Source organism: Apium graveolens, chromosome 2 (assembly GCF_009905375.1).
Source record: "Apium graveolens cultivar Ventura chromosome 2, ASM990537v1, whole genome shotgun sequence".
Lineage (NCBI taxonomy): Eukaryota > Viridiplantae > Streptophyta > Magnoliopsida > Apiales > Apiaceae > Apium > Apium graveolens.
The window spans coordinates 152,215,143-152,287,231 of NC_133648.1; the positions used below are offsets into that span (position 1 = coordinate 152,215,143).

General features: G+C 36.3%; 2 protein-coding genes across 2 annotated transcripts; both read left to right on the top strand.

Annotated features, from left to right (window-relative positions):
- Positions 1-28,014: 28,014 nt before the first annotated feature.
- On the top strand, positions 28,015-28,386 carry LOC141694770 (uncharacterized). Its single transcript, XM_074499234.1, has one exon. The coding sequence runs from the start codon at positions 28,015-28,017 to the stop codon at positions 28,384-28,386; it is 372 nt and encodes a 123-aa protein (XP_074355335.1).
- Positions 28,387-38,002: 9,616 nt separating this feature from the next.
- Positions 38,003-38,404, top strand: LOC141694801 (secreted RxLR effector protein 161-like). Its single transcript, XM_074499235.1, has one exon. It carries the CDS (start codon positions 38,003-38,005, stop codon positions 38,402-38,404), a length of 402 nt encoding a protein of 133 aa, XP_074355336.1.
- Positions 38,405-72,089: the final 33,685 nt, after the last annotated feature.

The window sequence follows — 72,089 nt, forward strand, 5'->3', positions numbered from 1 at the left end:
TAAGTTGCTAGGAAGCCTTAGGGAGCCTTAATCTAACCTCCTACAAGCTTGATCTTTCCAAAGAAATCAAGAACACAAAGTTAGGTTTTGAAGTTTCTAAGAGTCCGATTGAAAGAACTGTAAAAATGAGGGTCTTACCATACTTATTTGGACGAGACTTGTGAACAAGAGTTGTAGGCCATCTCAATACCTTTCCAACGAGCTATAGAACACAACATTTGAGTGAGTATTGAAGGAGATATGGCAGTTTGAAGTTGCTGGTATTATTTTGGCCGAGAGTTTTGTTCTTGGAAGCAATAGTCAACTTCTAATTTTTGTGTTTTATGATATTTGCTTGGTTGATTCTCCTTTTTGTCTTGGCAAATATTTTATCTTTTTACCATGGTAAATTTTACATGGCCCAAAATCAATTAATAAAACAAAACCCCTTGTCATGCTTATGTCATCCTGCGTGTGTCATCTATTTATCACATGTCTTTGTCTTGTCTTTGTCTTGTGGTTTGATAATGTCATAATACCTAGGATTCTTGTACAAGATTATCTATTGGTTGCGTATTTATTTTACAGTTCGCATAACTTTCGTTCTCGTTCGTCGTTTGAGGGATCATATCCGGGATCTTATTACTTGGGTTCCCCTAAACCTTTCTCAATATTTTATATTCCTTTTATGATCCTCTCTTATAATCCTTGAATTTAAATCCTTTTAATCATTACCTTATACTCAATTCTTTCGGTATCTGGTGGATTTTCGGGAAAAATCAAAATGTTCGAATTTTGATTCTGACGATCTTTACATACACTCATTTACTTTATGAAATACTCTAATACGATCTTAGAAATTCCATAACAGGACTCCTATATAGCGTGGTCTAATAATTTTCTTTAATCAGCATCATAAGCAAAAAGTTACTATTCATCAGTGTTTCAAAAATTCCAAAATTTGGGGTTATTACAAGCTGACAAGATCTTTTGGCCGCTAGCACTTTGAAATCAGATTCAACTTTTGTATAGGTAAATATGATTATGATGTCAATGAATTAGCCCCAGCTATTATTTTTTAGGAGTAAAATAGCTTAATTATAGAAACTATCACGGGAGTGGCCAAACAAAAAAAAAATTAAACACACGATACGGTTCCGTCAAATATTGTAAAGTCCATTATTTTAAGAAGGGTAAAAATGTAAGGTTCATTATTCAACGCCTATATACTTACAAACACATGTATATATACATCCCTAATTACATTTTAAGCATACCTAGATACTTCACTTAATTTGGAATTGAGAGCATGTTTATTAGCCGAAGTTTGTGAAAATGACATACCAATGTTATTGTTAAGAATGACATTCTATCACTTAACTAGTTGTTTATCTTTGGTCCATTTTCGGGCTGGAGAAGTTGCATATGGAAGGATTATATGTCTTCTATCCATTGTCCCAGTGTTGTGGATATCAATATGTATGCCTAAGGCAAGGACATCGTAATTTGTGTGTGTAACTTTTTGTCAAGTAGTTAACATAGTTGAGTTTTTCATTATTTTGTTAACTGCAAATGGTACAGAAATTGCAGTTTGAGGGATATTAGCTAATTTGTGCACAAGGGTAATGTAACTTAAGCCATTCCTGAATAGATAGATAACCAGGCCTTTGTAAAATCTTTCTGTTCTTCCTGGGTATTCGTTTGATGGATTGGCTCTCATGTCCATATTTGTCACTAACACCTTTGCAAGGTAGTTTTCTAGGTACCATGTCATTGGTAGTTTTCCTCCTACACCAAGTTGTACTCATGAAAAAATGAAATATCAATCTCAGGCTTAAATATAATTATTTTTGTTTTTACGAATATTAGGCTAAGAGCTCTATCCCTAGCCTTTATTTCAACTGATCAGTTCCATTACTAAAACTATTGCATCTGCTCGTTTCTACATCCTAGCTGCCTCAGGAGCCCTAAATGCCGATTAGAGTCGCGAACAGCTGATTAGAGTTGCAAGCAACATAACTACATCATGGTTGCCTCATGAATTGTGTGAAGATATCACACTATGCCTTGTACTGGAATGGTATAATCACATGCAACTCCTGAAAAAGAAAAAGAATTATGAGTGATAAATCGATTGTATTTAAATGCATATATATGCAATGCCATGGGAATTTTTTTTACATTTCAAAGCCAACTCTGACCTGTTTCCATGAAGAAATACAAATTTATCCATCAGAAATAGCATAATTTCCATCATTTTTCTCTAGAACATTCCAAATACAGTGTGATGCATTTATATGCTTTATCTTGATTATTTAGCTCCGAGGAAAAAGGCACTTTCTGAGAAGTATTCAAAGGCGCATGCATCCTTTTGCTGCTTCTTTTTCTTTAGGGTCCCTGAAAGCACTCTATTTATCTTCAGTTTCTTTAATAGATTGGTCATCTTGTTTGTTTGGAATCAAGAGTTGGTGGTTTGGAGTGATCAAGGTGTCCTCTAGAAGTGCGATTCCGGGCCTTGCCCAGATAATGGAATTTTGTTCCTATTTCTAGCAAACTCGAAGAAGATCAGTGAGTTTGTGAATATTAACTGTGAATGATCCAAGCCACCTCACTTGTTCAACATCACCAATTCCAACTATAAGGCCGGTATACCAGTAAACATGGCAATATATTATCTCTATACTAGATTATTATATAAAGTTTGGAATCTAGGGTTTGCTCTGAACAATGTATATACAGATGTGTACGTAAGTATATAACCGTCAAATTATGTCTTTACAATTATACCCTTTGAAAAATAACATCTGTCTACACTTGTTGACGGAATACTATCGAGTGTTAAAAAAAAATTTGTTTAGCAACTTCTGTGATAGTTTCTATAGTTGAGCTATTTTAGTGCTAAAAATAATAGTTGGAACCACGCCACTGCAATTAAGTCTCAATTAGAAGCGTTAGTATTCTAGTTAAACTCTATTATCTGCATGTAATTCTCCATCTTTAATAAAATAGAGAACTACTATTGTTATACATTTTTATTTTTAGAAATCTATAAAGGTTTGTTATAGTATGTTGTTATTATTTTCCCATAGGTAGAAGGTATCTATATAGTTTTTGTAGTCAGACTCGTACTTCCTACCTTATGTATCGGGATAAAAATTAGAAACTTATCATATGCCTACAAACAATAAGAAAGTTGAGGTGCTTTTGTCCTAGATTTGGTCCAGCCAAGCCTTCGAAGAGGCCTGGAATAGAATTAGAAAAAAAGAAGAAAAAAACACTTATATCAGAAATTCTACTGTGAATTTTTATAGACAGTTCAGGCCACTTTTACTTACCTCACTATTTTTATTTGTCCGTTAATCATTTGATTCAGTAATACCAACTAACCATATAATTCCTCCGTGCCTTGTCTACAACTTCAAATGTCTATCATCTACATAACATATCAAACCACTCCATTTAAATTTTTGTTTTCCATTCCTGTTATTATTATTTTTAATAATAATATATATTTTATGGGCTACATATAAATATATCAATTATATTTGATATTTATTATATTGGGTTAAATTAAGTGATCAAATAAGAAATCCGATTAGATTTAATTTATTGTATGGAACTAATAAGTGAATACTTAATATCAGGCCCAATTAAAATTATAATGGGAGATTTAATTAGATGGTATTAAAAAGGGTTATAGTCCCCAATATATCAAGTATACGTAACGGTTTATCTTCTACCCATCAGAGAGAGCCATTGAGAAAACCCTAAGGAGTACTTGATTGAGGAAGACAATAATCAAGAATATTATTCAGATTCAGATATCGTTATAATTATAGTCTTATGGATTCATGTACGCTTCCGCCTTCGGTTTAATCTCAATAATTAGATATGATGATTACGGTCATTGTCTCTATTTTAGAGAATTATATGTTTATAGAATTATTGGATTCTATCAATTGGCATCAGAGCCTCTTTATATTTGATTATGGGGAATTTATTTTTATGAAATTGATTCATTGTGTTTTCAATTAATTCGGATTTATGTTTCTGAGATAATACTGGTTCTGCAAATTAAATATGCGGGTCAATTTCTTTTCCTTGCTTATTGTCACGTGGAGTATGGTCACTACGTTGCATATACATGGATCTTGTATGTTAACTAAGTATTAGTTATATAACAACATTAGTACATGTATGGTTGTTTTTTATAGTTTTAAAAAATTGATTGGCTGGCTTTAGTTATGTGATTCAGTATAGCACTTATATACCAAATTAGTGATGTTCCAATAATATTATCGTTATTATTAGACTATAGTTTTAGGAGATGATCTTCTTTGTCTAATTTGCCAACCTCCTCAAATGAGGTTGTTGTCTAATATTTATACCATGTCCCAAATGGGCTATTCATTACAAAGTGAGCTTCTTGGGCCGATTACAAGATATTATAATCTAATCTATTTTGGGCTCCTTCCAAGGTCCAACATTTGTCCCCCTCCCAGCTTTTAAACAACATCTTTAGATTTGTTTCTGGTTATCTTTTGACTTCCTGAAAAGTTAATTAACAGGTGACAATAAACGGACAGAGAAAAAATAAAAGTAAAAAATAAGTAAAAAATAAGTAAACATTGAACCGAATTTTGGTAACGAATTTTGTCCTTATTAGGTGTGTATTTTTGCCCATGATGGTATGTATATATATATTTATTTTTGTATGTACTACTTTTTGTTTTGATTTTTGTTAACGTTGGCTGAAGGTGTCTCTTCGGCTACCCAGCCTTCTCAACAAAAGCAGCTCCAGCTCCCGGAAATCCCCTGCGTGCCAGTTGATTTCTCTCTCTCTGTAAGTCTCCTTCCTTCCTCTTTTCTTCTTCCTTAAATTCATTTGTGTCCTGCATTGTCTCATAGTAGTAGACTGTCATTGTATCGTTCTTGGATCTATGGATCAGTCAAGTTCGTCGTCGGTGCTTGTCGAGTTTTCCCGCAACCCTGATAAGAGGCCCTTAGATGAAGGGGACCAAGAATCGCCCCTTAATCTGGGTCACTTGGATATTCCTGATTTAGAGCAATGCGGCTCTTTTGATTTTCTTGATCATGATGAATTCTTGAAGGGCGTTCCTGTAGGACCATTTCCCTCACCGCCTTTGAGTCCCAGAACTGTAGAGAGTAGGAATAGGATAGTGCAGGAAAGTTTGCGGTTGGGAATGAGTGAATTTAGAGGGAAATCCAGTTTGAATTACTTAAGCCATTACATCACCAGGAACCCGCCGGTGGATAAGTTGAGGCAATACGTGGATCTGACAAATGGGTATCAGTATCGAGTACCGACGGCTGACGAGAGAGTCTGGATGATGCCGGAATATGGGATGCACGGGATACCGATGATTGCATTTCATTTCGGCCTTCGATTGCCTATGCATCCCTTCTTCTTGACGATGTTCGAGGCGATTGGTTATGGAATAAGTCAATTAATACCGAACTTTATAGCACAGTTGAGTGGATTTGTGGCCTTGTGTTGCGATAAGGGGCTGGTACCGTCTTTCAAGCTTTTTTTCTCAATATATGCGGTCCGTTATCATGATGGGCAAGTCTATTTCGATTGTCCCTACAGGAGAGTTAAAATTGTTAGTGTTCGATCCTCGAACTCTGGGTATCATTTGAGGTGGTTGTATTTTGGGGGGCCCGATTTAGAATTTGTAAAGCCTTGCGGAAAAGTCAGTCAGTTGACGATTGATTATCTGAATAATTTGGAGAAATGCGATGATAATGAATTGAATGAATTTCAGGGATTGGTGTCGGTGTATACCCATCTGCAATTAGCAGACTTGAGTTTTTTAGAGATGCATGATTGTAAGGGGTTTGACCTCCCCTTTCCTTATTTTTCACTTCGCCTTTCTCTTCTCTCCCTTTTTCTTTTATTTAACAAGTGTTCTAACTTTTTCTTCTCTTCTCTCTTTTTTTGTTTAGTGGCTGGTGAATCTTTGCGGAAGATTTTGGATAGTGGGATAAGCAAAGAGATGGATAAAGCCATGATGTTGTTGCTTCAACGCTCTTCGAGGAAGAGTGTCGATGGGATGCAAGCCGGATCTTCAAGGGGTGGGCCATCCCCAGCTGGGCATTCTGTTTCTATCGAACTTATAGATGAGCAAGGTAACAAAGTGATGGATGATGCCGAGAAGGTTGTTCCCGATCCTATGATTGCCGACGTGAACCCTCGCAAGAGGAACCGTCGTGAGATAGAAGAAGAAAACATTGGGGGAGATGATGCTGTTGAGAATGTTACTGTAGGTGGTGGAATCAACAAGACTATAACGTTTATTAGGAGTCGAGCCTTGATGACCAACACAATTGACCCTCGATCGAGGAAGGAGGTGGTGAGGGCGGAGATCCAACCATCGGAACGTTGGACCGGAGGTTCGACGGTGCCTCTACGAGTTTTTAAGTTATTTCAGCTTCCTCAAGACTTTGTCGCCTATACCGGTCGTCGTTGTGATGAGCTTGCTGATAGATGCAAGGGTCGAATTAGTCGGGTATGTGTTTTGTATAGCAGTTTATGTTTTGGTTTAGTCTAGTTAGCTAGTTACTTTAGCTCTCCCTCTCCCTCTTTTTTTTTATATTTGGATATGTCTTCTTGCAGTTTTTGTCTGATTTCATGCACGTCTTGGATGAATATCAATCTGATGATGGGAGTGAGGTTCGAAGCAAGTTGGAGGCCGAGGTGTCGGCGTTGAAGGGAGAGAAAAAGAGGCTAGGATCTAGCTGTCTGGATTTGGAGATGAAAGTGAGTGACTTGTCATCGACAAACACAACCCTGTTGAAGCGTGTTACGGAGTTGGAATCGCTGGAGAAATCATCAAACCAGAAGATATTTGAGCTCGAGGGGAGACTTCGATGTAATAACCCCAATTTTTGAGAAATTTTGAAACCCTTATGAATAGTGTTTTTGCTGAACGAGAAAACTTTTCATGCCACACTATGTAGGGGTCCTGATATGGATATTCTGAGATTTTATTAGTACTTTATATGGGATATAAGTGTATGTAAAGATCGTCAGAATCCAAATCCGAACACTTTGATTTTCCCGGAAATCCACTAGATACGGAAAGAATTGAGAAAAAGGTAACATGATAAAAAGGATTTAAATTAAAGGATTATAAGAGAGGATCATAGAAGGAATACAATATATTGAGAAAGGTTAAGGGAACCTAAGTAATAAGATCCCGGGTATGATCCCTCAAACGATAAACGAGAACGAAAGTTAAGCGAACCGTATAACAGATCAGCGGTCATTAGGCAAACAATTAAAAGCTAATCAAAGGGATTAGTGGGGATGATGTCATCCAACCAATAGAAAGAGGACAAAGGAGGGGTGATGACATCACAAAGTGATGTAGGCATGACATGGGAAGGAAGGAGGTGTGGTTGAATGAGAACCACACAAATTCAAGGGCAACAAGGTAATTAACTAAATCAAACAACAAAAACAAACCAACCAAAAGCAAAACAAGGCAAAACACAAAAATCTCTCTTCTTCTTCTTCATGCTCTCGGCCCATTCCTTAAAAAATGAAGATCCAAGCTCCACCACTTACTATTTAGCAAGGTAATTATCTAAGCTTCCCCATGGATAGTTACATACTTCCTATAAGTTTAAGCTTCTAATGCAAAGCCAATCTTTTTCTATAAATCATGGAAGAAGATGGTGAATAGTATTTTCAAGTTTTTAACTTGAATTTTTTCTTGTTTTCCTTGAAGATCCAAGCATTCCTAAGACTTCTCAAAGCTTCTTAAGGCTTCCTAGCTCCTCCCACCACTTCAAGGAAGGTATACCATCTCCAAACCCTAGATTCCTATGTATTATAAGATGATTTTGATTAGTAGAATGATATTGTAGCTTGTTGTTGTGATTAGAGTTTGGGAATTGAAATGGTAGTGAAATGGAATGGTAAATGTTGTGGTTTTGATTAAAAGAACTTAAGTATGGTTAAAGTTAAGCTTAGGCATAAGTATGAATGTTAAAATTGAATTGGTTGGGGTTGTTATGATGTGATAAGGATGGATGTTGGTTGTATGTTGGATTTGAGGTTGATTTGGGATGGTTTTGAATGGTTTAAAATATTGGAAATCGCGTAAACATAGCCGTCGTAACGTCCGATTTTCTTTAGACTGTTTTTGTGCATAACATTAGGACCCGAGAACCCCCTGCTAGATTATTACCATTGCCATTTCTAGATAGCTCATGTTACGAGCTTCGTTTTGATATGTAGTTCATTCGATTCCGATGCACGGTTTAGGAGAAACGACCGTTTCAAGTAACGGCGTTTCGCGAACGAAACTTTTCCCCTCGCCTTACTTTGAAACATAGGTTAAAGACCAATAAGGGTTAATTAATGTATGAAACATTTATGGTAAGTGTGTTAGGCAGTTGGTAAGACACTCGCGAATGAATCGCCTTAAAACTCGTAAAGGATTAAATTATTAAAAATGGTGGAGCCGAGGGTACCCGGGTGACTTAAGCAAATCAGTAAGCGCAAAACAAGCGTTAGAGTCTAAGTTAGTTAAAGTATAGATTTACAAGTGACTTTGGTTTAATTCCAACTTACTTGTTGTTTATAGGTTACCAGACTCGTCCCGAGCCTTTTATCACCCCAAGTCGCTCAGGCAAGTTTTCTACCCGTTATACTGTTGTTGTGATGAATATATGTATATGCATTATCTTGCGATAGATGTTGGTTAATTAGCAAATGTTGCGATATATTGAAGCATGCTGATATGGTATATATATGCATGCCTGTTTCGTATTCTTGCCATATATATCTGTTGGTTCTGTTGATAATACATATGCTAGAGAATAGCAGTAATTTGCATATACCCTTAGTATAGGGACCCAAAGGTGAAAATATTTTCTAAAATCGGGAGTCGAGGATCCCGAGTAGATTTTATATATATATATATATATATATATATATATATTTATATATATATGGTTATAGTTTTCAAAACTATTAATCGAATAAGGTTTATTCGATAACTTTATTTTATTAATGAATATTATCTTGAATATTCATTCGAGGGCTTATGACTCCTTTTATTTTATTAATTGAATATTATTTGAATATTCATTTGAGGATGTATGACTCCTTTATTTTATTTAATGAATATTATTTATAATATTCATTCGAGGTATTATGACTCCGCTTATTACTAAAATATATTCTTTATTTTATTAAAGAATAAGGTGTTAATAATCAAACTTATTTTCGATTATTCAAATAAAGATAATACTTTCATATAAGTGTATCTTTGGTTATTTAATACTCGTTTCTAGTATAAGTTTTAATACTTCTACTTCAATTATTTTTATAAAGATTATTCTTTATGGGAATATTATTTAAATAATAATATTCAGATATTTTTTTTAATATATCGGGACTGATTTATTTCATTAAATCAGCTTTACTCCAAACATTCTTAAAAATGTTTTCGAGTCTTCAAAATGATTTTAAAAGTTAGAGCGGATCCCAAAACTCGTTTTCCGATTTAAGATCTTCCTTTCGAAGGAGACTTGAATATTCGCTCAAAATCTTGGGGATTCGGCTCTGTGGTGTATTTTATATTCGCAACATGGTTGCTGTTTTGAGAAAACAATTTGATTACTTGCCCAATGTTCGGGAAGTAAGTCCATCTGATTGAGTCGGCATAAGCGACAGGCCGGGGTACAGTCTATGAATGTGTAAGTGGCTGGGTGGCAGTCCATCAACGCGTGAGTGGCCGGGTAACGGTCTAGTGCGAGGTCCTAATGCGGCCAGGGTGATGACCGGCGAGGAATTCATCCATCTACAGTAGAAAAGGTTACTTATTGGTATCTTTGCCTGATCAACAAGATATCTGGTTTATGCCAAAATTCTTTTCCTTTCCAAAATTCATTGGATATTATAACTCTGTTCATACTTTACATGACAGAGATTTTCAGGAAATGTATGAGATATATATATATATATGGATATATATATCAGGACTTAATGAAGTATCTCGTAACTTCATTATTTATAATGATATTTCAAAGATTGAATCTATTGAAGTCTTATCTTGTAGTCTCATCTAGGTGATGAACTTTGAAACTGATTATAACTTGAACGGTGGTAGTTCAAGTAGTATTTGGATATAAAGTATATTGGAAGTATCTTGTAACTTCATTTTTTTAAACTTATATCTAGTAAATGATTATCTTATGCATGACAAAGATTTTCAGAAAAACGTTGAGACAAGGTTAGATATATGAGATCACCTTGCAACGGTATTTTTATACAGTTATACACTGGAACTCTGTGTGTATTATGCATGGAAGAGGACTTCCAAGATTTTGAAAAGTATATATGTATATATACTTAATATTTTGTGACTTCATCGCATTAAGATATCAACTTGGTTCATTTCTTTTGACCAAGACTTTCATGAGTGCTATGAGAAGGCTCATATATTGTTAATCATTATTCATATTATTTTGGTGGGCTTGCTGCTCACCCTTGCTTTATTTCTTCATCACACAACAACAGTTAGGAAAGATGGCCAGACTCCAGCAGACCCAGAGCAAGCGCGTGGGAAGCGTCCCGCGTCTTCCCGTTGATGTTGTAGCTGCTATAGCTGCAGAGGTAGATCTATTGTAGATCAGACCATCTACTTTTGAGAATCAATTATGTATAATTATAACTTGTGGCAGATAATGGCAATTAACTGTAAATTTATCAAGTAATCATTTTGGGTTGTAATAACTTTTAAATTGTGGATTAAAAGACTTGTACTTATTTAAATTTCATCTCTGAGACTATAACGGGTTGTGGTGTGTGTTAGTGTGGGGTCACAGCATAAGGTTATTATTATTAATTAAGTGAAGTGATATTATGGAAAGAAAGACCGTGACGACCCGGATCCCCGACCCCGAATCTGGGGGTGTTACAGAAATGGTATCAGAGCTAAGCGTTATAAACCTCAGAGATGATGTGACGTTAAGATAATAAGTTCACTAAGATAATAAGAACTCTTGCCAAGTTCATAGTCGGGCTACCTAACGTAGTACTGACAGTTAAAACCCTTATGGGAACCCTTATAAATATCGTGATAGGAGCGTAGTTCGTTACCGTATATGGTAGCGGAACTCCGAACCCTGAGGTTGAGGAGCAACAACACGATGATGTTTTATTAGTAATTGGAGATCGGATTGTGGATCCGATAGAGTGTCCTAATACAGGACCGGATGATGTTGATATTGAGGATGTAGCGGTTGAGGATGTTGTCCTAGAAGGGATAGTTGCTGAGGAGGATCCCATGGAGGATCCTGACAAGAATGAATAAAAGGACCACTGATGAATTGATGACCATGGTTAGGTCGACTACCAGAGGTAGGATTGGTCGGTCACTACCGGAGGTTCGTTCAAGTTGTAAAGATAGTAGCCCTTTAACGCGGCTTACTCATAAGACTGAGAAGTTCGAATAGACAGAGAAATGCGAGAACAACTTTCAAGAACTGAAGCAGAGGTTGGTGATGGCCCCTATGCTGGCGTTGCCGGATGGAAAAGGAGATTTTGTGAAGTGTAGTGACGCTTCGCACAAGGGCTTAGGGTGCGTGCTTATGCAGCACGGTAAGGTAATCGCGTACATGTCAAGACAATTAAGGTAATATGAAATTCGATATCCCCGCTCATGAGCTTAGGCTCGTGGCAATAGTTTTACCCTAAAGATTGGAGGCACTACTTGTATGGAGAGAAGTGCGAGAATTACCTAAGTCATAAGTGCTCTAGTACATTTTCACGTAGAAAGAGCTCAACATATGCCAGAGGAGGCAGTTAGAGCTAATCAAGAATAATGATTGGGAGATTCTTTATCATTCGGGGAAAGCCAATATGGTGGCTGATGCCCTTAGTAAAAAGGAGAGACTCAAGATGATAATGTCTTTTGGAGAGTTTATAAGAGATTTTGAGAAAATGGAAATAGAAGTGAAGGTAACCGGAGCCGGTACCGAAAAGCTGTTTGAGATTGCAATACAGCCCGAATTATTGGAAAAGATCATATTGTGTCAGAAAAAGTTATGAATGAAGGCAGAGAGCCAACAATTAGATAAAAGATTAATATCGAGAAATATGATAAGGGAATAATGAGGTATTCCTATAGAATTTGGGTTCCAAAAGTTCAAGAGCGTAAGGATGAGAACTTAGATGAGAGCCATAGTTTGAGGAATAAGATTTAGAGCAAACCCTGAACGTGATAGTCAGGGAGGTCGCCATCAAGATAGAAGGAACCCATGACATAATGGAGTGGAAAATGAGGATTTTAAATTAAAAGATGACCCCAATTATGGGGAGTAGGATGAAACATTTCATACTAAGGAAACAGAAAGTCGAGTAAGGAAAGGAGACCCGAGACGGTACTCCTATACGGCAATTCATGGACCTGTCTAAAAAGAACTTAGACTATTATCCCCAACCACCACCCTGAGGAGACAGTGTGGTGAGAAATTCTTTCAGGACCTTTAAGTCGCTAAGCTCTCAGAGTTCCATGGGACAAGCTGACCCAGCCGAGGCAAGAGCCTGGCTAAAGGAAATATAGGAATCATTTGAGATTCTAAATGATTGACGAATCTCAAAAGGACTGTTTTTGTCACTTACCCTCCTAAGAGAGAGACCACCCGCTGGTGAAAGACCAAGAAAGGCACGGAGCCAGAGGTTATGATAAACTGATTAAAGTTCAGCCAATTGTTTTCGGGAAAGTAATTCCCAAGGTTATGGAGAGAATGTAAAAGCTTTAGAGCCAGAACAAAGGCAGACGAGTATGATGAATTGTGAATTTAAGTTGTAAAAGTTGTCAAGATTCGTTCTAAGGGCACAAATCCAGAATGACGGGATGTTGAAATCAATGCTTATGTGGTGTTGGTTCATGAAATAGTGATAAGAGAAAGGAAAATAAAAAAAAAAGAAATTGAAGTGGAAAGGAATATAACGGCAATAGAGTTTGAGGTATGATAAGGGAGTTGGGTATGAGGAAACCCTAACGACTCGTAGCAATAGAAATAGAAAAGTATGCATTCGTCAGGATGAGGGTGATTCACCGTAAGTTAAAATTGATGGTTGAGGGCATAAGAGATACATATAGTTTATCCCCTGTAAGTTGGGAGGATTCGAGGAAACCTTGAGATAATTCGAAGGATAAATAATGAGACGCGGATAGACTAAGGGGATAAGGAAGTAAGAAATTAGGAAAAATTGGATGAAGGAAGTGACCTCCAAGAAGGTGAAATGTAAGACCGGTGGCTTGATACCTAGAAAGGGAGACGCCAGGTATGAAAGATATCCCAACATTGAGGTGACTGTTGAGATAAACAACAAAAGTAAATAAGGAATTATTAAGAAGAAGTTCACGTTGAACACGACCAATATCTTCCAGAACATCCTTGTTATCGTTACCAAATTAGGCAAGACAAGCGGATAACCATTGTTATCTTTTGGAGGCCATATGGATTGACCTCAATTTGAATAAGGATGCTATTATGAAGTTAGGTATAGACTATCGAGGTGGGAATGATGAATATGATAATCTATCAAGGATATATGACTTGATTTATTCGTGGAAGGATGCAGGTACCTTTTAAAGGTGGAATTAAGGATAGAACATCGGTAACTTAAAACGAATCCTAGGGGAATGCATAAAGGTTGGCATTTCACCCTTAATAGGGATAGTATGAGTTTTGACAGTATGAATTGGAAAGGATTAAGGTAATAATAACCTTTAAGGATCAGTGGAGAAATTTTTCAGAAGTATATAGACAATGGTTCTAGTATTAGTAAATGGTATTTTGATATGCCCTGTATATAGGGAATACAGGAGGAACGATTCAAGGATAACCTTAGAGGTTTTACAAGGAGAAAGGTAGAAAATTTATTTGGAGGTGGTTAAAATGACATTGACTATAAGGAAATTTTAATATCAGGAAAGGCTAAAGAGGTGGCCGACACTTTAAAGGTAAGTGGATAATTATAGGCGCGTGTGCCAAAAGAATACAGTGATGATGGTTAAAAATGTGAAGGTTGAATTATGGTTTGGAAGATTGACATTCCTTCTGATGACTGTGCAATACCCAACGGTAATAGTAGTTGGTAAAGGTTTAATTCATGTAATCACCATGAACGGGCTATCTATCTTAGAAGGTCCTATCTTGAGATAAGCCAGGACCATGTTTCAAAAAGGACTAGATGAACCCTTGAGTTAATTCTTCTATTTAGGGCGTATGATTAAGAATGGTATTAACCTGCTATCGTTGCTTTGATTGAAACTCTTCTGCACTTTTATCTGCTTCATGTCATGTATGTATGTTAGGATCAGGAGTGTTCTTCATGAATCAGGAATGGTGATTATGTTACCTCCTTAGAAGGATTTGATACGAGATGTATGGACTCTGTATGGTTAGCTATTAAGACTTCAGGGAAAATGAATGACTACAGTGGGTCAGTGGTGGACCATAGTAAGGCAGCAATGATTCTGCGAGTAGTGAGCTGATTACAACCGTGAGAGTTGTATTGGAATGGGTGTTGAGATTGAGTACCACTAATCGGGTCGTGGTAGTGTATAAGTTATCATTGATAGACTAATTAAGTAGAGTATCTACCTAATGAATAATTATTCTTTCTTATCAATAGAGAGTCGTATTATTATACGAGGAAGGTTGCGGTGCGAGCATAGAATCCTAGTAACGGTGATATATAGAATGAGATCCCAAATTCGATTTTCGATGTCAAGGGAGTTTCAAAGGTGATTGTGTATAAGCTCGAGGAAGAGCATGGGTCCATAGAATGATGGACGGGATAGCGAAAATATTTAGGCACGTGAAATGCGATGCTATAATACTTGATGTTGATATAAATACATATATGTTTTGTTCTTCTATGATAAACCTCTATAGTTCAGAGGTAGATTCCAAGCCAGATATTTTATGGCAATAAAATTTTTTATGAATATACAATTCTCTTCCGTTCATTCTTTTCTCTTCTTTTCATTTCATGTAAGCTGAGAAGAATAACCCTTCCAGAAGGGGAGGTATTGCCGAATGACTATCTATATGTGTGATAGAAGCCGAGTAGGATACCAGCTATTGTTTAATTGCTTGTCAAGTACTAAAGGCTGGCCACCTTCTGTACTAACTATGCGATATAACAAGTGTTCATGATCATAGTGATCTCTCAACAAATTCCTTTACTTCTATTTGATTGATCAAATTTTGGAAAATAGAAACAACTGAAAAAGGAGTAATAAAGTGGTGGTAGTATGCGGAATGGGAACACATTCGTGATACTAAGGTTGACGTGGTTATTAAAAGGTTATAGAACGCTAACGAGCAAAAGTATAACGAGTATAATATTAGGAACAGAAGGTAGTAGCGATTACGAACTGGAAAAGAATGGGTATTGAGAAGCAAAAGCTCTAATGCTAAAAGCTATAATGAGAGTCTGTGCAATAAACTTGAAAGAAATTGGAATGATCACTTAACACGGATTGAGTTTTCTTACGACAATAGATCATTTGTCATTATCGAGATGTCGCCTTATGAGATCCTTGAGGGAAGATAATATCGATCTCCCTTATGTTAGGATGAAGTTGTAGAGCGCAAGATGCTCGGACCAGCAGTGGTCTAAAGGACCAAGGATATGATAGATCTAATCAGAGGACGGCTGGTAGTAGCCCAAGATGGACATGATAAGTATGTTGATTTGACATGAAAGAATAAAGAGTACGAAATAGGGGACCTAGTAATGTTATAGGTATCCCTTGGAAAGGATTGATGAGGTTCGGAAAGAAAGGAAAGCTAAGTCTACAATTTGTTGGACCCTCGGATATATTAAGACGTTTGGAAAGTTAGCACATGAGCTAGCCTTACCCCAGAACATGTAGCAAGTCATAGCGTGTTTCACGTATCAATGTTAAGAAAGTGTAATTCGGATGCTAGACAAATAGGGGCATATGAGCGCATAGACATGCAACCAGACGTAACCTATATGGAGCAACCAGGAAGGGTATAGATTAAGAAGGAACGAGTGCTTAGGAGAAGGGTTATCAAACTAGTAAGAGTTTGATGGTAGAACCACAATGTGGGAAAATTGACTTGAGAGTTAGAAAGTGCAATATTAAGAAGGTATCCCTATTCATTTCTATCTGATTCCGGGACGGAATCCTTTTAAGGAGGGGAGACTGTAATAACCCCAATTTTTGAGAAATTTTGAAACCCTTATGAATAGTGTTTTTGCTGAACGAGAAAACTTTTCATGCCACACTATGTAGGGGTCCTGATATGGATATTCTGAGATTTTATTAGTACTTTATATGGGATATAAGTGTATGTAAAGATCGTCAGAATCCAAATCCGAACACTTTGATTTTCCCGGAAATCCACTAGATACGGAAAGAATTGAGAAAAAGGTAACATGATAAAAAGGATTTAAATTAAAGGATTATAAGAGAGGATCATAGAAGGAATACAATATATTGAGAAAGGTTAAGGGAACCTAAGTAATAAGATCCCGGGTATGATCCCTCAAACGATAAACGAGAACGAAAGTTAAGCGAACCGTATAACAGATCAGCGGTCATTAGGCAAACAATTAAAAGCTAATCAAAGGGATTAGTGGGGATGATGTCATCCAACCAATAGAAAGAGGACAAAGGAGGGGTGATGACATCACAAAGTGATGTAGGCATGACATGGGAAGGAAGGAGGTGTGGTTGAATGAGAACCACACAAATTCAAGGGCAACAAGGTAATTGACTAAATCAAACAACAAAAACAAACCAACCAAAAGCAAAACAAGGCAAAACACAAAAATCTCTCTTCTTCTTCTTCATGCTCTCGGCCCATTCCTTAAAAAATGAAGATCCAAGCTCCACCACTTACTATTTAGCAAGGTAATTATCTAAGCTTCCCCATGGATAGTTACATACTTCCTATAAGTTTAAGCTTCTAATGCAAAGCCAATCTTTTTCTATAAATCATGGAAGAAGATGGTGAATAGTGTTTTCAAGTTTTTAACTTGAAGTTTTTCTTGTTTTCCTTGAAGATCCAAGCATTCCTAAGACTTCTCAAAGCTTCTTAAGGCTTCCTAGCTCCTCCCACCACTTCAAGGAAGGTATACCATCTCCAAACCCTAGATTCCTATGTATTATAAGATGATTTTGATTAGTAGAATGATATTGTAGCTTGTTGTTGTGATTAGAGTTTGGGAATTGAAATGGTAGTGAAATGGAATGGTAAATGTTGTGGTTTTGATTAAAAGAACTTAAGTATGGTTAAAGTTAAGCTTAGGCATAAGTATAAATGTTAAAATTGAATTGGTTGGGGTTGTTATGATGTGATAAGGATGGATGTTGGTTGTATGTTGGATTTGAGGTTGATTTGGGATGGTTTTGAATGGTTTAAAATATTGGAAATCGCGTAAACATAGCCGTCGTAACGTCCGATTTTCTTTAGACTGTTTTTGTGCATAACATTAGGACCCGAGAACCCCCTGCTAGATTATGACCATTGCCATGTCTAGATAGCTCATGTTACCAGCTTCGTTTTGATATGTAGTTCGTTCGATTCCGATGCACGGTTTAGGAGAAACGACCGTTTCAAGTAACGGCGTTTCGCGAACGAAACTTTTCCCCTCGCCTTACTTTGAAACATAGGTTAAAGACCAATAAGGGTTAATTAATGTATGAAACATTTATGGTAAGTGTGTTAGGCAGTTGGTAAGACACTCGCGAAGGAATCGCCTTAAAAATCGTAAAGGATTAAATTATTAAAAATGGTGGAGCCGAGGGTACCCGGGTGACTTAAGCAAATCAGTAAGCGCAAAACAAGCGTTAGAGTCTAAGTTAGTTAAAGTATAGATTTACAAGTGACTTTGGTTTAATTCCAACTTACTTGTTGTTTATAGGTTACCAGACTCGTCCCGAGCCTTTTATCACCCCAAGTCGCTCAGGCAAGTTTTCTACCCGTTATACTGTTGTTGTGATGAATATATGTATATGCATTATCTTACGATAGATGCATGTTGGTTAATTAGCAAATGTTGCGATATATTGAAGCATGATGATATGGTATATATATGCATGCCTGTTTCGTATTCTTGCCATATATATCTGTTGGTTCAGTTGATAATACCTATGCTAGAGAATAGCAGTAATTTGCATATACCCTTAGTATAGGGACCCAAAGGTGAAAACATTTTCTAAAACCGGGAGTCGAGGATCCCGAGTAGATTTTATATATATATATATATATATATATATATATATATATTTATATATATATATGGTTATAGTTTTCAAAACTATTAATCGAATAAGGTTTATTCGATAACTTTATTTTATTAATGAATATTATCTTGAATATTCATTCGAGGGCTTATGACTCCTTTTATTTTATTAATTGAATATTATTTGAATATTCATTTGAGGATGTATGACTCCTTTATTTTATTTAATGAATATTATTTATAATATTCATTCGAGGTATTATGACTCCGCTTATTACTGAAATATATTCTTTATTTTATTAAAGAATAATGTGTTAATAATCAAACTTATTTTCGATTATTCAAATAAAGATAATACTTTCATATAAGTGTATCTTTGGTTATTTAATACTCGTTTCTAGTATAAGTTTTAATACTTCTACTTCAATTATTTTTATAAAGATTATTCTTTATGGGAATATTATTTAAATAATAATATTCAGATATTTTTTAATATATCGGGACTGATTTATTTCATTAAATCAGCTTTACTCCAAACATTCTTAAAAATGTTTTCGAGTCTTCAAAATGATTTTAAAAGTTAGAGCGGATCCCAAAACTCGTTTTCCGATTTAAGATCTTCCTTTCGATGGAGACTTGAATATTCGCTCAAAATCTTGGGGATCCGGCTCTGTGGTGTATTTTATATTCGCAACATGGTTGCTGTTTTGAGAAAACAATTTGATTACTTGCCTAATGTTCGGGAAGTAAGTCCATCTGATTGAGTCGTCATAAGCGACAGGCCGGGGTACGGTCTATGAATGTGTAAGTGGTTGGGTGGCAGTCCATCAACGCGTGAGTGGCCGGGTAACGGTCTAGCGCGAGGTCCTAATGCGGCCAGGGTGATGACCGGCGAGGAATTCATCCACCTACAGTAGAAAAGGTTACTTATTGGTATCTTTGCCTGATCAGCAAGATATCTGGTTTATGCCAAAATTCTTTTCCTTTCCAAAATTCATTGGATATTATAACTATGTTCATACTTTACATGACAGAGATTTTCAGGAAATGTATGAGATATATATATATATATATGGATATATATATTAGGACTTAATGAAGTATCTCGTAACTTCATTATTTATAATGATATTTCAAAGATTGAATATATTCAAGTCTTATCTTGTAGTCTCATCTGGGTGATGAACTTTGAAACTGATTATAACTTGAACGGTGGTAGTTCAAGTAGTATTTGGATATAAAGTATATTGGAAGTATCTTGTAACTTCATTTTTTTAAACTTATATCTAGTAAATGATTATCTTATGCATGACAAAGATTTTCATAAAAACGTTGAGACAAGGTTAGATATATGAGATTACTTTGCAACGGTATTTTTATACAGTTATACACTGGAACTCTGTGTGTATTATGCATGGAAGAGGACTTCCAAGATTTTTAAAAGTATATATGTATATATACTGAATATTTTGCGACTTCATCGCATTAAGATATCAACTTGGTTCATTTCTTTTGACCAAGACTTTCATGAGTGCTATGAGAAGGCTTATATATTGTTAATCATTATTCATATTATTTTGGTGGGCTTGCTGCTCACCCTTGCTTTATTTCTTCATCACACAACAACAGTTAGGAAAGATGGCCAGACTCCAGCAGACCCAGCGCAAGCGCGTGGGAAGCGTCCCGCGTCTTCCCGTTGATGTTGTAGCTGCTATAGCTGCAGAGGTAGATCTATTGTAGATCAGACCATCTACTTTTGAGAATCAATTATGTATAATTATAACTTGTGGCAGATAATGGCAATTAACTGTAAATTTATCAAGTAATCATTTTGGGTTGTAATAACTTTTAAATTGTGGATTCAAAGACTTGTACTTATTTAAATTTCATCTCTGAGACTATAACGGGTTGTGGTGTGTGTTAGTGTGGGGTCACAGCATAAGGTTATTATTATTAATTAAGTGAAGTGATATTGTGGAAAGAAAGACCGTGACGACCCGGATCCCCGACCCCGGATCTGGGGGTGTTACATTCGAGATGTTGTATCGGAACGTGATGAGCTGAGGGTTAAGTGCGAGGGTTTAGGTCGGCAAGTTGATGGAATGGATCAGTCCTATCAGTTGATTGTGAAAGAAAATGCTACTCTTAAGGCTGAAGTTGAGAAGGCTGTGGAGGATATCGCTAATGCTCTTGGGGATGGCTATGGGCGGTGTGTTGCCCGCATGAACAATGCAGGATTCGACACGTCGGGACATTCTTTCGAGGACTATATTCGTGATCTTGCTGCCTCGCGACCTGATGATCCAGCTGGAGATTTTTGAAGGCGGGGAATGCCCCGTGAGTGATGTATCTTTAAGTTTATTCTCAAAGACTCGTGTTTCCTTTTTGCTGTTGGCTACTTGTATTCTCTATGTTTTATTTAAACCCTACAATGATCTGGTTTTCTTTGGGATTTTTTCTTGAAGTATTTTATGCGGTAGATGAACGATCTTGTTTAAAAAACATCTGTATTTATGCTTTTTATTCTTCGCTATCGCGTTAGTTTCCCATTTTTTGTTGTTTCGTATATCTGTTTTGAAATCGTTAAGAATGTGTTTAACAACTTCTATGTCGTCTAGTGTGCATCCCTGAGAGAATTGTGTTGTATTGTTTGCTTTGTGTAAATAAGCTCTTGGGAAGTTAAAATTGTTATAATTTGAAGTCCCTCGATGTGGGTTAGCTCTTAGCATGTCGACTGTCGTTGTTCATCTTCTTAAAAGTACAAGCAAGATATCAAAATAACTTAAAGCCTTCGTAATTTAAATTCCCTCGATGGGGATCTCATAACGACCCTCATTACATCGAGGGTTGATTTTTGGTAAGTCCCTGGGGCTTTGAACTTTAAATCATTACATAGAGCATTAATCACTGATAAATTTTTTTGAGGTGGATACCATTCCAAGCATTTTTAATTGGTTGACCGTCGAGGTATGAGAGCTCATAGGTTCCTGTGCTGACGACCTTCGACACCTTGTACGGGCCTTCCCATGTTGACTTGAATTTTCCTGAGATCATCGGCTGTGACGTGACAAAGTCTCGAAAGACAAGATCTCCCACCTCAAATCGCCTATTTTTAACTTTCTTGTTGAAGTACCTTGCTGTCTTCTCCTGTTGAGCGATCATGCGAAGCCTAGATTCCTCTATTGTATCTTCAAGCAAGTCATTGTGGAAACGTAATCCTTCAGCTGCGAGAAAGGGATCAAAGACCTCGATCCTGGGGGAAATCAATCCAATCTCGACAGGCAAAACAGCATCGACACCGTACGCGAAGCGGAAAGGAGTTTCTCCTGTTGCACTTCGAGGAGTTGTTCTGTAGGACCACAACACATTTGGCAGTTCGTCGACCCAGCAGCGGGGGATCTCTTCAATTCTCTTCTTTAACCCTTGTAGGATGGTTCTATTTGTTACCTCTACTAGTCCATTGGCTTGTGGATATGCCACTGATGCCTTGATGTGTTGGATTTTTAGTTCCTCTAAAGTTTTTTCAAATTGAGCCCCCACAAACTGTGTTCCATTATCTGAAACTAGGATTCGCGGAACTCCAAAGCGGAATACCACATATTCTATAAAGAATTCAATCATTTCTTTCTCTCTGATCTTTGAAAGTGGTTTCGCCTCGACCCATTTCGTAGCGTAATCCACCGCTACCACTATGTATTGGCACTGGTTCTTAGATTTTGGAAAGGGTCCTACGATATCGATGCCCCATTGGAAGAAAGGGCACGGTGCGAGGACAAAATTGAGATTGGTCATGGGTCGGTGATCCACGTTCCCATGTAGCTGGCATGCTTGGCATTTTCTGACATATTCTTCGCATTTTTTCCGAATTGTGGGCCAATATAAACCTTGCCTGATTATTTTGAGGGCCAAGTTCTTTCCTCCGAGATGGTCTCCACAGATTCCTGTGTGAACCTCGATCATCGCTAACTGGGCTTCTTCTAACGTCAGACATCGGAGTAATGGTTCAGATAGGGTGCGCCGGTACAATGACGAACCAATTACGCAGTAATTTATTGCCTTGAACATAAGTGAGCGCGCTTCGCGTTTCTCGCTGGGGAGTTTGTTGTCGATAATGTACTCGAGAAACGGTTTTCGCCAGTCAGAGTTATTCTGGATTTGGTTGATAGAAAGCTCATCGATGGCGGGGTAACTAGGACATCGACGTACACTAGATTGGGATTGATTGGAAGACTCGAGGAGGCTAACTTGGCCAAATGATCGGCCCATTGGTTCTCTTCTCTGTCGACATTGGAAAGTTTCCATGAGGAGAATTTCTTGAGTAGTTCTTGTGTTTTTGCCAGGTATTGAGCCATTTTCTCACTATGTGCCTTGAATTCCCCGCTTATTTGTTTGGAGACTAACCGAGAATCTCCAAATATGTCAATATTTTCAGCTTCAAGATCCATAGCCAGTTTTAAGCCTGCGATGAGTGCCTCGTACTCGACAACATTGTTTGTTGCCAGAAATTCAAACTTTATAGCTTGCTGGATTTTGAATCCCCCCAGACTTATTAAAATAATTCCTGCTCCTGCGGAGTCAGCCATCGAGGATCCGTCGATAAATAGCAACCATGGTCTTAAGTGATTTTCGTCGAAACTTTGGGCTTTGGCCTGAAACTGACACTCCGCAACAAAGTCTGAGAGAACCTGGGCCTTTATCGCCGTTCGAGGCTTGTACTCAATATAGAACTGACTTAAATCTATCGTCCATGCGGCAAATCTGCCCGTCATGTCGGGTTTGTGTAGAATCCTCTTCAGGGGTTGATTTGTAAGCACATGCATCTCCCTTCCCTGGAAATAATGTCTAAGCTTTCTACTTGCGACAACTAAGGCATAGACCAATTTTTCTACTTGCGGGTATCTGACTTTGGCATCTCGAAGAGAGTGGCTAATGTAATACACTGGGATTTCTTTTCCTTCATTGACTTGAATCAGTACGGCCGCGACCGTTTCATCGGATGCAAAGAGGTATACTTTCAGAGGCTCATTTGGCAAGGGCCGAGTGAGGATGGGAGGATTTGTAAGGAATGCCTTTAGCTCGGAGAAATTTCTCTCGCACTCCTCGTTCCACTCAAAGTGTGATGATTTGGAAGCTGCCTTTATTGCTGAGAAAAAGGGGAGGCATCTTTTTGACGATTGGGGGATAAACCTCCGAAGTACGGCGATGCAACTGGTTAACTTTTGCAAATCTTTTACTGATTTTGGATTTTCCATTTCTAAGATCGCTCTTGTTTGGGATGGATCTGCCTCGATACCTCTTTGTGTAACCAGAAACCCGAGGAATTTTTCGGCAGTAAGACCGAACGAGCATTTAGCTGGGTTTAAGCGCATGTTGTTTTTTCTCACATTTTTAAACGTTTCGCGGAGGTCTATGACGTGGTCAGAGGCAACCTTCGACTTCGTGATCATGTCGTCGACATATATCAGCATGTTTCTCCCAATTTGTGTGTCGAATATCTTATCCATCGTTTGTTGAAAAGTAGCTCCAGCGTTGATTAAAGCAAAAGGCATCACTCGATATCCGAAGACTCCCCGGTGTGTGATGAATGCAGTTTGCTGCCAGTCTTGCGAGTCCATTTTAATCTGATTGTACCCCGAAAAGGCATCCATGAAAGAGAGAAGTTCGTTTCCCGCTGTTGCATCAATAAGTTGATCGATGTTCGGGAGTGGATAAAAGTCTTTGGGGCATGCCCTATTAACATCTGAGTAATCGACGCACATTCTCCACTTTCCGTTACTCTTCTTGACTAAGACCACATTCGAGATCCAAGTGGGGAATTGTACTGGTTCGATGAAACCGGCCTCGAGCAATCTATTGATCTCCAGGTCGATGGCTGCCCTTTTTTTAGCAGAGAATGTACGATGTTTTTGCCTAACCGGCTTGATATTTTTACTAATGTGCAAAGAGTGTCGAGCGACAACCTCGGGAATCCCGGGCATATCTTTTGGATCCCAGGCGAAAATATCAGAAAACTCACGGATAAGGCACGTGATATCTTTCTTTAATTGATCAGGGAAATTCTTGCCGAGCCTTGTGGTTTTCTCAGGATTTCCTTCGATCACTTCTATTTCTTCAGTTTCTTCGGTGGGAGAGCAAGAATTGCTAGTGGGTGGTTCCACAAGGTCCTTGGGGTCGATGTCAAGCACTTGATTAATATCAAATTCTTCGTCAACCTTTTTTCTTGGAGATACAGTGGTTAGGTAGCATTGTCTTGCTGTTACTTGATCACCAATCATTTCTCCCACGCCGAAATCCGTGGGAAATTTCATTTTTAAGTGGGAGATAGATGTTATAGCTCGGAGTGCGGTCATCGTTGTTCATCCTAAAATAGCGTTGAAGCTTGAGGAAGCACTAATCACATAGAATTTGACCATTTTCCAAATCTGAAAGGGTGGGGAACCGAAAAGCACTGGCATGTCGATGGTTCCTACCACATGAACCTCATTGCCTGTAAATCCGTATAACGGGGTTCGGGAGTTCTCGAGTCTTCGATCCCCTATGTCCATTCGGGAAAAAGCATGATGATATAACGCGTCGACGGAGCTACCATTATCGACCAACATTTTCTTAACCGTGTTGTTTCCCACACGTGTTGTGATGACGAGAGCATCTTCATGACCTTCGATGAGACCGGGACGATAATCATCATTGGAGAAAGAGATGACAGGGGAGGGATTCGCTCGAGGGCGTTTAGCTGCTGAGGGATTGACATTAAAGACTTCTCGAGCATAAATCTTGTGAGAGTTGTGGGAGAGGCCCCCGGCTGCTATACCACCAAAAATAACGTCGATTACACGATCAACCTCGCCTCGATGGTGACGTCTGGGTTCATCATCGTGTTGCACATAGTGGACTAGTTGTCCTCGATGAATTTTTCCTTCGATGAGATTGCTAAGTTGAAAACATTGCTCTGTTGTATGGCCAATATCTTCATGATATTCACAATATCTGGAGCTTGGGGGTCTTCCTGGTTTCATGGGTCTTGGAGGGCGATAATCCGGTTCTGTTTTTAACACCGCCAAAATTGTCGTTTTTTCGGTGTTGAGTTTAGTGAACTCTTTTTCAAATCGATTGTGGGGCTTCCAATCTCTTTCTCTTCTATCCCTCGGAGGAAGGTCCGATGTGCGTGGCGGGGGAGACCTACGGCGCTCTCGGCGCCTTTCCCTCGCGGGGGATCGTGGACTGTAGCTTCGGCCTCGTTCATATTTTGACGACCTCCGTGGAGATTATATACAGCTTACCGCTTCTTGAAGCATCATGCGGTGTTCTATAATCTGGAACGCGGCCTGCAGGGTTTTCAGCCTTTTTTCAAAGATCTCTTCTAAAAGGAGGCCATGCCTAGACTTATCGATGCCCGCTGTCAGGAAATTGACAACCATCTGTTCTATTAAGTCTGGAATTTTTGCTATCGCTTCTCTGAACTGGGTTAGGAAACTCCTGAGACTTTCGCCGAAGCGTTGGTGCATTGTCATCAAGGATGCTGTAACTTTGATTCCTTTGTAGTTGCTGGAAAATCGGGCTTGAAACTTGCTTTTCAGAGTTGTCCACGAGTTGATTGACCGAGGTGGCAAGTTACTGTACCATCGGAGAGCCGCGCCTTGAAGGCAAGTGGAGAAGAACTGACACCTAGCGAAATCCGAGTGGCCGAAGAAAGCCATGCGACCATCAAATGTGTTTAGAAATGCTAACGGGTCCGAGGATCCGTCGAAATGATCGAGAGCAGGCATTTTCAACGTCCTGTCGATGCGCGCCTTCTCAAGCACTAATGGTTTCAAACCCTGCCTGATTTCTCATCAAGGTACGCATCTGGGCGATTTCCTCCTGCATTTTAGCGAATTCCTCGTGAGATATAGATTCTGTGGATTCTGTCTGACGCGAGACATCGGCAGATGACACTGTCCTCTGTCGACGTTCGCGTGGTTGCGAATATGTCGACTCTGCCGACGGTTCATATTCGTACTCAGCATCGTCCTCATCAAAAAATTCATCGTCTTGTCCTTCATTTTGAACTTGGGCTTGTTGGACCTCTCGACGAAGATGGTGAATCTCGCATTTTTGCTCAAGCTTAGCCTGTAATCTTTGAGCTTCGTGTTCTAGAAACTCGAGTTCTTCATCTGAATCAAGTGAGTCTTCTGGATTTTCTTGGTTTTGGGCTTTTAGCCTTTCTTTCTTTTCCAAATGCAATCGCATGTCGCTCGAGAGGACTTTCTTTCCTTTAGATGTTTGAACTCTAAAATGCTGATCTAACACAGTTTTTCTTTTTCTGTCCCTTTGGAGTGAGTCCTTCAAGCCCAGAAATTGATCTTCTGGAGGAGCCTCAGGTGGAGGGAACAAACACTTCGGCTTCAATGCCGGTTGTTTAGGAAGCTCGCGATCACCGTGGGTCAAGGGGTCGGCGGCAACTTCTGCCGTCAACTCCTTTACCTGAGTCAGTCCGGCGGTTCCCGGATCAAGCTCCTCTACAATCATCTTCTGGTTGGATCTTGTTAAAGCAAAGCTCCTTCTAGCGCCAAATGATGTTCCAATAATATTATCGTTATTATTAGACTATAGTTTTAGGAGATGATCTTCTTTGCCTAATTTGCCAACCTCCTCAAATGAGGTTGTTGTCTTATATTTATACCATGTCCCAAATGGGCTATTCATTACAAAGTGGGCTTCTTGGACCGATTACAAGATATTATAATCTAATCTATTTCGGGCTCCTTTCAAGGTCCAACAATTAGTATGCTACATCTTTACCCGGAAATGATTAGGACTTAGATGGTTCAAGACTTCAAGTCAGGTGCACATTTTTTTTGTGCCATGATTTTGATTCTCAAGTTTAATATAATTTTGTGTTGCCAGGCTATCCTAATTCAGACCAACCAGTTAGTATGTTCTTAATGTTATTTTCATTTGTACATGAGACTGTCGAGATTAAATTTTTTAAGATCGTACAATTCTCTGGTTATTTGCAATGATGTAGATGTAGATGTAGTAAAGGACCAAGTGTTTACATAACGGTTAGTAAGTCACTAATAAAGAAAATATGTGCTTGTGAGTTATTATTTTTTTATTGGCAAATTATTATTAACCTATTAATTTAGGTGGTCAAATATTTTTAAGTTAATTGATTGAAGCAATATGTTGCCAAAATGACCTCTTTTGTGTAGATTAATTAATTTAAAAATATTATTATGATGAGAGAATATTTAATTTTATGTAAATTTTATCGACCCAAAGGAAGGTAATATTTGACCAAAATTAAAATATTCTTGTGATAATAAGTGTGTAGCAATATTAAGGTTTTCATGTGAATAATAAGTCGGTCCAAAGAAAGACCTATTATTTGACAGAAGTTAATTGTTAATACTTGATTATTGCATGGAAAGTACCAATTACAAATTAAATTTTCTATCCAAAGACTAAAATTTAATGTTGTGCTAGGTATTGGTGTTGCCAATATTTAAAATTTATCACATTATTGTATATACTAGTTTTGAGCATTATGTTGTCTATTTGTTTTCTATTACAATTACTGCTTGTGTTAATTCTGCTTCCGCTCAATTGAGCATGATTCCAATGTTGAATGGGACAAACTATGTCACGTGGAAAGAGAATGTTGAAATCGTTCTTGGGTGTATGGATATTGACCTTGCGCTAAGGAAAGAGCAACCACTTCCCACTACAGATGATCCCAAAATGGATCAAATTGAGAAATAGGAACGCTCTAGTCCATGTGTCTGGCGATCATAAAGCGAACAATTTCAACTAGCTTTTGGGGCTCTATTGCTAAGAGCACAAGTGCCAAAAAGTTCCTCTCCGAGATTGAGCAATATTTTGCTAAGAATGACAAAGCGAAAACGAGTAATCTTCTGTCAAAACACATGACCATGAAGTATAAAGGAAAGGGGAACATAAGGGAGTACATCATTGGAATGTCTAATCTTGCTGGCAAACTCAAAGAAATCAATTTAGAACTTTCGGATGAGCTACTTGTTCACTTGGTTCTTATTTCTCTGCCTCCTCAGTTTGGACACTTTATGGTGAGTTATAATACTCAAAAGGAAAAATGGACTCTTAATGAGCTCATTTCACACTGTGTGTAAGAGGAAGAGAGGGTTTTGCGAGCGAAGACTGAGAGTGCTCACTTGGAATCAAGCTCTCATGATAAGAAAAGAAAGAGAGGTAAGGATATTGCAAGTGAAAAACCCAAGCATCGGTTGCAAGAGAAGTAGGATAAGGGAACAACCTCTTACTTTTGTAAGAAGGCTAGACACATGAAGAAAGAGTGTTCAAAATGAAACTTTTAGGATAAATATTAAAATCACTCAAGAAGCCCCTCGAGGTGGTTTTGTATTAAAATATTAATTTTAAGATTTATTAAAAATGTTAGAGTGCAAGCCGCGTAATAGTAATATTCGGTAAAGTCAATTCTAGAAGACCACTTTGATCGTCCGTTTCGACCAAGCAGTGATACTTATTTCGAGTCGGTCAAATAATGAAAGTTATGAAGTATTGAACTTATTAGAAATATAAGTTGGTGATGAGAGTAGGAATACTGATTAAGATTATGATATTTGTTGATTAGAAAACCCGGAATGAGAGGAAGTCGGGGAAACGTGCCTTGGACTCTAGGCAAGTTTTCAAAGCCTACCTTTTAAGAACCGTTGTGTTGTGAATATTTTTACAAAATTGTGATATATGCATGAGATTGCTTTAAACTGTTTTACGAAGTTTGAGATGTATTACATTACTCTATTGTTGATAATTTCTAGTATATACCAAGTTCGAAATGTTATATTTAGACCGAGAGTCGGTCAGTTTTGTTTTTATAAAATAAAAATCCGGGAATCATTTCGGTGATATTTATAGGATGATTAAGGTCCATAGTAGTTACATTTCAAGAGACTCAACGTTCATTTACAAATATTAAACACCTCGAGCTTTTATTAAAACGATTTCCAAAGATCGTATTCCCTCGATTATACCTTATCGTTCGGACAAGAATTATTTATCTACTAATCATTTATTATAGGAGAAGCATTCTCCAACGCTTATTTATTTCAAACCCGATTAAATATTAAAGATTACTTTAAATTACGTAAACATAAATTAGTTGAGGAATATTATTTCAAATATTCTTTTAAAGTAAACTCATTCGAGGTTTAATTATTTAACGATTAATATTTAATTAATATTTACTTATCTAATGATTTATTTTGATTTAAAAATCATAAGACCTAATTTAAAATACTTTCTGATTTTCGGAAAATCATTCGAATAATTTCAGATCCTCGAAGAATATTATCTCGACTTATTTTGAATATTTTGAATACAGTTTCAAAGAGAAACTCCCACCCTATTTAATTATCTGTTGACAATGGTCAACTCACATCCTTAGTAATTCCTCCGAAAACTTTCGGAAGTACATATATATATATATATGAAGTAAAGCTGTACCTATCAACAAGCAAAACGCTTGGGGGGAACTTCGATGTGGTTCAAGTTCTCGAGATATGATAGGATTTCCTAAAGGACATGGGAGGGGTAAGATCTAAGTACTTTGTGTATTGGATAGACTACTGGTACCGTAGGAGACGGTACAATATGTACCTAAGGACCTGCGAAGTGTGTGTATACCCGAAATGAGTACACATAGCCCGTATGTGGCAAGGGTGATAACCGGGATACGAAGGTGTCATCCTTCTACTAGTAGAAAAGGTTACTTTTATCGCAGTACGACTGATCATCGTATGCGGTGGCTCCAACGAGTGTCATATTCTTTCAATTGGAATTGTGATGCAATACCGTAACCCAAGCCTAGGTGATGGGTTTACCATTAAGGTATTCGCAAGATAATAAAATCCATTAAAGAATTATTTTCATAAGAAGGTGTGTGTCATTTGGAGTAAAGACGACATTACCAACACCATATGTTCATTTTGATAACACGAGTATGGTTACTTGTAGTTCTTTATAGGTTGCCCATGAAGGGGCATCACATAAGAACCATAAAGTCTAACTATTAGTATACAGTTGAGGTTATTGACCCAAACTAGTTGAAGGTGTTATTTTACCAAGGAGGATGTGAATATTGTATTAATCACAAACTCACCAGAGATAGTGTCCAATATACCCTTAAGGATTCTAATTCTATTACGGAATATTTGAATGTAATATAATAATGTCATCATAAGACGAGTACACTATGTGATATTATTAGTGTGCTTAACATGTAAGGTTATGATGGTTTAGCTCAGAGATCGAGAGCATTGAGAATCGATGACATGACTATAATTGAATGGAGCAAGATTACAATGAGCGATAGTTCGATCTTAGAACTTTTTTAAACGGGATAGACCAGTGAGTCTAGAGCGGAATTCTTCGGTAGATATGATGTCAGAGGCTACGTATATATACTCGTAGACCTCTAATATATTTGGTAACGTATGTTCAATTACACACACATGACACTGAACTTATGGACTGCATTGAGATCCCTAAGAGATCTCTTTGATCTGTTCCCAGGGGGAACTGGCCACTTATAGTTAGTAACGGATGCGTGTAGCAGGCAACTATCAGCTTAAAAGATGTTTTTGGAATATTTCTGAGTAAGGTCTTCGAGGTAAAACACTGGAATTACAGATATACGTGCAAAAGTCAAGTTAGTAAGCGATTTTAAAATAATATTGAAAGAAAAACTATTTGAAACATGGAATTACGAAGAAGAAGAGGTGGGATCATCCTCAGATGGATAATGACGAGAGTTAGGATAATCAGTGAAATATTTTGGCACCTACTCACTGTCACGTTACTCCCTCCAAATTGTTGATCATTCGTATTGCCTTGATAAGTTATATCAGGCAATCCTTTTCGTTCCCTACTTTGAACTTCGGATGTGATCATCTTGAATAGTCTTTCTCTGCATCAGGACTTGTTCAATTCTTTTAGTTAATCCATGAACTTTTATTCATAGATTATGATCTTCTTGTTCAACTCAGAGATATTTATACTTTATTTCAATTATCCAAGAGATTTTATATATATATATATAAATTTTCCCTCAATTCATCGATGATTCATAATGAGTATCTTCATTTGATTCTTCTTTCATACTTAATCTTCTTAGTCGAGATTGTAAATATCTAACAAATTGTTAAAAATATGGATTATCTAATATCCATACATTCCTCGGAAATCCTTTTCCTCTAATCGGGATGAAATTATATATTGAACTTTGAAATCATAGTAAGGGTATCAATTTGATATTGATATTCTGATTCAATTCTATTTAAAGATCTGATAAAGTATGTGAACTAGGGCACCTATGAGGGTACCCTTTATTTGGAAAGAAATATTTGATAAGAGGCTATCGATTGTTCCGATGCCAAAACCACTCGATTCAGAGTTATAATTGTCTTTCTCGGCCCAAATTTAAAAACTCTTTATTTCAAAATCGTCATCCAAGTAGCCACAATTTCTTTAGTGGTTACGGTGTTGAGATTTTTACAAACAAACTGAAATATGCCTAGTTGCCTATATTCTCATGAATGACTAGTTAATTGTCCTAACTAGTCAAAATTTTAATTAATACGATGAAAGCCTAGCTAATCGTCCTAGCTAGTTGATATGGGCCAAACCAGTTGTGCTGGCCATTTTCTTAGCCAGTTGATAATATTGCTTGATATGGACTAGTTATTATTTTTCTAGTTCCACTTCCAATAAAATTTTGATTATTCCATAGTGCATTATATATGCCAGATTTAATTGTTGATGAAAGTTTCAAAGAATGACTTAATTGAGACCTAACTAGGTCGCCCACTCAAACGAGAATTCATATTCAGTTTTATGAAATATTTTGTTCATGAAATATTTTATTCTTTCGTTTGTATAACGAATATCCAATTAAAATCATAAAGTGATTGAAGAACAATATACTTCCTTATTTGTTAATCATTGAGTAAAATTCCTTCCTTCAAAATAACATCATTTTGAAACCTCAATGATTAACCTTTGGTTGAGAATGTTATTTCAAATTTCCTTCGTTATTCGAAAAGAAAAGTATTCTTTCAATGGGAAAATCTTATAAGTATCATTCGTATGATGTTATTATTCAGCAATCATTGCCTTCAATGGATATTCTCTATAATATCACAATATAAAATTCTAAGGAAATGAAAGGATAATCCTTGTCGTCTTCTTCCTTCCAAGTTATAAATTTTCTGAGTGTTGTGACTCTTTTATTCAGAGCTCAATAATTGTTCAGATGTTAGATTTTGAAATCTTGTTAAGGTTGTCTAAATTTCATCGATATCGTGAAAATCATTTTTCCAAGGCTAATTGCCTTCCGAACAAAGATAGGTATAATTGAAAACCGATTGTTGTAATATGAGACTGAAAGCTCAGTGCTATAATGGTGCAATCGCAGTATCGTGATGAGTAGTTGTTTTAAAAAGGGAATACCATGTTTAGTTATTATCATAAGGATCTTTAACATGGATATAGAAGAACGATAATAGAGATATAACGTGATTAGTGAGGTACGCTTCTGTGAAACACTATTGGGATAAGAACTAATAAATTCGGGTAAGACCAATCATGTATGAATTCGAGGAATAAGACTTTCAAAAAGTGAAAATAAGATTAATAATAACCTCTTGTTAGAAATACTCGGCGATAAAAACAGATTTTTGTATGAAATGTAATGATAATTTACGCAGCTTAAGGACCGTGACATAAGGCATCCTAATAATGATCTAGAATAATTGCGATAAGGTTCAGACTGAAAGGGACAAGGAGTTTACTTATGAGAAAATTTTGGAATTTTTTTCTTACACTGAACACGAGATAGAGGCTATAGTCAAATTGATCAAAGGCTATGATTGAGAAATCTATTATCATCAAGGAAAGGCCAATGTGGTGGCCGACACTTTAAGTAGGAAAAGATATATTGAGGATGACAAATCTCAGAATAACTGATGAGAAGGATTGCATGAAAAGAACCCTTTATTACTTAACAGGAAGACTTAAAGATGCCTAAAAATGTAAACAGATATTAGTCATGACAGAATATGAAAAGGGATGTCATTGAGTAGGTAAGTAAGTATACGACATGGTTGAAAATGAAAACGGAAAGGCGAAGATTAAAATTTTGGTGATTACGACTTGTAGATGACCCAAATAGGAGTAAGAGTTAATTATAATAAATTTTGAAGGTGGATTATCAAGAACCAAGTTAGCCATCGTGCTATTTGAGGATTTTGAGTGATAGATTAAATAAGACCGCATATTTTATTATGCAAACGATAGATGTCCACTCTACAAAATTGTTATGAACGCAAAAGAGATAATTGGGACAGATAGACCCTGTGACGACTGCGTCGTGCAAGGACCCAAGATTTAATTAACGGGACTATTTACCAAGATATTTTATGAAAAAGGATGGACAGAGGAATGAATTAGAGTTCTCAAATCGACAAGTAGAATGAGAGGACTATCATGACCATTGAAGATACGTCTAGCGGCTTACCTTTTATTTGGAACAGTTTGGGGAATCGCCTATTGTTGACAGATAATTCATGTAGATGTACTTACCACGCTAGCATACGAAAAATAGTTGCCGATATCCCTTATGAAGGACAACGTGAAAGAATGAAGGATGTCATTGTCAGAGCTGATAGAAGGCAAAGAAGATCGTACACGCCCTATAAAGGCCACTGGTAACAGGTACCAATAAACTTGAATACGTCTAAGGCGCTAGCGAGAATAACAAGTACGACCCAGAAGGTATCGTAATACTATAGATATTATACGGGGAATGATTAAAGAAGTATTACCGATGACGGAAGCTGAACGTTCCACGATCCTAAAACATGTCAATCAATTACGTATGAAATGGTGCTTCCTTCAAGATGGCAACAGGACGATGATGCGCCTTACGTTACTACGGGAAGAAATGTTAAATCTGACGCTAAGCGTGTAACATGAGATGAGTGTGTAGAAATGCGACGAGAAGTTCTTACATAAAATAATCGACAGAGATGATGCGCAAAAATGGGAAAATGTTAAGGAACGAAACTCTAGCACTAGTAAGAGTGATGGAGGGGGAAACGAATAAGTTGAAGGAGCATTCCAAACACTAGAAGATGGGCTAATAGTCCATATTATAGATTTCTAAGGAAAATGAAGTGATCAATTGACGTTAACCGAATTACCGACAATAACGAGTTATCATGCGAGCATCGGAATGGCTACAAAGCTTTGTACGGAAGAAAGAATCGTTCTCTCTTAGGTTGGGAAGAAATTGGTAAGCGGAGGATACTGGACCATAGTTGAGTCAACAAACCAAAGGAATTCCTAGAACTTATCAGAACCTGGCTAGTGGCAGCCCATAATGAACAATAGAGATACGAGGACCAGAACTATAAAGACAGAAAGTATGAAGTAACTGACCAGGTATTGTTGAAAGTATCTCCCGAGGAGGGAGTGATGAGATTCGAAAGGGAAAGAAATGTTGAACCCAAGATTTATTGAACCAGTTGGAGAATTAAAGGACCAAGAAAGTTGACTTATAAATTAGCACCATCGTCAAACGGTCGCCAAGTTATAACGAATACCACAAATCAAGGTTAGGAAATTTAACCATCGTAGCCAGACATATGATTGAAAATAAGCTAATAAACTCGTAGCCAGACTTAGCGTATGTCGAGTAACGTGTAGAGGTCATAAGACTACAAGGACGAGTACCCGGAAATATATTGGATGGATGAGTGGAAATTTTATGAAGAGATCAAATACTACTAGGTCAACATGAGAACTCGAGGTTGTCATGCAAGAAGCATATCCCTACCTATTTCTGAACTGATTCCGGGACGGAATCCTATTAAGGGGGGAAGACTGTAAGAACCCAAATTTTTGACATCGGTAACAGACCTTTATGGATAGTAATATAATAACTTCAATTTTTGAAACCTTGTAAAATGCTAAATGAATAGTAAGCCAGACAGACGGAAAAAAAAACTTTTTAGCCCACACTATGTAGTGCATGAGAAAATGAGTTTCGGAGTTGATATTATGATTATACGTACCAAATGAGTGTATGTAAATGCTATTAGTTTTCGAAGAAAACGAACTAAAAAAATGACCATATTTATGACTCATCGAGGATTACGGGAATCATAATATAATTACAAAATTAAAACCCTAAAGATTTATATCCAAGTATGATAATTCAAAATATAAGGAATAAATACGAAAGGAATTACATCGCGAACCATTTACGAGAAAGTATTTCGAAAATGTTTAAGCGACCGAGCGAACACGCAAATGATTAAATAAATGTAACGCACTAAGTAACCATGGTTACTTTGTTAAATAGTGAGCTAAAGGGCTAAGTTAAGTAGATTAGCTTACAAACTACAAGGCTAGCTAGTTTTCTTGTCCATGGATTTGGCAACAAGAATAAACCTAGGATCTTAAACTAGAAGATATCAATCAATATAAGACATCACAAGCGGTGGCTCCAATATAAACCATGGGATACGAAGGTGTCGTCCTTCTACTAGTAGAAAAGGTTACTTTTATCGCAGTACGACTGATCATCGTATGCGGTGGCTCCAATGAGTATCCTATTCTTCCAATTGGAATTGTGATGCAATACCGTAACCCAAGCCTAGGTGATGGGTTTACCATTAAGGTATTCGCAGGATAATAAAATCCACTAAAGAATTGTTTTCATAAGAAGGTGTGTGTCACCGAGGAAAACTATTTTTGAATAAAACGTAATTATAATATATGATGTTTTACGTGAGTTTATCATACAGTCATTTTCATACTGTACATTATTATGTTGGGCATTATAGCTCACTACTTAGTCGCTCGCAGTCATGGGGAGAATCCCTGGCAGCTTTGTCTCAGGTGTGCCAGAGTATCAGATAGGTATAAGATATCAGTTGTAATTATTGTAACTTCATGTAGAGGTTATGAATAATTGTTTGAGATCCTGTAAAGTATATTTGAGTTTTAATATCAGATGATACTTGTTGTACGTCGTTTCTAAGGCTATAACTTGTGAGTGTGTGAGATTGGGGGTCTGTGATATAGAATATCGTATTGTTGAGTTAATGCAGGTTACACATGATTGAAGGATTGCGTGATGACCCAGATTCCTGACCCCGGATTTCGGGGCGTTACAGCTAACTTCCCAAAGGAGTGTGGAATTATCCCTCAGTACACTATGCCAGGAAAACCAAATATGATTGGTGTTGCTGAGAGGCGAAACCGTACTCTTAAAGATATGGTGAGAATTATAATAAGTCATTCTTCCTTTCATGAATCACTTTGGGGAGATGCACTAAAGACTGCAATTTATATCCTTAAACGGATTCCAACTAATGTAGTGGCCGAAACTCCTTACAAAATTTGGACTAAGAAAACACTTAGTATTAAGCATTTACATGTTTGGGGTTGTCCCGCTGAGGCAAGGCCATATAGGCCGAATGAAAAGAAACTGGACTTTAGGATGATCAATTGCTATTTTGTTGGGTATCCGGAACGTACTCGCGGATTTAAATTTTATGATCCTGCTACTAGATCCTTCTTTGAGACTGATAATGCAAGATTTTTTGAGGATGTTGATTTTGGGAGGGAAGATATAGGTAAAAGTATTGTCTTTGAAGAAGATAGTCATGATCTTATTTATGACTCTGCCGAGAGTAATGATCGGATTATGATACCTATCATTGTTCAAGGCCTTCCGGTTCAAGACAATACTGAAATTCCCCATGAGGAACCAAATGAGCAAACTCAACAACCTCATGAATCACAAGAAGTGCCACTAAGGAGATCCACTAGAGAGCGAAATAGCGCAATTCCAGATGATTATGTTATTTTTCTACAAGAACATGAAGATGGAATTGGAATTGGGGAAGATGATCCTGTAAATCTTCAACAAGCCATGCAGAGTCCTAACTCTCAAAAGTGGATTGATGCCATGAATGAAAAGATGCAATCTATGAAAGACAATGACGTTTGGGATCTTGTCGAGTTGCCTAAAGGCTCAATCCTATTGGTTTCAAATGGGTATTTAAAATCAAAAGGAATTCGAGTGGTAACATCGAAAGATATAAGGCTCGTCTAGTCGCTAAAGGTTTCACTCAAAAGAAAGGTATCGACTACAATGAGACTTTCTCTCCGTTTTCCACGAAAGACTCATTTAGAATTTTTATGGCACTTGTGGCTCATTATGATCTAGAGCTACATCAGATGGACGTAAAGACGGTGTTTCTCAATTAAAACATCGGCGAGACAATTTATATGGTGCAACCAGAAAACTTTGTCATTGGAGATCCGAAGACTGTGGTTTGCAAATTAAAGAAGTCCATCTATGGTCTCAGGCAGGCTTCTCGTGAATGGTATCACAAATTTCATCATATAATCACATAATATGGTTTCGAAGTGAACTTGGTGGAACATTGTATATATCACAAGTTCAGTGGGAGCAAATTTATCTTTCTTTTCTTATACGTTGATAACATCTTACTCGCTACTAATGATATAGGCTTATTGCACGATACCAAGAAATTTCTCACTAGTCAATTTGAGATGTAGGACCTTGGTAACGCCTCTTTTGTATTAGGAATTCAGATACATCGAGATCGCTCTTGAGGTATTCTTGGATTGTCACAAAAGAGCTATATCGAAAAGATCCTGGAAAGGTGTGGCATGAAAGATTGTGCACTAATTGATACACCCGTGTCTAAGGGAGACAAATTTAGTCTCAAACAGTGTCCCAAAAATGAACTTAAGATAAGGGAAATGCAAAGGATACCATATACATCGGCAGTGGGAAGCCTAATGTATGCTCAAGTTTGTACTCGTCCTAACATAGCATTCGTTGTTGGAATATTGGGAAGATATTTGAGTAATCAGGGAATGGAGCAATGGAAAGCAGTGAAACGAGTCTTACAGTATTTGAAGAAAACAAAAGACTATATGCTCACATACAGGAAATCAGATCATCTAGAAATCATTGGATATTCAGATTCTGACTTTGGAGGATGCAAAGATGAAAGAAAATCTACTTCGGGCTATGTTTATCTACTGGCTGGTGGAGCGATTTCATGAAGGTCTGCCAAACAGACGCTCATAGCTTCATCCACCATGGCTGCAGAATATATAGCATGTTTTGTGGCATCCAATCAAGCTTTATGGCTGCGAAACTTTGTCACTGGTTTGCGTATCCTTGATGGTGTTGAAAGACCATTAAAGATATTTTGTGATAATAAATCAGTAGTGGAGTATTCAAACAACAATGGGAGCACTACAGATGCAAAATATATAGATATTAAGTTCCTAGTTTTTAAAGAAAAGATTCAGAGTTGACAGATTTTGATAGAACACATTGGCACTAACTCCATGATTGCGGATCCGCTCACTAAGGCGTTAACACCTAAGGTTTTTCACGAGCATACTGCTCATATGGATGTTACCTTATGTGATACTTTGGTTTAGTGGGAGTTTGTATTTTGGTGTTTTATGTAATAAACATTGAGTTGTTTATGTTCTGGAGAATACAGTTGATGGAATTTTATTAAACATCACTCTACTTTTGTTCAATTTTCTTATTGTGGTTTAACATTGAGTTGAGAAAATTGGAATCAATCTCGTTAGAGATTGCCTAAGAACTAGTTGGAAATAAACATTATATAGATCACATTATATGTAATTTCCATGCCACTTATCCATGCTTTGATTCAGATATCGTTACAATTATAGTCTTATGGATTCAGGTACGCTTCCGTCTTCGGTTTAATATATGATGATTACGGTCATTTTCTCTATTTTAGAGAATTATATGTTTATAGAATTGTTACTTGTCCACGGTGTTCTCTTCGATTCTATTTTTTCCTTGTTTTCGAAATTGATTGATGAAGTCCAGTCGAGCAAGTCCTTCCTCATACCAGCTCCTCTTTGTTTTTAATTTTCTCCATGTGTAGTATTTAGAATTGTAAACCCTTTTCGCATTCGACTCGCTTACAAAATTCTGAAAACGCAGAACATACATTTTGCTTCAAATACCAGTCCATTGTGTTGTTTGTTTCTTCGTTAATTGTGGGTTGTTGTGATAGCTGGAGTAAATTATGGAATAGTCTATTTATAGATTAGATATTTAGAGGAACTAGAGTAGGATACCAGTTGGTTAAATATGCTTAGAAGGGCTAAAATTTTCTAGACTCCCTATATAATGCGTCAAATTGATTGTTTTACGAACTTTTCTAGCTGTAAGTTCTCGGATATTATGTAGTTGGTACATACTTGAACATTGTTTTGCAGAGACATGACAAATTTCTTGATTTCGGAAGGTTTATGCTTAACAATACAATAGTTTTCTCCGGATGTTGTGTTGAGAGTAGCCTTTGTCGCATATTTGATGATTGCCGTTGAAGAGTCGTAGTATCAAGTTTTAGATTTCAAATTGCAATTTGGAGGTCATATTTTTTATTGTAGTCTTAAGCCTGTTAGAAATTTTGTTAATTCGTATGATAAAATTATTAAGTTAAACCCTGCTGCAATAGTTCAAAACTAGCAAAATGGTTCTGTGGTAGTGAGATATTTAGAATTAGAAAGCTTACATCTGGTTTCTTATATGCCATCGAGGGGCCTGGTGTTTTTCTTCTTTGAGCCTATTGCAGAGATTTACTTAACACTGCCAGGACATCCTATATATAAAATTTTGAGCTTATCATTTAATTAGTCCAATATTATCTTGCATAGGTGATTCCCTAAAAAAACCATTCAGAATAGTCTGAGTGATCATATTAACAAAAAGATTAAGGGTGAAGTTCCAGCCGCAACTAGGTAATTAGATGTTCTACATTTTTCTTTGTAATTCATAACAACATTCCTTCCATGAGACAACCTTAGAGCAGTACCACTAGCTCCATCTTGTCTCACCTCAGTAAGATCATAACAAATGAGCAAGTTTTTTTCAATTTCTTTGAAGTTCTAAAATTTCTGGAAATATTTCTCTTAAATCAGCTACTATTAACTTAATGTTATTCTAAATTTATTGCTGATAGGTGATTAATAGCTATTAGCGGTATCTACGTCATGGACGTGAATGAAGGCCAAGAAAACAACAATAACGATCCTCCACCTCCGACTATAGAGAATCCCCTGCAGCAACTTGTAGATATATAATCCTCAACCTGGTAACCATGCGGAGAAAAGCACATTTAAAGCTTTTAAAGATGTACACCCACCCGAATTCAAAGGTACAACAGACCCGACGGAAGCTCAGATCTAAATAAAAGAAATTGAAAAAGGTTTTAAAGTGGCTCAAAACCCTGAAAAGATGAAAACAACATTCGCTGCCTACATGTTAAAAGGAGATTTGATTTTTTGGTGGGAAACTATGGAAGCTAGGGAGGAAGATAAAAACTTAGAGTGGAATCGTTTCAAGGAGTTATTTCAAGGAAAGTACTTTTCTCCTTGTTTGGAAAGTCATATGGAAATCAGCTTTTTGAAACTCAAGCAAGGAGATATGACAATCGCGGAATACGTGAATAAATTTAATGAACTCGCTAGATTCGCTCCACATCAGGTTGACACTGAAGCAAGGAAAGCTAGACGTTTCGAACAAGGGCTAAATAAATGGATAAAGAGCAAGGTTTCTGTTCAACTTTGGTTCATAAATCATTAATTGTGGAATCAACTAGTACTAACGCATCCAGATTTGATCATTATAAGAAAATAAAGCTGTTTGGAAATCAAGTTAGAGAATTTCGGAGTAAATGGAGCAAACAAGATACCAATCAAAATGGATATAGAAATGATAAAGGAAGAAATCTGCTCAAGGATTGCAAAAATTGCGGGAAAAGGCCTGGAGGTTTTCGTTTGAAAGGGAAATGCGTGTGTTACAATTGCGGAGAATCTGGTCATATGGTACCAGAATGTCCAAATCCTCCAATTTCCATATGTTATGCTCGTGGTGTACAAGGAAATCTAGCACGAGATTGTCCCAATTTTTTTTTGTTGGGAGAATGTATATATACATGACAAATTGAGAAATATTTGTTGAATTTTAAACTAGTTCTATAACTCGTATAACGCAAGGGCATATTCTAGATTGTACTAATTGAAATTGTTTTTACTTTAATTATTGACGATATATTTATGTTGTTATCTTATGAAAAAATAATTTATTTGTTTATACATGTGAGCACGAATGATTGAGATATGTTGATAATGGTGCATTCGTAGGAAGTAATAACTTATGTTAATATATATATTTTTTCCACTTCATAATTAAATGGTATTTGTAATAGGTTAAAGATTAGAAAGTAAAATAAATATAAGTGATTATATGTGCATGATGGATATCATTCACTCTAAATATAAAATAATTAATAATTTATTTTTCTATTATTTAATGTGTTTATATGTTATAAATGTGACTGATGAGTCATACTATATAGGCAATTGATGCTAGTATTGTAAGTTTACTCACTAAATTACATATGATACTCTCCGTCCCAATAACTTTCTATTTTGGGATGTACCAATAGATTGTTAAATTTTCTAAAATAACATATTATCTTTATAATGGCTATAAAATTAAACCCCGTTTTCTTAATCTTTCTTCAAAATAATTCATTTTTTTAATCTTTGTGTCTAACAATGATGTAACAATCTATGGTACGATAAGAGTATATGATATATGTCACAAAATGATTAATAGTGAAGTATAAGTCGTATATATCTGTACAAATAGTTTATTTTATTTTTTATTTCATTGAATTTAATATAATATTTCGTCATTTCATTATGTTGGAGAACGAGTTTAGATTGATGATAAATAAGAATGTACGGGTATGTATGTGCGTGTGTATGTCTCTCTATTAATTTATATAAATGTTTATATTTATTGTATGTATGTATGTATGTATGCACATATTAATTATACAACAATTGATAATTTTTAATAAATGAATGACTATGTGAATTAAATATTAAATAGATATTAACGTAGGGGTATAATTGTCATATGAATTAATTTTCTCAACCAATCCCCCCTAACGATGTTACCAACTTATGGGACGATGGGAGTATATGATATATGCCACATAATTATTAATGTGTTTTGGTCCACAACCCCAGGTGGTTGTAGTAACCACGTGGTGCCCCGCATTGTTTCATTGCAGCAGACCTCCAGCAATGAGACATTGCGGGAGATACCTACCACAATGAAATAATGCGGCAGGATTACTGTTTTTATTTAATTTCTAAAATAACAAAAAATTATATTTTAATGAATTAATTTTTTTTCGATAATAACGGAGTTAGAAAATATATAATTAATTTAAACAACCATTTGTTCTATATTTTCTAATTTTATTACTACTTCCCATTTATTATCAATTGTATAATCAGTTAAAAATTTAAAAAAAATTAGATATATAATCGGAAAAATAATTAAAATATTAGTTTTAATAACTGAAATGTATGAATGAAGTATTGCAAGTATGGTTGTTTATTGATCGAAAGGTGTCGTCTTCTCTAAAACTTTTTTTAGTAAATTCTAATCAAACTATTTTAATTTAAATTTTAAATATGTCAAAATTATGTATAATAACACATTTTTACTCCTTAATGAAATTATGATGAATTAAATATTTTTTATAAATAATTTTTAATTTTAAAAAAAACAAATGAGAATAAAATAATAATAAAAAACCCTCCCGCAATGAGTCAATGCGGGAGGTGTTCAACCCAGCCCCAACATATATAAAATATTGCGGCGGGTGGTTAAAAAGCCACCTACAGCAATGTTTCATTGCACTAGCCGCAATGAAATAATGCTGTAGGTGGCACAGGATATTTTTTTTATTTGTTACGAAAAAATATTTAGCATTCCGGGGGCTGAGTTGTTTTATATTTTTTTATTGCTAACGAAAATCGATAAAATTTTATTTTTTTTAGTTTTCCACATTTTCAATTTTTGGCATTATATTTGTTTACTATAAATTAAAAATTAATAAATTAAATTGGACAAGTACAAGAAAAATAAAAAAAACATAAAACTCACAATAATAAAAAAAAACATAAAACTCACAAAATTCCTTTATAATAAAAATGCGAAAATACTATTTCGAACAAATAATTAAAAAATATTTTTTCACTCAAAAATTTTAAATTCAATATTAAATTTAAATATTTTAGTTTAAAATATTAATTCAAAAATATCAAAATATAAGTTCGAAAAAATATTTAAAAATTCATTTTTAACAAAAAAAATAAATTAGAAAAATAAAGCGAGCAAAAACTGTTACATGTAAAATAACGTCCTCCAGCAATATTTCATTGCACTAGCCGCAATGAAACAACATTGTAGGTGGCAGAGGGTATTTTTTTTATTTGTTACGAAAAAATTTTTAGCATTCCGGGGGCTGAGTTGTTTTATATTTTTTTATAGCTAACGAAAAATCGATAAAATTTAATTTTTTTTTGTTTTCCATATTTTCAATTTTTAGCATTATATTCGTTTACTATAAATTAAAAATTAATAAACTAAATTGGACAAGTACAAGAAAAATAAAAAAAACATAAAACTCACAATATTAAAAAAATATAAAACTCACAATATTCCGTTATAATAAAAATTCAAAAATACTATTTCGAACAAATAATTAAAAAATACTTTTTCACTCAAAAATTTTAAATTCAATATTAAATTTAAATATTTTAGTTTAAAATATTAATTCAAAAATAGCAAAATATAAGTTCGAAAAATTATTTAAAAATTCATAAAAATAAATTAGAAAAATAAAGCAAGGAAGAACCGTTAAATTAGCTGCAATGAAACAATGCTGCAGGGGTTGCCGCAATGTTTCAATGCGGCAGGTGGTTGCTAGAACCACCCGGGGCTGTGGAAGGGCACCCATTATTAATAATGAAGTATAAATTTTACATATGTGTATAAATAGTTTATTTATTTTTCATTTCATATAATTTAATATAATATTTGGTCATTTCATTGTGTTGAAGGACACTGTTAAATTGATGACAAATAAGAATATATGAGTATGTATTTATGTATGTATGTATGTATATGTGTGTGTGTATATATATGTATAAATGTGTGGTGTGTGTGTGCATGTATGCATACATGTATGTATGTATGTGTGTGTATATATGTTTGTCTGTCTATATATGTATGTATATACATATATATACATATGTATGTATGTATTTATAGATATGTATATATTTATTTTATGTATGTATTTATGCATGTATGTATGTATGTATTAATGTATATATGCACATATTAATTATATATCAATTAATAATTTTTAATGAATGAATAATGAAGTGAAAAAATGTTATATGGATATTAATGTAGAGGTATAATCGTCATATTAATTAAATTGTTCATGAAACCCCCTGTTGTTGTATTATATATATAGTAAATGGAAGTTTATTTTGTTTTGGATGACGATGTTAAATTGATGACAGATAAAAATATATAAGTATGTATCTATGTATGTATGTATGTATGTGTGTGTATAAATGTGTGTGTGTGCATGCATGCATGCATGAATGTATGTATGTATGTATGTATTTAAGTATGTATGTATATATGTATATATGTATGTATGTATGTATGCATGCATGTATGCATGTATGCATGTATGTCTGTATTACTGTATGTATGCACATAATAATTTTATAACAATTAATAATTTTAATAAATGAATCAGGAGGTGAAATAAATATTATGCAGATATTAATATAGGGGTATAATCGTCATATTAATTAAATTGCTCATGAAACCCCCCATGTTGTTGTATTATATATAGAATAGATAGATGAGTTTAAATAAAACTTTTACCAATAATAAGATGAGAAATTTATTAAATTGAGGATATCTGTTTTCAGTAAAAATAAATATTAATAATTTGTCTTCAAGGACTATTGGTAAGGTTTTACTAATATAATCATATCAAATGCATTAATTAAAATAAATATTCTGACTTAATATGCATTTAATAAAATATTTCCAGAATCAGAAACGTAACAGTCATTATCAGGATTTATCAAATCTTGATACAGCCAACCCTTAGGATTAACCACAATAATTCTGATCTAGCCCATCAGTATTTGCCTCAGCAAATCCTGACTAGACATCATCAGGATTTATCAGCTTAAGCAAATCCTGATCCAGGGTTGTCAGGATCAGTCTATCAACGGATAATGCACAGAGTTTATCAACGTATAATCCAAATTGTATCAGGATTTGAAATCCTGATACAACCAACACTTAGGATTAACCACAACAATTCTGATCTAGCCCATCAGTATTTGCCTCAGCATATCCTGACTAGACATCATCAGGATTTATCAGCTTAAGCAAATCCTGATCCAGGGTTGTCAGGATCAGTCTATCAACGGATAATGCACAGAGTTTATCAACGTATAATCCAAATTGTACTTCAATGGATAAATCCATCAACGGATACAAAGTTATGTGCATCAACGGATAACAAATCCATACTGTTATACAAATTCGATATTCATCATTAAATAATATATTAAGTTAGTAAATATTTTAATTAAATATTAAGTAAAATTCCTCACCCAGGTAGCCTCGCGTACGCGAGACCCCGAGACATTTGCCCAAATCGCCCTTCGACCCGACCCGAACCGACCTGAGTCATGTCGTGTCGAGGCGACGTGAGGCGGCGGCGGCACGCGTGTGTGCGCACGCGAGGCACAACATAACACTATACACACCCACATGCCTTAGTACTTGGTATATTACTCTTGCACATGGTATTATATAAGAACTACAACCCTCTTTACTTAATCAATGTGGGACAAAACCCACAAGCTCATTTCAAGCTCCTAACTTCACCTTAATTTCTATATGGATTACACTAAGAAAATGACTTAGATCCAAACACTAAAGTTTAAGTCCTCATTACAAGGAACAACCTCCAAAAATTAGTTTTAAGAAAATACATTAAGAACATATCTAAAGCATGCCTCAAACTTTCCATTTTCTAACAATCCCCCACAGGTCCATACAGAAATGCATATCAGATTATATCATGACTTGCTTTTCAGAGTCGGTACCCTTCCGGGTTTGAACACTCCTAAGTCTCCTACTTTGATGGCTACCAGATATAGATAGAATGTTTTACCTTGAACCTCCATCTGTTTGGTATAACCACACTCCATAGACGAGGACACGTCAAAAGGCTATGGTGTAGATCTACGGCTTTGAGACGTTATGGTTTTGTCTCGATCCTGTTCGTTGAATGCATTAAGGAATAACCCTTTCCTCTAATTGTGACCTCACAATTGCATTTGCTTAGCTGGCATCTTCAAAGATGTACTACCAACTTCTTTTCTTACGACTTGATCCCATTCAAAGTTTATAAATCCTGATACAGTATTTGGTCCATCAGGATTTTCCAAATCCTGATCCAAAACTGTTTCTGTCAGAGTTTATTAAAACTCTTGCTAACTAGCAGTGCAAGTACCTCTTAAGGTTTACAGGGGATAGACTCAGATACATAAGTATCTTAAAGTATATATGGTAGAGGTACTACCAATTCATCCTTACAACTTGTTATTACCACATTGAATACACTTCGAGGGATCTCCTCTCAGGTGTATTGGGTTCCCGCTGTTGATGAATTATGATGGGTTACCAGTCCTATCCCCAACCTCGACTTAAGGACTACAGCATGCTCAAGCCCCTGAGTCAGCGGATCAGCTGTATTATCCCGAGTTCGTATGAACTCTATAGAAATAATCCTCTCAAACACAAGACCTCTTATAGACTTCAGTCTAACTTGGACGTGTCTCTTTATCTTAGCATTATACTTCACACTTCTAATCTTGTCAATAGTTGTACGACTATCACAATGAACAAAATTGGCAGGAAGCGGCTTGCTTACTACAGGTAACATAGACATAAGCCCATGTAGCCATTCAGCCTCCGTCCTCGTGGCATCAAGTGCACATAACTTGGTCTCAAAAGTAGACCGAGTAATGAAAGTTTGTCTAGAAGACTTCCAGGACACTGCTCCACCCGCTAAGGTAAACACATATCCAGTCACTCTATTGGAATCAGATTTCTTAGCTATCAAACTTGCATCACTATACCCCTTGAGGACCCACAGAAATCTCCGGTAATGCAATCCAAGGGAAATAGTTCCCTTGAGATATCTAAGAACTCTATCCAGTGCCTCCCAATGAGTCTTGTATGGACAGCTTATATATCTAGCTAACTTAGACATAGAATAAGAAATATCTGGTCTAGTCACATTAGTAAGATATTACAAACTCCCAATAATCTAAGAATACCTTAACTGAGATACAGGAACTCCTGAATTATTCTTGACTATGACAACTTTTGAATCATATGATATACCAGCGATTCCACAATTTGAATAACCGTATTTCTCAAGTATAGATTTCTCTATATAATGAGACTGTGACAATGTTATTCCATCAGTTCACTGAGTCAAATTGATCCCAAGAATCACACTAGCCTCACCCATATCCTTCATTTAATAGTGCCTCTTCAAGAAACTCTTTGCCTCGTTAATAATCTCAATATTGGTTCCAAACAACATAATATCTTCTACATACAAGCACACAATCACACAATCATTACCTCTAACCTTATACTAGACACAATTGTCACTTTCATTAACTAAAAACTCAAAGTTTAAAACAGTTTCATCAAACTTTTTATGACAATCTATGGTGCTTGTTTAAGGCCACAGATGGACTTGACTAGTCTACACACTTTCTTCTCATTACCAGAAACAACAAATCCCTCATGTTGATCCATATAAATCTCTTCTTCAAGGTCACCTTGAAGAAAGGATGTCTTTACATACATTTGATGGATGATAAGATCATTTATGGAAGCCAATGAAATAAGCATTCTGATTATTGTCATTCGGGCAACAGGAGAGTATGTATCGAAATAGTTAATCCCTTCCCTTTGCTTAAAGCCCTTAACAACTAGCCTAGCCATGTACTTATCTATTAATCCATTAGGGTTTAGCTTCCTCTTGAAGATCCATTTACATCCAATAGTAGAACACCCAGGAAGGAGATTAACTAACTCCCATGTTCCATTAGAAACAGTTGATTCAATTTTACTCTTCACAACGCTTTTCCAATGCCTTGACTCCAAAGAATCCATGGCATGAAAAAAAGTTAAAGGATCATCCTCGATATTGAAAGTGATAAAATCACTTCTAAAGTCCTTAACTACCTTGTTAGGTCACACAACACTGTAGAAGGGGATTGAATACAGTGTAGAATACAATCAAATCGATTTCGAACATAAGTAACAATAAATAGATATATTCGATATAATAAACTCTGTTACAATGGAACTCTTCTCTCTCAGGGATGAACAAATATCACGAGAGCTGCTAGGTTACAATGTATGATCTTCTCGATAATGATAACACATCTAGTGTAAACCTATGTCTGTGTTTATATAGTACACAGTTACAAGATAACTTCTAATTGATATGGAATATAATTTTGTCTCCTAAAATATATCAATCGGATATCTTATATAATTCTTTCAGTCCTCCAACTCTTTCCATGCATATCTTCTTTTATATTAGTCTCGATCTTCTTTCCTGTAAATCAGCTTCCTTCCTTAACTGTAAGTCATGTTGTACTTAAGTTCTGATTTCTATCTTCTGATATTTATCTTCTGATAATCTAAGTTCTGATATCCTTAAGTTCTGACTTCCAGTAAGTACTGATTCCAATAAGTACTGATATTTCCTGTTTGTTAAGATCTGAAAACTAAACATGAAATATATTAGACATGACATCTCAAATATATCTAACATACCTTTACACGTCTGCTCCTTTTGGGTTCCTCTACTCCATTAGGAGTAGAGCTACTACCAGGATCCGCCCCCACATTTGTCATCTTTTCCACATGATCAGGAATAGAAGTCGATATGTGAGTGGGATCATCCTCAGAATTACCCAAAGGTATACCAGTCTTCATATGGAACACTTCCTCCAAGAAAGTTGCATCACAAAACTCAACTATCGTATTCGTCATAATACCATCTATGTCAAATTTTAATGTTAGATATATTTGAGATGTCATGTCTAATATGATTTGTGTTTAGTTTTCAGAACTTAACAACAGGACAAATCAGGACTTACTGAAATCAGGACTTACTGGAAGTCAGGACTTAATATCAGAACTTAAGGTCATATCAGAAGTTAAGTGTGGGAGGACTTACAGTTAAGGAAGGAAGCTGATTTACAGTAGAAGATCAAGACTAAAACAAAAGAAGATATGCATGGAAAGAGTTAGAAGACTGGAAGACTTGTAGAAGATATCTGATTGATGTATTTTAGGAGACAGAATTATATTCCATATCAATTAGAAGTTATCTTGTAACTGTGTACTATATAAACACAGACTTTGGGTTTACACTATATGTGTTATCATTATCGAGAAGATTATACATTGTAACCTAGCAACTCTTACTGATATTTGTGTTAGTGTATACTGAAAATATTTATTTGAAGTATGTACATTTATTTGTGGCCAGTTTATTTGAGAATCATTTGAATGTTTACATGTTGTCTAATATTATATATTGTGAACAATCTAGTATCAAATGGGATACAGAATATTAGATTGTTAAATACGGTTATATAATATAATAAGGTTCACAGCACAGGTGGTGTTGGACAATCCACTGGTATGGCTGTAGTATTATTTAGATTAGTTTATATTGACTAATAAATAATACTAGTATACTTTGTGTATATTGAACAGGATCAAATTTAGAATTGTTCCCTTAATACTGATTAAGAAGGAGAACTAAGATTCTATGTTATTATTAATGCTTAGGTTCTTAATCCGGAAATAGTAATTGACACGTGTATATTATTTACATGCTTTGATTTATATATGAAATAATTCTTTTGGATTATATCATTATATTTTGGGTGATGGAATTATATACATGGTGGATATTATTTATTGAAGGAATCCATGTCCTGATAATATTCGGGTTAATGATGTCCCCTTGAAAGCTCAAAAAGATTTAATTATGTGAAACCCTGCAGGTGGAATTTATTCTGGCATAATTAAATACAGGTTGAGTGGATGATCAAGGATAAAAGATATTAATTAAATAAATTATCAGTAATTTATTTAATTAATGGACATATGATATTTTAAATATGGGGAATTTAATAAGCAAATAATATTGGAACCGAATTAATTAAATTACGGTATTAGGAAAGGTAGTGCAAATATTAATTCTTTAGTGGATTGAATTAATATTTAATTACATTGGGCTAGGCTCAAGATGTAATTAGAAGGCACAACCTAATTATCCATGGTCCCTATTGTAGCCTATATATATTCTTATTCTCTTCTTGCTTGGAAATTGTGTGAAAACATATTGTAGCCACCAAGGAGCAAGAAAAGAGGATAACTTGAGAAGACGGAGGCCACACTTCACTCAAGAAAATTTGGGAATATAATAGAAGAGCGTGGAATCAACCATTAACAAGGTAATCCTCTTTTCGTAATCTTTATCGTAAAATGTAGTAACACCCTAAGTCCGTGGTTCCCAATAATTGGTATCAGAGCCTGGTAATAGGTTCTACGTTTTATGATATAATGTCCATGTCGTAATTATATATGCGTGTATATAGTGTTTTGCTTGTATTGGTTTTGATGCAGGTTGTTAATCCACTATTATGGCCATGTATATTTTAATTATGTATTTGGATCCCACGTGGTTTAATCGTGGTTAATTTTTGTTTTGGTTTCCACGTGGTTTAATCGTGGTTGTAATTTACACGAGGGTTGATCGTGTTAGAATAGATTTTACAAAATTAGTTTTGTATTAGATCTATTTTTTTTGTAATTGTTCCGGGTATTTTGTAATAGTTATGTGCGATCGAAAATCAATTCCGGTAGTTTTTTGTTCCGCTGTGCGATTACATGGGGCTGCTGGGGCTGCTGGGGCTGCTGGGACTGCTGGGGCTGCTGGGGCTGCCGGGGCTGCCGCGGCAGCTGGGGCTGCCGGGGCTGCTGGGGGCGTCGGGGCGCGCTTGGGGCAGATTTTTTTTGAGAGCTGGATTTTTTTTTCAAGGGCCATAATAGTGGAAAATTTATTTTAATTTTTTTCATTAAATTTTAATTATTGCTTTAATTTATTAATTATATGTGTCGTTAATTATGTGTGTAATTTTTTTAAAATTGCATGTTTAACTTAATTAGGACGACATGGACATCAATTTTATTTATTGCTTTAATTAAATGTTATATGTTGCTAAAATTATGTGTGTATTTTGAATGCATGATTAGACATAATTATAACAACATAGGGCCCCATTTAATTTAAAAATTCCTCAATTTTAATAAAAAAAATTCTAAGTGGGAGAGGGAATTAATATGAAATTAAATCCCATGGTCTCCATTATTGGTTGTAGGTAATTTAACATAAAGACGAATATAAATTATATATACGTCACCCATCGTGGCATGTAATTTATGGTGTCTAGAATGTTATAGAAATTACTAGAACAAACTTCTTAAATTAATAAATTTTAAAAGGAATAAATACGGATTTTCTTTATTTCTGATTTGGGGCGATTTTGTCAAAAACGGGTTCATCGAACTTGTAAGGCTGTGGGTTTTAAGCGAGACCGATGTGACTCCTCCACTACCTGGAAATTAAACCATTGATGAATATTGAATTGAAGTATTCTATTCAAGGAAAAATTACGAATAATTGGAAGGTATACACGCCACCCATCGTGGCGTACCAAGTTCCATAGATTTCAAATAATTTAAGATTTGATGATGGTATACACTTAGCTATGAAAAATAATATAGTCCACCCCAACGTGGCATATTGTTTAGTAATAGGACCGAAGTAATATTTAAACAAAATTAGGTGGTATACATGTCACACATCGTGGCTTACCAGAAGCTATGGTGTTTATATGTTAGTGCATTAAATTTTAATAATTGTTAGAGGAATCAATAGATCTTAATAATTAATGCACCCTTATTTATGTGATGTTTTTCTGCATGATTCTCAGGATAAAATGGGTTTTAATCCACTATTCACCATACTTAAGGATAACAAACTTACCGGACCTAACTATATTGAATGGAAACGAAATTTGGACATTGTGTTGACTGCTGAGGAGTACAAGTTTTGCACTTATGAACCCAAGCCTGAACAGCCTGCTGTTGATGCTCCTGAAGATGAGAAAGAGTATTATAAATGGTGGATTAAGGCTGATAAAATGTCGCGATGTTACATTCTGGCAGCAATGTCGGGTGTTTTGTAGCATCAGCATCAGTCTATGGCCACTGCTTCAGATATGCTCTTTAATCTCAAGGAACTTTTTGGAGATCAGAATAGGGCTGCTAGGCAAGTAGCCATGAAGGCTTTAATGAACACTCAGATGGCTGAAGGCACACCTGTAAGGGATCATGTTCTCAAGATGATGTCTCATATGAATGAGATAGAGATCCTTGGTGCTGAATTGACGGGGAAACCCAGATTGACATTATCCTTATGAGCTTGTCCAAGAGTTTTGAGCAGTTCCGCTTGAATTACAACATGAACAAGAGGCAGTATAGTCTCGCGGAACTGCTGACGGAACTTCAGGCAGCTGAAGGATTATTTCGGCAGAGTGTTCAAGTGAATGTGGCTGAGAAAGGTTCTTCCTCTAAGCCGAAAGGTATTAAGAAGAAGAAAAAGGCTCAGACACAGAAAGCTGTGAAGGCAGTGGGAGTTCAGGGTGGTGTGAAAAAGCCTAAGGGAAAGTGCTTCAGATGCAAACAGTCAGGTCACTGGAAACAAGATTGTCCTCTTCCTAAGAAGACAAACAATACTGGTATGTCTCTTTCTCTAGTTACAGAAACATTTATAGCAGCTATATCTACGAGCACTTGGTGTGTAGATACAGGAGCCACTGATCATGTTTGTAATTCTATGCAGGGGTTCCAACTATCCAGAATGCTTAGAGATGGTGAGATATACGTGTTCATGGGAGATGCTACGAAAGTAGCAGTAGTTGCAGTAGGAGTTATTCATTTATCTTTTGGTTCTCATAGGATTTTGGTTTTGAACAATTGGCTTTATGTACCTTCTTTTAGAAGGAATTTAATTTCGGTTTCTACACTTGCTTTGGATGGTTATAATGTTTGTTTGGATCGTAATGTTTCTATTATGATGAATAAACGAATTATATGTTCTGGTACATTGCAAGACAATTTGTATATAATTAATCCTAGTCAACCTGGACTGCAACTGCAATTTAGGGAATTGAACAACACATCTTCTAACTCTACTAAAAGAAAGGAACCTTCTAGTTTGAACCAAACATATATTTGGCACTTGAGATTAGGTCATATTTATAACGACTCGTATATTTTTTTATGTTGTTTAAATGTATAATTATTAAATAATTGCATAAATAAAATAGGTCTGTGGGTTCTGTCAGCTGGATATTATTTTTGTTAATATTTTAATTAATTATGTGTGATCGTTGGTGTTCGTGTATTAATTGCGTAATTTGTTGTGAAGCTGTGTTGTGTCACTTTTGTATTTAAAGGTGATTTTATTCAGTATTTATTTCCATAAATACTTGGGTTATCCCTAAAATTATTTTTATGGCTTCATAATTTTATTAATTATTTTTAGGAGTTTTTAAAATTTAGAAATTGATATTTTATCATTTATTTATCTTTAAATAATTTTCTGATTTCATTTAATTGTAAAATCAGTATTAAATGCCTGACTTCTTCAAAAATTACGAAATTCATATTTTTATTAAGTTGGAATATTCCGAGAATTTTAAAATTATTTTGGAGATTTTTGGGATTTATTTGACCCGTGCGTTATTTCGTTTAATTGTAAAAATGCGGATCCGGTATACGTTTTAAAAATGCTTTCAAAATCTTGAAAATTTTGTTTAGTTAATTGTTAATTATTGCGATAATTTTAGAGTATTAGTTTTAAATTATCTTGAGAATTTTAAATTTGTTCTGATAAATTTTCGGGGTGTTGTTACTCGAAAATTATTCGTTAAAATCAGTAAGTGCGGTACGAGTCAGAATAATATCAAAAAAAAGGGGGACAAAAACCCCAATTTCATCCCTGCACCCCCACCCTCGACCTCTAGTCCCTCTCTCTGATTCTCTCTCCAAACTCTCTTCTCTCCCTTTAATCCCTCCTCCTCTCTGTTCGATTCCATCCCTCTCCTCCCTCTGTCATCGTCTTTCCTGTCCTGATTTTCGGTAATTACTGTGCTTCGGTTTCTTTCATTCCGGCCGCCGCCCCTTGTTGTTTTTCGGCGAGGTGGTGGCGCGTGGGAGGATTATAACTGCGTGGGTTGCTTGTGTGTATCTATGCGTGTGTGTATCGATTCTGTGTGTGCATGTGTTGTGTGTATCTGTGATTCAAGTGTCTCTTCCTGTTACCACTTCCGTTTTGGTTATCTGCCGCCTTGGTTCTGTTCTTTCCGGCCACGCGTGTGCGAGTGGGCCGGTGATGTTATGATTTCTGATTTTCCATTTAATTTTGCTGAAATATTCGAATAAATTATTTGATTATTTTAATGAAAATAAATTCCGTGCGAGAAATATTAGTTTAATCGGTGAAGGTTCGCGTTGGAAACCCGATTATACGGGTACCCGTGAATTTTTGCCGCCGTCGGCGATGAGCTTCGGCGAGCCGACGGTGGACTGTGATGACGTTGTTCTGAGTCCTACAATTTAAAATACAAAATACGATTTAAAATCAAAATTTTGAATAAAGTTATAAAATGTGAGTTAAGACATAAAATGCAGATAATAACGAATAATTGGTGTTTGTAAATTTGAGAATTGACAGTGTTGGCGGGAATCGGTGGTTGGGAATTGTATTGATTTGAATTGATTGTGATTGATTGGACGTCGGGACGTTCGGCGGGTTAGCCGATAATCAAAAGAGGTGCTGCCCGATTTTCGGAAAAGTTATATTACGGGAATACGAGGCCGTACCCAATGGCTATCGGAACGTCGATCGTTTATATGTAACTAATTTTACAAAACCTGATTATGTGTTGCGATGGAATACTTTACAAAACCCATAACCCTAATTTCATAAAAGGACAAATATACCTATATTATGAAAACGAACACTGAACCGACTTTTGAAGACGTGAACCTTAATTGATACGTGTATTATTATATTGAGAATGTTACGAGTCGGGTTTGTTAACGTATGGGTAGATTGTTAGCGAGGATAGTCAAGCTTATTCGGATGTCTAATTTAGGGTATTTTGGGTCTTGTAGGTTCCAGTTGAAATCCTTAGCATCCCGGTCAGTGCAAAGCCAGTCAGAACTTAGTGTTAAAGCGTATTAAGGCAAGTACCCCTGATCATATCTTTATGGTTCAGTATATATGAATATAATGTTGTCTTATTCTCGTACTGGAACAGAATGATTTAAGTTACGTATTCCCTGGGTTTCAAATTATTTTATTAACTTGTGTTTTGGGGGAAAAGTAACTTCTGAAAATACCTATCTCTAAGCTTTGAATAAAATGGAAATATTTTGGGAAAATGTGCTGTGTTATAATTGTTTTGACAAGAGATAGGTAAGTGATTTGGAAAACTGGATAAAAATGATCAGATAATTGGATGAGTGTGCGCAGAAGGCCCGTAACGGCCTGGAAGTTAGCGTAAGAGGCGAAGTGGTTGCGCCCCCTATTATAACCACCAGCCCAGCGTGACAGAGACCTAGCTAGTCTCTGAGTTCCGGAACAAGTTTCATATGATAGCCTGATCAGCTGTCTCACCAGGAATCATCCAATGCATATATATCTGAGCAAATGATTTTGAGGTTCCCGGAAAGGGACAAGTTTTATGGTTCCCGTAAAGGAACAATTAGTTTTATAGGTCCTGCGATGGGACAAATGATTTGGAAATATAAGTAGCATGCTAAATTTAATCCTGCTATTTACACAGCACTATTAATAAAATGTTTAGAGAGCATACTAGCTATTAAAGATCCAGTTTCAACAGTTTATCAGTTTTTATCTATTTACACTTGTTTTACGTGTTTTCTACTAACAAGTTGTAATTTATGTTCCTACAATTGTTTATTATAAACTGTTTTAGTCAGTAATCATATAGTGGTACTGTTGAGCGTTTGATCGCTCACTCTTGCAAATGTGTTTGTATATTTTCGTATTGCAGATGCTTAGGGGATGTTGCTGTTTTGCTAAGGGCCAGTTTCCAACTCCTCCTGTGTCGAGCTCCTCTGAATAGGTTGTGTGTAGGAAGTGTGGTCTGTGAGTTGCTGTAGAATAATAGTCAGGTGGCAGGTTGTTTTTAATAAGATGGTTTGTAATAAGTGTGTAACCTAAATTATACTTGAACCTGGAAAAGATCTTGTGGAAGAGTTGTTTATATTGAATAAAGTAAGTAGTTATCTTATAATTATAGTTTCATTTTGTTAGTGACGTCAGCTCCTAACCCGGGGTTGAGGCCGTTACAGGTTGGTATCAGAGCTACAGGTTTGAGTCCCTGATTTAGGTTAGGAGTAGAGTCGGAAGGGGTAATATTGGTATATAGGGAGTGAATCAGCAACTCGCACCTAGAGGAGCAAGTTTAAGAGTCTAGTCGAGGGTTCGAAGGCGTAACCCTGGCATATTTTGAGGATGTTGGAACTGCCCTAATCTTTAGTATGTTTTCCCTGGTATATGTACCATTGGTAGTAGCCAATAAAGATTCCTATATAGTTTTTCCACGAGAACGAGTCCGACCATGTGAATTTAGCCAGTGTTATATTATAGGTATTGTTGCATGCTGCTAGTGTCGTGTTGTTATTACTGTTGTTATTTTATTGTGGCAATTGTTGCTGATTTTGTTAAATCTAGCCACTCATTACAGTCGGACCCCAACTCAATGAGGGTGGGAATATTTTATTGCGACAGTATTTTCTTGGCACATGAAAATGTTGCTACCCTGGGGCAATTCTTTTAAACTAAAATCATTTGCTATGTTTCAGGAGAATGCCGCCCAAGAAGAATATTCCACCCAATTCCTCTAGCAGAGCTTCTGAAGGGGGCCCAGTTATGGGTGAGTTTCTAGATTTGCTGCGCCAACAGTCTAATCAAATGGCTCAACAGCAAGAACAATTTCAGCAGCAGCAGCAGCTATTTCTACAACAACAGCAACAACAACAGCAGCAACAACAAATTCAACAACAACAGCTGCAGCTTCAGCAACAACCTCAACAAAGAGAAGTGAACCAAACTGTGAGTTTTAAATCTTTTTAGTCGGTAAAGCCTCCAGAATTTAAGGGCGAGGTGGACCCAGTTGCTGCTAGGATTTGGCTAAAGGAAATAGAGAAAGCTTTCACCCTTACGCAAGTAAGTGATAATCTTAGATCAGACTATGCGAGCTATTTTCTCAAGGGTGAAGCGAATTATTGGTGGGAATCCACCCGTGCCGTGGAAGGAGAAGGCCCTGTCTTGTGGGCCAGGTTTATAGAGTTGTTCTTGGAAAAATATTTTCCGGACTGTTTGCAGAACCAGTTAGAAGTTGAGTTTTTGGAATTGAAGCAGGATGAAAAGAGTGTGGCCGAGTATGAGGCAAAGTTTACGGAATTGGCCCGATTGGTGCCTGTGTATGTGAATACTGAAGCTCAGAAAGCAAAGAGGTTCCAACATGGACTGAAGCCAGAAATTCGCAGTGGGGTTATAGCCTTGCAGCTCAAGACATATCCCTCCGTAGTTCAGGCCGCGCTGGTAATTGAAAGTGACCAGAAGTTGGCTGCCAAGGAAAAGGGCGATAAAAAGCGGAAATCTGAAAGCATCACTTGTGAAACGAATCCAGGGGGATCCGGTCAGAGGTTTCAGAAGAGGTTTGGCCAGAACAGAAATAAAAGATTTAGAAGACAGAATTTTTCTCAGGTTAGGCCTGCTACCACCTCAGTTGCCTCCACTCCAGCTCAGTCATCAAATTCCGTAAGAGATTGTAAGGTGTGTGGGAAGAGACATAGTGGCCCGTGCAAAAGGGATGTTCAGTGCTTCAAATGTCATCAAAAGGGTCATTACGCATCAGAATGTAATATAGAGAAACCCGCAGTTACTTGCTACAACTGTGGGAAGGTGGGACATGTTGCTCGGTATTGTAAGGCAGCTACTCAAGGTACTGCATCTCAAGGACCGGCATCCAGCACAGCTAAAGCCAGAACTTTCAAATTGACAAAAAAGTCCAATGCTCAGGACTCGGACGTAGTGGCAGGTACGCTCTCTCTCAACTCCGTACCTGTTAAAGTTTTATTTGATTCAGGAGCATCTAAGTCTTTTATATCAAAGAATTGTGTGGTTAAGATGGACTTAATGTTAGAAGATTTGGTTGAACCTTTGACTATAGAAGTAGCCAATCAGGATAGAGTTTCAGTGAGTCAGTTTTGCCCTAAGTGTCAATTGGAAATCCACAAATACTCTTTTTCGGCTGATCTAATACCCTTCGAGCTAGGAGAGTTCGACGTGATTTTAGGAATGGATTGGTTGTCCCAGTATAAGGCTAACATTGATTGTAAGAAGAAGAAAATTTTGATGGTTACTGAGGATAATATTAAGGTGACTTATCAAGGACAAAGGCAAGAAAAGAAATTTCTCTCGATACTCCAGACGAAGAAATTGTTAAGACAAGGATGTGAAGCTTACTTAGCACATGTGGTGGACGTGGAAAAAGAAGTACTTGATTTAGACAAGATTCCAATATTAAGGGAATTCCCAGATGTTTTTCCAAATGAATTGCCCGGATTGCCACCAGATCGTGAAATTGAGTTTTCCATAGACTTAGTTCCCGGAGCAGAACCAGTTTCAAAGGCACCCTATCGCATGGCTCCAGTTGAAATGAAAGAACTAGCTAAGCAACTCCATGAATTATTGGACAAAGGCGTCATTAGGCCAAGTGTATCCCCGTGGGGTGCTCCAGTACTATTCGTAAAGAAGAAGGATGGAAGTATGAGATTGGGTATTGATTATCAGGAATTAAACAAGTTAACCATTAAAAACAAGTATCCCCTGCCAAGGATAGATGACCTGTTTGACCAACTTAAGGGAGCGTGTTGTTTCTCGAAGATCGACTTGAGATCAGGCTACCATCAGTTAAAGATTAAGCCTGAAGACATACCAAAGACTGCATTCAGGACCCGATACGGACATTATGAGTTCTTAGTAATGTCGTTTGGATTGACCAATGCACCAGCTGCCTTCATGGATTTAATGAATCGGGTGTATAAAGAATACTTGGATAAGTTTGTGATTGTATTTATTGATGACATCCTCATTTATTCGAAGACTAGAGAAGATCATGCTAATCATTTGAAGATTTCCCTGCAAAGGCTAAGAGAGAAGCAGTTGTACGCAAAGTTTTCGAAGTGCGAATTTTGGTTGGAGGAAGTTCAATTCTTAGGTCACGTAGTAGGAAAAGATGGCATTAAAGTGGATCCCGTAAAGATTGAAGTTGTATCCAAGTGGGAACAACCAAAGACTCCAACAGAAGTCAGAAGCTTTCTTGGGTTAGCAGGTTATTATCAAAGATTTATAAAGGATTTCGCCAAGATTGCAACTCCATTGACCAAGTTGACCCGGAAGAATGAGAAGTTTAATTGGACAGAGAAGTGCGAGGAAAGCTTCCAAGAATTGAAAAAGAGGTTAGTAACAGCTCCAGTATTAGCATTGCCAGATGAGACAGGAAACTTCGTGATCTATAGTGACGCTTCCTTGAAAGGTTTGGGTTGTGTATTAATGCAACATGATAAAGTCATTGCCTACGCTTCCAGACAGTTAAAGCCTCATGAGCAAAAGTATCCAGTGCATGATTTGGAATTAGCCGCAATCATGTTCGCGTTGAAGCTGTGGAGACATTACTTATACGGAGAAAAATGCAAAATTTATACAGATCACAAAAGTTTAAAGTATATATTCACTCAGAAGGATCTAAACATGTGACAACGGAGATGGCTAGAACTGATTAAGGATTACGATTGTTCTATTAATTACCACCCAGGCAAGGCCAACGTAGTGGCAGATGCCCTAAGCAGGAAGGAAAGATTGAATGCAATCAAAATTTCCGAGGACCTCGCCAGAGAATTGGAGAAGCTGGAAATTGAGGTTCGAGTAACAGACGAAAATCAAGGACAATTGTATGAGATCACTTTTCGTCCAGAATTGATGGACAAGATCCAGAAGTGTTAGGAAGAAATGATGAATCGAGAGTTAGATAGTTTAACTGGAGAAGAACTCTGCACACAAAAGGATAGCAAGGGTATGTATAGGTTTTCCTCGAGGATATGGATTCCCAATGTAACTGATCTAAGGAATGCGATATTGCGGGAAGCTCATAATTCCAAGTTTTCCATTCACCCGGGAAGCACTAAAATGTATCAAGATTTGAAGATGCACTTTTGGTGGCCAGGAATAAAAAAGGAAATTGCAAGTTGGGTTAACAAATGCCATGTATGCCAGACAGTGAAGGCGGAACATCAAAGACCAAGTGGATTGTTACAACCGTTGGATGTTCCACAGTGGAAATGGGAAGAACTCGCGATGGATTTTGTAGTAGGACTACCAAAGACGAAATCGAACCATGATGCAATTTGGGTAATTATTGATAGATTGACCAAGTCTGCACATTTTCTCCCGATCAATGAAAAGTATTCGTTGGACAGGCTAGTTAAATTATATTTGGATGAAATTGTTACCAAGCATGGAGTTCCTGTTTCAATCATATCGGATCGAGATCCAAGATTTAATTCCAGATTTTGGATGAAATTTCAGGAGTGTTTAGGGACTAAATTGAAAATGAGTACCGCCTACCATCCCGAGACAGATGGCCAAAGTGAAAGAACCATTCAGACGATAGAAGACATGTTAAGGGTTTGTGCTTTGGATTTTAAAGGAAATTGGGACGAACACCTACCCCTGATTGAGTTCTCTTATAATAACAGTTATCATGCCAGTATAAGAATGCCGCCCTACGAAGCCCTGTATGGACGTAAGTGTAGGTCCCCTCTTTATTGGGATGAAGTAGGAGAAAAGAAATTATTAGGCCCTGAATTGGTTCAACAGACTAAGGATGCAATTATATTAATTCGAAAAAGGTTAGAAGCAGCTCAAGATAGAAAGAAAAAGAACGCAGACCTTCATCGAAAAGATGTGGAGATGGAAATAGGATCGTTGGTATTGCTAAAAGTGTCGCCCTGGAAAGGATTGGTTAGATTTGGACAGAAAGGTAAGTTAAGTCCTAGATATATTGGACCTTTTGAAATACTGAGGAAAGTTGGTAAGGTTGCATATGAGTTGGCATTGCCACCGCAATTACAACATATCCACAATGTATTCCATGTGTCCATGCTGAAGCGTTATATCCCTGATTCAAATCAAGTTATTGAATATGAACCAATCGATCTTCAACCAGATTTATCCTACGAGGAACGGCCGATCCAGATCCTAGATCGTAAAGTGCGAGTTCTTAGAAATAAGTCTTTACCTATAGTTAAAGTACTGTGGCGGAATCCTCGAGTAGAAGAGTCCACTTGGGAATTAGAGTCAGATATGCTTGACAAATATCCTCATTTATTTAATTAGATCATATTCTGAGGACAGAATCTTTTAAGGGGGAAAGATTATAACGACTCGTATATTTTTTATGTTGTTTAAATGTATAATTATTAAATAATTGCATAAATAAAATAGGTTTGTGGGTTCTGTCAGCTGGATATTATTTTTGTTAATATTTTAATTAATTATGTGTGATCGTTGGTGTTCGTGTATTAATTGCGTAATTCGTTGTGAAGCTGTGTTGTGTCACTTTTGTATTTAAAGGTTATTTTATTCAGTATTTATTTCCATAAATACTTGGGTTATCCCTAAAATTATTTTTATGGCTTCATAATTTTATTAATTATTTTTAGGAGTTTTTAAAATTTAGAAATTGATATTTTATCATTTATTTATCTTTAAATAATTTTCTGATTTCATTTAATTATAAAATCAGCATTAAATGCCTGACTTCTTCAAAAATTATGAAATTCATATTTTTATTAAGTTGGAATATTCCGAGAATTTTAAAATTATTTTGGAGATTTTTGGGATTTATTTGACCCGTGCGTTATTTCGTTTAATTGTAAAAATGCGGATCCAGTATACGTTTTAAAAATGCTTTCAAAATCTTGAAAATTTTGTTTAGTTAATTGTTAATTATTGCGATAATTTTAGAGTATTAGTTTTAAATTATCTTGAGAATTTTAAATTTGTTCTGATAAATTTTCGGGGTGTTGTTACTCGAAAATTATTCGTTAAAATCAGTAAGTGCGGTACGAGTCAGAATAATATCAAAAAAAAGGGGGACAAAAACCCCAATTTCATCCCTGCACCCCCACCCTCGACCTCTAGTCCCTCTCTCTGATTCTCTCTCCAAACTCTCTTCTCTCCCTTTAATCCCTCCTCCTCTCTGTTCGATTCCATCCCTCTCCTCCCTCTGTCATCGTCTTTCCTGTCCTGATTCTCGGTAATTACTGTGCTTCGGTTTCTTTCATTCCGGCCGCCGCCCCTTGTTGTTTTTCGGCGAGGTGGTGGCGCGTGGGAGGATTATAACTGCGTGGGTTGCTTGTGTGTATCTATGCGTGTGTGTATCGATTCTGTGTGTGCATGTGTTGTGTGTATCTGTGATTCAAGTGTCTCTTCCTGTTACCACTTCCGTTTTGGTTATCTGCCGCCTTGGTTCTGTTCTTTCCGGCCACGCGTGTGCGCGTGGGCCAGTGATGTTATGATTTCTGATTTTTCATTTAATTTTGCTGAAATATTCGAATAAATTATTTGATTATTTTAATGAAAATAAATTCCGTGCGAGAAATATTAGTTTAATCGGTGAAGGTTCGCGTTGGAAACCCGATTATACGGGTACCCGCGAATTTTTGCCGCCGTCGGCGATGAGCTTCGGCGAGCCGACGGTGGACTGTGATGACGTTGTTCTGAGTCCTACAATTTAAAATACAAAATACGATTTAAAATCAAAATTTTGAATAAAGTTATAAAATGCGAGTTAAGACATAAAATGCAGATAATAAAGAATAATTGGTGTTTGTAAATTTGAGAATTGACAGTGTTGGCGGGAATCGGTGGTTGGGAATTGTATTGATTTGAATTGACTGTGATTGATTGGACGTCGGGACGTTCGACGGGTTAGCCGATAATCAAAGGAGGTGCTGCCCGATTTTCGGAAAAGTTATATTACGGGAATACGAGGCCGTACCCAATGGCTATCGGAACGTCGATCGTTTATATGTAACTAATTTGTACAAAACCTGATTATGTGTTGCGATGGAATACTTTGCGAAACCCATAACCCTAATTTCATAAAAGGACAAATATACCTATATTACGAAAACGAACACTGAACCGACTTTTGAAGACGTGAACCTTAATTGATACGTGTATTATTATATTGAGAATGTTACGAGTCGGGTTTGTTAACGTATAGGTAGATTGTTAGCGAGGATAGTCAAGCTTATTCGGATGTCTAATTTAGGGTATTTTGGGTCCTGTAGGTTCCAGTTGAAATCCTTAGCATCCCGGTCAGTGCAAAGCCAGTCAGAACTTAGTGTTAAAGCGTATTAAGGCAAGTACCCCTGATCATATCTTTATGGTTCAGTATATATGAATATAATGTTGTCTTATTCTCGTACTGGAACAAAATGATTTAAGTTACGTATTCCCTGGGTTTCAAATTATTTTATTAACTTGTGTTTTGGGGGAAAAGTTACTTCTGAAAATACCTATCTCTAAGCTTTGAATAAAATGGAAATATTTTGGGAAAATGTGCTGTGTTATAATTGTTTTGACAAGAGATAGGTAAGTGATTTGGAAAACTGGATAAAAATGATCAGATAATTGGATGAGTGTGCACAGAAGGCCCGTAACGGCCTGGAAGTTAGCGTAAGAGGCGAAGTGGTTGCGCCCCCTATTATAACCACCAGCCCAGCGTGACAGAGACCTAGCTAGTCTCTGAGTTCCGGAACAAGTTTCATATGATAGCCTGATCAGCTGTCTCACCAGGAATCATCCAATGCATGTATATCTGAGCAAATGATTTTGAGGTTCCCGGAAAGGGACAAGTTTTATGGTTCCCGTAAAGGAACAATTAGTTTTATAGGTCCTGCGATGGGACAAATGATTTGGAAATGTAAGTAGCATGCTAAATTTAATCCTACTATTTACACAGCACTATTAATAAAATGTTTAGAGAGCATACTAGCTATTAAAGATCCAGTTTCAACAGTTTATCAGTTTTTATCTATTTACACTTGTTTTACGTGTTTTCTACTAACAAGTTGTAATTTCTATTCCTACAATTGTTTATTATAAACTGTTTTAGTTAGTAATCATATAGTGGTACTGCTGAGCGGTTGATCGCTCACTCTTGCAAATGTGTTTGTATATTTTCGCATTGCAGATGCTTAGGGGATGTTGTTGTTTTGCTAAGGGCCAGTTTCCAACTCCTCCTGTGTCGAGCTCCTCTGAATAGGTTGTGTCTAGGAAGTGTGGTCTGTGAGTTGCTGTAGAATAATAGTCAGGTGGCAGGTTGTTTTTAATAAGATGGTTTGTAATAAGTGTGTAACCTAAATTATACTTGAACCTGGAAAAGATCTTGTGGAAGAGTTGTTTATATTGAATAAAGTAAGTAGTTATCTTATAATTATAGTTTCATTTTGTTAGTGACGTCAGCTCCTAACCCGGGGTTGAGGCCGTTACAATATTAACTTGAGGAGGATTCAAAGACTGGTAGTAGACGGGCCTTTAAGCTCATTGGCAGTGGAGCCATTTCCAGTTTGTGAATCCTGCTTTGAAGGTAAAATGACTAATAGGCCTCTCAAGGCAAAAGGGAATAGAGCCAAACAACTGTTAGAATTGGTTCACTCTGATTTATGGGGACCCATGAATATCCAAGCAAGAGGTGGTTATGAATATTTCGTCACTTTCATTGATGATTATTCTAGATATGGGTACGTTTATTTGTTGCACCATAAGTCTGAGTGCTTGATAAATTCAAAGAGTACAAAGCTAAAACGGAGAAGCGACTTAATAAAAGTATCAAGTCACTACGATCAGATCGTGGTGGTGAATACTTTCTTGGAGAATTTAGGGAATATTTATCAGAAAATGGGATAGAATCCCAGTTAACTGCACCAGGCACACCCCAGCAGAACGGTGTAGCAGAAAGAAGGAACCAGACTCTTTTAGAGAGTGTTAGATCGATGATGAGTTATTCGGATTTACCCAAGTCATTTTGGGGACATGCCTTAGAGACATCAGCTTATCTTCTGAACTTAGTACCTTTTAAGTCGGTTCCTAAAACCCCCTTAGAATTATGGATCGGGGATAAACCGAGTCTAAGACATATTTGAATATGGGGTTGTCCAGCACATGTGCTGAACAAGAACGCTTCTAAGTTAGAATCTCGTACAGAAGTAAGGTTGTTTGTAGGCTACCCCATGGGAACGAAAGGATATTTATTTTATAGTCCGAAGAATCGGGATGTCATTGTTAGCACCAATGCAAGATTCTTGGAGGAGGACTATATAATGAATCACAAACCCATGAGTAGTGTCGTTTTAGAGGAACTAGTGGGAGGGATAAATAATACCCATGAAGCTGTAGTACAAGTAGAACAACCACAACATAATGTACAACCTGTCACTAATACCGCACCAGTGCCTCATCGTAGTGGGAGGGTTGTTCAACAGCCTGATAGATTCATGTTTTTGGGAGAGTCTTCAGACTTGGTCCCTGGTGAACATGATGATGATCCCCGTACATACGAAGAGGCAGTACAAGACAAAGATGCAGATCTTTGGCAAAAGGCGATGGAATCTGAGATAGAATCAATGTATTCTAATCAGGTCTGGGAGCTCGTGGAACCACCCAAAGGTATAAAACCTATTGGATGTAAGTGGATCTACAAGAAAAAGAGGGGATTAGATAAAAAGGTGAAAGCCTGGAAAGCAAGACTTGTTGCAAAAGGGTATACTCAGAAAGAAGGTATCGATTATGAGGAAACCTTTTCACCGGTAGTCATGCTTAAGTCAATCCGTATTCTTTTATCTATAGCAGCTCATCTCGATTATGAGATTTGGCAAATGGATGTCAAGACAGCTTTTCTTAATGGAAGTCTTGAAAAAACCATCTATATGCAGCAACCAAAAGGATTCATTAAGGAAGGCCAAGAGCATCTGGTATGTAAGCTTAAGAGGTCTATTTATGGACTTAAACAAGTTCTAGAGACTGGAATATTCATTTTGATCAGGCAGTCCAGTCATATGGATTTGATCAAAGTCCAAGTGAATCGTGCGTGTATAAGAGAAGTGAAGGTAATGCAATGGTTTTTCTAGTACTATATGTAGATGATATTTTACGCATTGGAAACAATGTTGAGATGTTGTCATCAGTAAAGGCATGGTTGTTCAAACAATTTGACATGAAGGACTTAGGTGAAGCGGCATACATCCTTGGGATCAAAGTTATAAGGGATCGCAAGAAAAGGATGTTGGCTTTATCTCAAGAGCCCTACATTGATGAAGTATTAGCTCGTTTTAACATGCAGAACTCCAAGAAAGGTTTTTTACCTTTTAAGCATGGAGTTGCTCTATCTAAGAAGCAGTGTCCTTCGACACCTAAGGATATAGAGAGCATGAAAGCAGTTCCTTATGCTTCAGCATGTGGAAGCTTAATGTATGTTATGTTATGTACGAGGCCTAACATCTGCTTTGATGTAGGCATGGTTAGTAGATATCAGTCGAACCCAGGTCAGGAACATTAGAGTGCAGTAAAAACTATACTCAAGTACCTGAGAAGGACTAAGGAGTATATGTTATTTTACAAGGCCTCAGATCTATTTCCTTTGGGATATACTGATTCAGATTTCCAATCAGATAGGGATAAGAGGAAATCAACCTCGGGATATGTTTTTACTTTGGGAGGTGGAGCCGTTATATGGAGGAGTGTAAAGCAGAAATGCATTGCAGACTCCACCATGGAGGCCGAGTACGTGGCGGCCTCTGAGGCTGCCAAGGAGGCTGTATGGTTCAGGAACTTCCTTTTGGACTTAGATGTGGTACCTAATTTGCCTAGGAGCTTGACGGTGTATTGTGATAACACTGGTGCTGTGGCAAATTCAAAGGAACCGCGAGACCACAAAGCAGCTAAACATATTGAACGTAAGTATCATCTCATACGAGGAATCGTAAAGCGAGGGGATATAGTTGTGGCTCACATATCATCAGAAGACAACCGAGCAGATCCTTTCACAAAGAGCTTGCCAACCAAGGTTTTTGACAAGCATGTGGAAGCGATAGAAGTCAGATGGATGGACACATAGATTTTTATGTAATAGTGGATTAAATAAACACTGATGTACACATAGAATATTTTGAGTATAAGTGGGAGATTGTTAGTGTATACTGAAAATATTTATTTGAAGTATGTACATTTATTTCTGGCCAGTTTATTTGAGAATCATTTGAATGTTTACATGTTGTCTAATATTATATATTGTGAACAATCTAGTATCAAATGGGATACAGAATATTAGATTGTTAAATACGGTTATATAATATAATAAGGTTCACAGCACAGGTGGTGTTGGACAATCCACTGGTATGGCTGTAGTATTATTTATTAGTATACTTTGTGTATATTGAACATGATCAAATTTAGAATTGTTCCCTTAATACTGATTAAGAAGGAGAACTAAGATTCTATGTTATTATTAATGCTTAGGTTCTTGATCCGGAAATAGTAATTGACACGTGTATATTATTTACATGCTTTGATTTATATATGAAATAATTCTTTTGAATTATATCATTATATTTTGGGTGATGGAATTATATACATGGTGGATATTATTTATTGAAGGAATCCATGTCCTGATAATATTCGGGTTAATGATGTCCCCTTGAAAGCTCAAAAAGATTTAATTATGTGAAACCCTGCAGGTGGAATTTATTCTGGCATAATTAAATAAAGGTCGAGTGGATGATCAAGGATAAAAGATATTAATTAAATAAATTATCAGTAATTTATTTAATTAATGGACATATGATATTTTAAACATGGGGAATTTAATAAGCAAATAATATTGGAACCGAATTAATTAAATTACGGTATTAGGAAAGGTAGTGCAAATATTAATTCTTTATTGGATTAAATTAATATTTAATTACATTGGGCTAGGCTCAAGATGTAATTAGAAGGCCCAACCTAATTATCCATGGTCCCTATTGTAGCCTATATATATTCTTATTTTCTTCTTGCTTGGCAATTGTGTGAAAACATATTGTAGCCACCAAGGAGCAAGAAGAGAGGATAACTTGAGAAGACGGAGGCCACACTTCGCTCAAGGGAATTTGGGAATACAATAGAAGAGCGTGGAATCAACCATTAACAAGGTAATCCTCTTTTCGTAATCTTTATCGTAAAATGTAGTAACACCCTAAGTCCATGGTTCCCAACAATTTGTTCATCACTGAGAGAGAACGGTTCCATTATAACAGAGTTTATCTTATTGAATATATCTGTTTACTGTTACTTGTGTTTAAAATCGATTTGATTGTATTAAACACTGTATTCAACCCCCTTCTACAGTGTTGTGTCACCTAACAATTGGTATCAGAGCTTATTTGTTAACTCACATACATTAAAGATCCAAACAATCATGTCTGGAGAAGCACAAACTCCAACCAAGCCCACCAAAACTGAAGAAACTCAAAAGACTCAAACCCACAGTCGATATGAGACTATTAGGGTTCCCATACTGAGACCTTCTGAGTATCCCATATGGAAAGTGATGGAAAGTGAAGATGGCTATGTTTCTGGAAGCTACAGATCCAGAATACCTTGACAGAATTAATGAAGGACCACATACGCCTACCAAGCTCTCTGTTGTAGTTGTTGATCAACTAGCAAAGACCATACCAAAGGAGAAAGGTGAGTACACAGCTGAAGACATCTCATTTATTGCCAAGGATGCAAAGGTAAAGCATTTACTGCATAGTGTCATTGATAATGTCATGTCAAACAGGGTAATATATTGCAAGGCTACAAAGGAGATATAGGAAGCTCTGGAGACAAGATGCCAGGGAACTGATGTAATCAAGAAGAACATGAGGACTATACTCACTCAAGAGTATGAGCACTTTGACTTAAAAGCTGATGAGTCATTAACTGACTTATATGACAGGTTTGTCAAACTCTTGAATGATCTGTCACTGGTGGACAAGGAATATGATCTTGAAGATTCAAATCTAAAATTCCTTTTAGCCCTTCCTAAAAATTGGGATTTGAAGTCTACTACCATAAGAGACAATTATGACCTTACTGAAACTACTCTTGATGAAATTTATGGTATGCTCAAGACTTATGAACTTGAGATGGATCAAAGGAGCAAGAGGCATGGAAGAAAGTCAAGGATAGTTGCTCTTAAGGTTGAGGAGGAATCTGCTAAAGTTATTGCCTTAAATAAAGGCAAAGGAAAGGCTCTCATCATAAAGTCTGATTCAGAGTCATCATATTCTGATAATGATGATTCAGAAACTAAAAGCTTATCTAAAATGGATGTTTATGAAGAAATGATGAAATTGTGTGCTCTTATGGTGAAGGTTATCACAAAGATAGACTAAAGGAAATTCAGAAAGGCAAAGAAGTTTTCCAGGAAAAGTGTAAGTTCTGATAAGAAAGAGTTCAGAAAGTCTGAAGGAAGAGGTGCAAAGTCTGACAGAGGAGACAACTCAAATGTCAAATGCTACAATTGTGGTGAAAGAGGCCACATATCTCCTGACTGCAAGAAAGGAAAAAGTGACAAAGGCAAGGCACTTGTCATAAAGAAGAAAAGCTGGACAGACACTTCAGATTCTGAAGATGAGGTGAACTATGCCTTGATGGCAAATGCTGATAGCAGCCCTAAAAATGTTGAATTGAAGGTACCTCAAACAACTTATCACTACAAGAATAATGTCAATAGACATCACACATTAGACATCGGTTAACTTTGCCACTGATGTTAAAAATGTATTGACATCACCCCGTGTTTTTGTGATGTCTTTATTCTTTGTAGACATCGGTTATAATTAAACCGATGTCTAAAATTCACCAAAAAAAAAATAATTTCGCGTCCACCTTTTATTTCCCCCTTAGTGAAATTTTCATTCAGTTTTAGTTCTACATTCCCCCCAAATCCTAAAATTCTCCCCCTTAACCAAATTTTGGTTCCCCCCAAATCAATCTTCAGACACAAAATCAAAACAGAAAACTAAAAATTAAAAAAAAAACTAAAAACTAACAACAGAAACTCTCTCTCTCTCTCGAACCCCCCTCTCTCTCGAACCTCTCTCCCCTCACAATCTCTCTGAACTCCGGCCATCATCTCCCCATCACAATCTCTCGAACCTCTCTCTCTCTCTCACCTCTCTCTCTTTCGAACCTGTCTCTGGAACCTCTCTCTCTCTCTCTCTCTCTCTCTCTCTCTCTCTCTCTCTCTCTCTCTCTCTCTCTCTCTCTCTCTCTCTCTCTCTCTCTCTCTCTCTCTCTCTCTCTCTCTCCGCTCTCAATCTCTCTGTTAAGCCTCTTTCAGTTAACCTCTCTAATTCGGTAAGTGTTGTATCTACTTGAATCGAACTGGTCTTCTCTGCATGAAGACCAGTTTTAAAAGTTGAGGATTTTTGAATTCAAAGCCCTAATTTTGTAAATTGGGGTTTTTTCTAATTCAAAACCCTTATTTTTTTAGTAATTTAATGTCTAAACTTGTTGCTAATACTTTTCTTCTTGTTGTACACATTACCTAATCTGAGAAAAAGATTTAAAGCTTTAGGTAATTTGGGTGGTTTTAGTTGTACATTTGTATTTTTGTTTGTTTTTTTTTATTTTTATAAATTAGGTTTTCATTTGTTTGTAATGTTGTGATTTGTTTTTGCAGGACATTAGTGCTGTTTGATTTTTCGATCTTCGGTGAGTTTTCTTTTCCAACTCTGTTTTGTACCCTTATATATTTGATTTGTTTTGTTAGTTTTGATAGTGTTTTTTTTGTCTATGTGCTATGTAGTTGGTTCTTATATTGATCTATGAGTTCTGTACAATATGCATTATGTATTATATGAAATCTCAGTTTTGTTTTGTTTGCAATTATGTGCAGGAGAATTCATTTTTGTATTAGTATGTTATATTTAAATGTAGTCATGTTTTGAATTTTGTATGCAAGTGTGTGGTTAATTTAGTCATTGTGTATGCAAGTGTTTAGTTGAAAATAGTAAATTAATAATTTGATAATCTGCATTCGTGATCTGACTATTATACTATGATTAATTATAGTTAATTATATAGTGATTATACATTAAGTATTGAATGAGTAGTTAATATATAGTACTAGTACTATAATTAAATGTATAATATGAATTACGTAATTCATTACAAATCGATTCATATCATATTATAATAAAATGTATAACATTAAAATGTATAATATGCATTATGTATAATATGAATTCTCAGTTTTCTTATGTCGTTTATAGTATGCCCTATGTGTGGTTGTCATACTTAAAAATAAGTTAGACTTCTAAAATAAATATTAGACTTATAAAATAAATATAAGCCTTTTACTGAATTTTTTAGTGACATACCAGGTGGTTTTAAATGGA

What these genes read in the sequence shown, in the direction of transcription:
- LOC141694770 (XM_074499234.1), top strand. Translation starts at nt 28,015, where the DNA reads ATGTGTCTGGCGATCATAAAGCGAACAATTTCAACTAGCTTTTGGGGC.
- LOC141694801 (XM_074499235.1), top strand. Translation starts at nt 38,003, where the DNA reads ATGAAAGATTGTGCACTAATTGATACACCCGTGTCTAAGGGAGACAAA.